The sequence below is a fragment of the Pithys albifrons genome, chromosome 3 (assembly GCF_047495875.1).
Source record: "Pithys albifrons albifrons isolate INPA30051 chromosome 3, PitAlb_v1, whole genome shotgun sequence".
Taxonomy (NCBI): domain Eukaryota; kingdom Metazoa; phylum Chordata; class Aves; order Passeriformes; family Thamnophilidae; genus Pithys; species Pithys albifrons.
The window spans coordinates 23,391,534-23,462,293 of NC_092460.1; the positions used below are offsets into that span (position 1 = coordinate 23,391,534).

Consider the following 70,760-nt stretch of genomic DNA (forward strand, 5'->3'; position numbering starts at 1 on the left):
GGGCACAGGGGGCAGAGCTGCTGTCACTCGGCCACCCCCATGGCCCACAAGGGCTGAGCACACACAGCAATTACCCCATGTGCCGCTGCCTGGCATCGCCTGCCTTCTGCCAGCAGAGCCTGGCACGGACCCTCTGCTTCCTTGGGGGACAACCTTCTTCTGCAGAGCCCCTTGGTCCATCTCTGGGGAAAGCAAGAAGAACAGCTGGATCAGACGGGACTGTTCCCATCAGGGAGGTGGCACCTTCAGGAGCCAACACTTGTCAAAGACATGGATAAGGTTCAGGAGAAAGGATGGACTTTTGGAGCTGGGACAGAGCACTCCCTCCTGCAAAGAGCCACCAGAGCTGAGCTGCCTGGAGAGCAGGGAATTGCAGGGCATCTCCTGGTTTGCATGGCCCAGGGTGCATTTTGGGCACAGTGTCAGGAGACGCTCACGGCCTTCCTGCAGAGGCTGGGCAGGAGCTGCAGCCAGGCCAGGTGGGGAAACAGCCCTGCCAGGCGTGAAAGCAGCAGCAGGACAGCAAGGCTGCCACAGATCCCTTCCCGCTGTGTAGCTACAGCGTGTCCACATTTGGATCTAAAGCCGCAGCTGCTGAGTCTCACGGCCCAGGCTGAGGGAAACACACACACCTCGTACACACTCAAAATCCCTCAGCATCTGGTCCAGGAGTTTCAATGCCTTCTGGGATTTTTTGTCTTCTGGATCTTGGTTCCTGCCTTTTGGAGGACCTGAAAGGAAAAAGTGCTTCCATTGGACATGAAGGGATTAGAGCAAACCAGAGCTCAGCCTGTGAGATCAGCCGGGACTGACTACTCACCCCTGTGCTCTGAGGTGGAATTACATGCAGCATCCAGCTCAGGAGCTGGAAAAGTCCTCCCTGTGGACACACCTGTAAATGAAGAGCCAGAGAAGCTTCTGTCATGTGACACTTGCATCACTGTCAATAATTATTCAATGAAGGCCCATTGAGAACTTACCTGCAGAAGGTCCTGAGGGCCCTAAAATTTCATTGTGCGAATTTAAGGGATAAGTAATTCCAGCACCATTATCTAGGAGCAAAGAAAGATGAGAACCATTGCCATGGCATGCTGGGATCCCTGTGTGCCTCAGAGCTCTGTGGCACTGCCAGGGGGTCGGGGAACACCGTGGGAGCCAGATGTGCATGGCCATGGGCCGAGCTGCAGAGGGGCCTGGGGAGCTCTGGGCTGGCTCCTGGGCACTCTGCACACTCTTTACAGCCCCTGTGCAGCCTCCCTGGAGGAGCAGCTGGAGCAGGCAAGGGCCCATGGGAGCTCTGTCCTGAACTCAAGGAACCCTCCCAAAAACCCATGTCATGACGGGCACGTTTGGGCACTGTGAGCATAGCTGCTGCAACATGGCCATCCCCATGGCCCACATGAGCTGAGCACACACAGCAATTACCCCGTGTGCCGCTGCCTGGCATCGCCTGCCTTTCGCCAGCGAAGCCTGGCATGGACCCTCTGCTTCCTTGGGGAAATGCTGCCTTCCACAGAGCCCTGTGGTCCATCTCTGGGGAAAACAAGAGGGACAGCTGGATCAGACGGGACTGTTCCCATCAGGGAGGTAGCACCTTCAGTAGCCAACACTTGTCAAAGACATGGATAAGGTTCAGGAGAAAGGATGGACTTTTGGGGCTGGGACAGAGCACTCCCTCCTGCAAAGAGCCACCAGAGCTGAGCTGCCTGGAGAGCAGGGAATTGCAGGGCATCTCCTGGTTGTCATGGCCCAGGGTGCATTTTGGGCACAGTGTCAGGAGATGCTCAGGGCCTTCCTGCAGAGGCTGGGCAGAATCTGCAGCCAGGCCAGGCAGGGAAACAGCCCTACCAGGCATGAAAGCAGCAGCAGGACAGCAAGGCTGCCATGGATCCCTTCCTGCTGTGCAGCCACAGCGTGTCCACACGTGGCTCTAAAGCCCCAGCTGCTGAGTCTCATGGCCCAGGCTGAGGGAAACACACACACCTCGCCCTTTCTTCAATTCCTTCACAATTTCATTCAGAAGTTCCAATGCCTTCTGGGATTCTTTGTCTTCTGGATCTTGGTTCCTGCCTCTTGGAAGACCTGAATTTAAAGTTGGTTCCATTGGACATGAAGGGATTAGAGCAAACCAGAGCTCAGCCTGTGAGGTCAGCAGGGACAGACTACTCACCCCTGGGCTGTGAGCTGGAATCAGGTGCAGCATCAGGAACTGTAAAAGTCCTCCTGGTGGGCACACCTGTAACTCAAGAGCCAGAGACACTTGTGCCTTCTCTGGTGATGTGCACCAGCAGCCCTGAGTGGGAGGAGCCGTGCAGGGATCCCGCAGGGACAGGACACACATGGCAGGTGTCTGTGCTGGCAGTGCAGAGGCACCAGGCTGGCCCAGCTCTGGGCTCTGAGCCACAACTATGCCAGGGGCAAAAGCCATGCCGTACCCATACGCCCTTGCAGAGGCTCCTTGCTGCTCCCTGCTCTGGAATGCTGCTCCCCTTCAGCCACAGGTTGGGCTGCAAAGAAGGGCAGGACAGGAGAGCTGCCATGACACAGTGCCAGCCTGTCCCTCAGGCGCAGTGGCCATGAGTACCACTCTGTACCAGGATCCCTGCAGGGCCCTCATCTCTGCCGTGCCCTCAGCAGCTGGGCCAGAGTTGCCACAGGCCAGCAGTGGCCCCAGGCTGGCACGAAAGGAGCCCCATGCAAAGCTGTCAAGGCACAAAGCACTCCCTGCAGCTACCCCAGCTACACACTCAGCCCCAGCCAGGGCCAGGGCTTGGCAGCTGCAGCAGGAGCCCCTCGGGCTCTGAGAGGCAGCAAAGGAGCCATGCCAGGCACGGCCCCCCAGGTACAGCCCTGCACCCAACCCGGTCCCTCTCGGCCCTTCCCCGGCTCTGCACAGCGGCCACGGAGGCAACAACTGGCACTGCCCATGGAAAGGAGATTAGAAGCTGAATGCTCCCTCCTCCCACTGACAGGGACCCTGTGGGATCTCTCCTGGGCCTGAGAATGGAGCAGGCTGAGATTTCCACAATCCATCAGCCTTGAGAGAATCTTACAGAAAATGGCACGTGAATGAGCTCTTGCCACAAGGCTTATTCTGTCAGGAAAAAGACATTGAGAACTTGCCTCCAGCTTTCTCCAGACAATTCAAAGCATTGTCACCAGAGTGTGAGTCACGATCCACATCTAGGAGCAGAGAGATGAGATCCATTTCCATGGCATGCTGGGATCCCCGTGTGCCTCAGAGCTCTGTGGCACTGCCAGGGGGTCAGGTAGCACCGTGGGAGCCAGATGTGCATGGTCATGGGCAGAGCTGCAGAGGGGCCTGGGGAGCTCTGGGCTGGCTCCTGGGCACTCTGCACACTCTTTGCAGCCCCTGTGCAGCCTCCCTGGAGGAGCAGCTGGAGCAGCCAAGGGCCCCTGGGGACTCTCTCCTGCCCTCAGGGCTCCCTGGCTAAAGTCCTGGCACACCCCATGCCCGAGGCTTCCCTGGGAGCAGAGCCCCTGGGCCGGACAAGGTGCCCCAGGCGGCAGCTCACCTGCTCCCCGCGCTGGCAGTGGAGCAGCCTGGCCAGCCCTGGCGTGCAGGGCCCCTGCAAGGAGGAGGAGGAGGGAGAGGTGCAGAGCAAGGGCCATGGCCCCTTGGCCTCACAGCGTCCTGCAGCTGCTGGCACTGCCACTGTCCTCACACCACTGTCTTATATTGCCTGTCCTGTAATGCTTCTTCTCTAATCACTGTCCAAACACCACTGACTCTGATGCTGCTGCCGCTGCTGCCACAACTGTGGTCAGGGACCGAGTGGTTGGTCCTTATAGTGCTGTGGGACCACAGGGCTCTGTGACCTCACAGCCCTGCTGTGACCTCAGAGTCCTGCTGTGACCTCAGAGTCCTGCTGTGACCTCAGAGCCAGGGTGGGATCATGTGGTTACAGGTCTCAGGAACTGCCCTCCCAGCAAGGGAAGCACGTCCTGCCAGGCAGTGCGGTGTCTGAGGAAAATTGAGAGCAGGCTGCTATGGTGCAAGAAGGCACACTGTTCACTGGACTTCTTCTAAATTTATACCATACAGATACAGATTTGATCCAAGAGGCCAAACAGAAGCCCTGGCAAAACATTCACATGGGACACAACTTTTCAGTCACAAGACATGCTGCTCTCTGTGCAATCACATCACAGGTGGTTTTCCAGCCCAACCGTTTACTACTTCCTTGCACACACAAGGCCTGTTTGACTGGCTCAAGACCATGATATGTGTTTTCTTGCTTTCTTCTGATCTTCTTCTTTGATTATCCAGGCATTCCAGGCATCTGGAGCACAGCATTCTGCAGCTCCCACATCTGTCCCTCTTTTGTTTTGAAGGGTCATGGTTGCGAGTACTTTGGCGTCTGTTCTTCAGAGACTGCAGATGAATTTCCAAGTAATTGAAAGAACTAAAAACAACAAAAAGATAACAAACATCTTACACCAACAAAATGCTACATACCTAATTTAAGGCCTGGAATCGGGTTTTATGGTTTAACCATTTAACACTGCTAGAAAGGTCACCTAAGACTGATTGAGAGGCTCACTCCTAAGCCTCATCAAGTTGTTCGCATAAAGTTTGAGACAAGCTTTGCACTTTGACTTCAATCACAAAAGCTCCTTGTACGTGATTTTTTGGTTTCATTCTTACTATGAACAGATGTATTCCATTCTAAAGGTATTTCACAAAGGCTGTTAGTTTTGTATTCCCAATTGCACTGCAATTGCAGATTGGTATTTAATGCATTTTGTTTGTCCCCAGACCAAATTAGGACAGCTTCTAAGGCACCTCAATGAGCTAAATTTTGGTGTTATGTCTGGGTGCCACCAGGAGACTGGATCAGTAGCTGTGCTGTGGGCCCAGGACACATGTCGGCTGGAGGCAAGTGGCACTACTGAGAGCACAGGCCACAGCATTGCCCGGGAGTTGGAAGTGGTGATGGCTAAATAAGCCAGGCAGGTATTTACAGGAGCAGGCTCAGTGCCTGCAGCGCACATCATGTCACCTGCAGTTTGCTGCAGCCTCTTCAGTTGTGCCCATGTGACAGCCATGCCATCTCAGTTCCTCCTTTTCCTCTTCCTCTCCCAGTCTGTCATCTTCAGTGTGAACTCTTGCATCTTGGGCATTGGAACTGTCAGCTTGTCTGTGCAGCTCATGAGATGGTTTCACAGATTTCCTGGGCAGCCACCGAGGTCCTGAGGGAAGCAAAACTCAGGTGTACCCCCTCCCCCAGGTTACCAAGTCCACAGGGCCCAGTGGGTCTCTGCAGAGAACCTCTGCACTTTGTGCTAGTCCTCGTGGTGACCCAAAATGTTTTTGTATTGCAGGGATACAAGTGTTAATAAGGCAAAGGGGGCACATCATTAGATTCTAATTGCCGTACAGAGTATTAGTGTATATTAGAATAGTTTTCATCAGCATATGCCAGTCCCATGGCACCACAGAGCCAGAACTTGCCATCATTTCTTCTAACCCTAAAGTATAGGGACTTTGAATGCCATTTGCCAGAACTGATTTTTCCAATTCTTTAAATACAGCATATAGAATGTCTTTATTCCTAGCTTGTTGTTGTTCCTGAGCATCAGTACAATAAAAAACTGGTAACACAAAAGTCGTGTATCGAAAAAAATCCTCTTCCCACATAGCTTTTCCCAAACATTGCTGCGTAGCTGTTTCTCCCAATTTTGGTTGAACAGAGGTCAAGGAATTAAACTCTTGTTCGCATTCCAGGACCAGGGGAACAGTTGGCTCTGGTTTGGGGTCACAGAAAAAAGGTGGGTTTTATGCAAAAGCCTTCAAAGAAGTTAAAGGGGAGTATAAATCCAGTTGTTTTTCTGGACTGATCAGACCCAGACCATAAGGATCATCTGTTTCTATATTCCCCAAACTATTAAATTCAGGGTTATCAGAAATAAGCTCCTTTTTTATATCTTCTTCTGTTTTATCTGTGCTAACGGATTTTCCGTCAGTAGAAGGGCTGAGGGCTGATTATGTTTTTGTATGATCTCTTCTGCAGGTTGCAGGTGTGAAAGTGCTGAGTAAATGAAGCACCAATGCAGGAATGGAGAAATACCACCTGTGCTGGTTTAAAGGCAAACCAGCAGGGGAAATGAACTCACCACGAGAGAGATTATAAGTCAGAGTTAAAATTTAATAATAATATTACAATAAATACACTGACACAAAGGGAAATTGCTTTCAACTCACAAAACCCAGCAGCATAACCCAGTGTTCTGAGGCACAAACCCAAAGGGGTTTGTTTGCCCTTGTGCTGAGCCCCCCTGTGGCTACCCCAAATCCAGAGCAAAAGGAAATGAAAAACCTGTTGGTGCAGACGAGGGCTGTAGTCTGGTCGAGAGTGGTAATCTCCTCCTGTCAAGGTCCTGCTGCTCCTCTGGATTCAACGAGAAGTTCCTAAGGTCTTCTTACCCACCCCTTATGTACCCTCAGGGAGCACCCAGTCCCTCCCCCTGGGCGGGGACTCACACAATGGGTGATTAACTCTGGGAGCCAGGGGGTATTGTTGAACTGTTGATGGCCCATTGGCAGCCACGCCCCCTCAGGCTGGGCGTGAAAGTGCTAATGACTCCCTGGGCAGCTGCTGCTAATGGTCCATTGTCCCTGGGGAATGAATAGAGGGGGTAGAATACACAGCTTTGATCACCCACACACAGTGTTAACTGGTCCCTCCTGCTGAACTAGGACACTATCCTTGGAAAGAGGTAACAAGCTGTACTGCCAGGAAAGGAACACCAGTAGTGAATATGTAACTTCTTGAGAGAGCACTTTGTCTTTTTAGTCTCTCTGCCCTAAGAACTGAAGAATGTCACTATCTCCTTTTGCTGACTCGAGACAGCTTTTGATCCAAGTACTTGAACTGTGTCATCTGTCCCAGTATCTCAGATGTGACAACAGTGAATAAGAAGTCCACTTTTCAGGACATTATCACATTTGCTCTCCAGAGGAATAAACTGAGGCCAGTCGCTATAAAATGCCTGCATATCCCCTGCTCATCCCAGGCAACAGGAGGATGAACCAGGGTGTTCCAGGCCAAGAGGAGAAAAGAGGCTGCGACCTCCACCAGGCTGGGTGGAGACTCAGTGACATTTGTTCAGTGAACTGTACCTTCCATTGGAATAAAATGCATTGTTTTGGGGGCTCCTGTGTCTCCTGGCTGGGAGAAATGCGATACTGTTCTGCTTCAGCCACCGGCCCTCGTGGCCACGAGGCAGAAGGGAGGGAAGTCTCGATGCGCTCATCGCTGAGTGCAGAGAGTTGTCAGAGTCAACAGGAGGGTGAGACTGAAAACCTGCCCAGAAAAGGATGCCAAGGCCAAGGGGGAAGCCCGGGGTGGTGGCAGCCCGGGAAGGACCGGGACAGGCTGTGAGTGCCCACTGGAGCCCCTGGCAAAGGGCCAGAAAGGGCTGAAAGGGTGTCCCTGTGGCAGCAGCGCCACTCGGGAGAGGGACAGCCGGAGCCGCCCGTGGGAACCGGGAATGGCTGTGCCTGCTGGCTCCGTGTCCTGTGGGTGCCACCCTCGGGCTGTGTCCCTCTGTCCCCAGCTCTCAGCACCGAGGTGTCCGCACGTCCCCAGCCCGGCCCCACAGTGAGAGCGGCCCCAGCCCTAGTGCTGCCCCTGTGGAGCCTCCGACCCTTGGGCCCTGCCGGCCCTGCCCGTGCTCGGCCCTGCCCTGCCCTGCCCTGCCCTGCCCTGCCCGGCCCTGGCCGAGGCCCCGAGATCGGGGGCTGCCCCGGGCCCTTTGCCTTCGCCCCGCGGCCCCGGTCAGCACCAAGAGCCTGGGACGAGCCCCCGGGGCTGGGAGGGCACATTCGCTGTCCTGGGCCTGGCACAGACCCCCAAAAGGGTCGCCCCTGTGAGCCTCCCGAGGGATCCCTGCCCAGGGACCCCAAAATATCCCTGTGAGGGACCCCAGCCCGCTGCACACCTTCCAGGGGTCCCCAAGCACCGGCATGCCGTAGAAGAGACCCCAGCCCCCCAAGAGCCTCCTGAGGGGCCACAGGCCCTGCAGGGCTTACAAAGGACCCCAAAGCCCTCTCTGCCTTGGAGGGAAGGCCAAACCCTCCCTTGCTCATGAAGGTCACAGTCACCCCCGGAAGTCTTACAGGGGATCTCAGCGCCCTGGACCACTCAGAGGGGACCCAGAGTGTCCCTGGGTGCCCCCCGAGGGATTCCAAATGCCCCCCGCATCCCTTATGGGGACCCCCAGCCCACCTATTCCATGTCTGGGCCTGGGAAAGGCAGGGTGCGATTGCAGCTGCACTGTGGGTGCTCTCCGGGGCTGTTGTGCAGGGGATGCTCCCAGCACCGTCACTGCCAGAGAACCGCAGGTATTTCCCCTTCCATAGACTGTGCGATTCCTGCGCCTGACGGGCTGTCTGAGAGGGCACCAGACCTGCAGGTAACACTGTCCGTGCCCCCCAGGCCAGGCCCGCAGCTGGATGCCAAGCCATGTATGTGTGTGTGTATGTATGGCCAGACTTCAGAATGCAGCTTTGGGCAGGGCTCTCCCCACATGGCTGAGCCCTTCCAGCCTGTGCAGGGGATTGTTCAGGTGAGGCACAGCATGAGCAGAACTGGCCCCACCATTTCAGTCCTGAGGTCCATCTGCCACGGCCGAGCGAGCTTGGACAGTGAGAGGGAAGTCCTTGGGACTGTCACAGCCCCCGGTACTGACCGGGCTGACCCTGCTGAGCATCCCAGATCTGACGGGATGGGATGGCAGGGAGGGATTGAACTGCCAGGGGACGGTCCCACTGAGACTGGAACTCAGGGCCTTGGGATTGAGAGTCCAGAGTACTCTGCTTTACGCCACGGGACCGCCCAGTTCTGCTCACGCTGTGCCTCCCCTAAACAATCCACTGTGCAGGCTGGAAGGGCTCACCCGCCTGGGGAGGGCCCTGCCCAAATCTTCATTTGCGAAGTCTGGCCATACATACACTGCCAAGGCACGCTGGTGTAAACCTGCCTATCTTGTTGCCTTGCCTCTTTACAAACCTGGCTCTGTGTATGTGATTCACATGTGATATTTTCCTTTCAAGTGTGCTTATTTTAGGATGATTCTGCCAAAGTACTCGTTATGGATCTGAATTTGATATAAAATCATCCAACAGTTGAAGCATTTATAATTTATATGTATTTCAAATTAGTCTTTTTTTAACTCTGAGTATTAGTCATTTACAGTAATGAATATTTCAGAAAAGAATAGATTCTTGTTTAACTACTTAAATATATCGAACTGGATAAACTGTTAATCCTGCAAATAGGCATTCCAGTCGAAATCCAAAGGCTGAAATCCAAAACTGCAGTTAGGATGATGTATGTCCCAGTTGTTTCTGTCTTATTAGATAAAAATGCCTCTTACAAAGTGTATTGCAGATAATAAGATTTTGATTAGGTATTTTTCAGTATTATTACATTAGACTTATTTATGCAAGTTTTTGCTGGATGTAAGTACAGACAGAATTCTATCCTTACTAAGATTTCATAATGAAGTGTTTTTTCACTTAAGATCAATAAAAGTTTAGCTAATAAGGCAAAATTTTACTCTTATTCCAAGAAGTTAAAATGCTTCAATCAATTTTCTGTTAAAAACAGTTTAAAGTTTTCTTAGCCAAAAAAGTCCAAATTAAGGGCTTGATAACAAATACTCAACACAGTGTGTTCCTCTACTGCAACAACTTTTAGAAACACATTGGTTACAATCATTTGAGATTTAAAGGAAAATACTGCCTGCTGTCAATAGCAGACCTCCACATCTGTCTGTTATTATTTTTGCCTTATTTTAAATTTTTTAAAACGAAAAGCAGTTTTATAGGTTCAGCCAATATTTATTTTCTGCAAAGTAAGATCAAGTAACATTAATGTAAACATATGTAATACATGAATATTAACTCAATCCATTAAACCTTTGTGTATCATGGCACTGAACTTATGGCAATGCTGTCACTGGAAAATAACATTTCTTGTCAATACTAGAGGTTTCTAAACGAATAATTTCATTGGAGAACAGGAGAACCCTTCACAATATTATAGCACAGTACCTGAAAATAAATGCTACAGAGTATGGTGACACAGGAGCTGTTCTTTAAAACTATGTAGATTGAACAATTTCCACTAAAACTCCCTCTAAAAAAATAAAATTATTTGTTAATAACTACTGTTACCTAAAGTTAGGTAGATCATGCCAGGCAGCACAAAATACAGTAGCTGGAGAATGCAAAATAATTTGGTAGGCCCATTTAATGCTTCAGCAGAGTTTGTAGAAATCAAGAAGGATTCTCTGTTCCTTCCTTAATTCTTTTCCTTTTTTCTTCCAGTGTTTGTTTAAACACATTTTTCAAGGTATTGTAAACATATGGTCCATTTTCAGAATCGAAGCTTGTCTAATGAAAGAGAAAAATTTCAATTCAGTTGGTAAGTAGAGGTCATACAGCAAAATCCAAAGTAGACGGCCAACACTTAAAAAATGTAACTTTGAGATTTATCAAAGTATGTGTTTCATGATGGAATGCTTAATGCTAAGTGTTTTCAGTTTTATGCTGACTAGGTATTGAAATAAACTGGTAGAAGTAGAAATGTCATGATTGTTTTAACAGGTGACAGAACAGATTAGGAAGCAGCTGGTGAACATTCTGTTCAAATTCAGATTTCATTGGCTGAATGTACAAAGACAGCAGCTCTGAGCTGAGCAACAGCTTCACCTGCCACAGTTACTGAGGGATCCCAAAAGGGTAGGTTACTACTCACGTCCCCTGTTACAGGTCTGAAATACAACTAGATTGCAGTGTAATTTCAGAAAACGATTTAATCTGATAGAAAGATTCAAGTAGTACAGAAACCCTTTGATAAGATACTCCCAGTGATGAGTTAGTCTCACCACTTAAAAATTATCTTTTCCCTAATGTGGGGTGATGAGCTGATGGGTTGAGGGAGACGCCTCAGCCCCCTGGAGGGGTGCTCCCCGCAGAAGACAAAAGCAAGGCAAACTGAGAAGATTAACAAAAGGATGGAGTGTTAAGAAATAGCACAGCCTTCCTTTGCAAGGTCTTCTATGACTGTTCAAGGACCCACCTCGCCTCAGACATCTGCATCACCATCACCCCCCAACAGATTGACTATTAGCCACACAACAACCAGAAGAAAAAAAATATATAAAAAGAAGTGCAGTTTAACTGCAACCTGGGGAGAAAAACTTTCCACCTCTGGGAGGGCAACCTGAGAGTTACCCTGTCTTCCCCATTCCATCAACATTGCAGGGGTAAGCAACTGAATTCTTACTTTATTTTCTTATACCTTATTAATTATAATTTGCTATAGCTCACTGGGTGTATGTGTGTTAATGGGAAGCGGCTCTATTTTTCCTTTTGCTTTTCTTTTGGGTTATTGAGTGTGTTTACTGGTGGTGTTGAACTGTTGTGTTTCTGTTTAGTAATCTTCTGTTAGTTAAATTTGCTATGGGAGTGGTTATACTGCTGGGGCAACCCTTGAAATGTGTGTTGTGCCAGTGTCTTTGGGGGTATTTTGTACAATCTTGCAGCTCAATGTTATCACCAACTAAGTAACCCATATTGTTATTGTCAGATATTTGTATTAATAAATGTTATTTCGGGAGCTATCGTGAGAAAGGTTCTTTTCTTTTGTTGCTATTAAGTGTTGCCTCAATAGCAGGGGTTAGAAGTCCTTCCAACCTGTGTGCTGGCCCTCTGGTTAGGCAGTGTTTGTTTCATAAGGCTCTAATGTCTCTGTCTGGAGGCGCTTATTGCTAATAATTTTCTCCCTGGCTGAAGTGTGGCTTCATATCAAAGGTCAGAACCCCTTCCAACCTGTGTGCTGTCTGTTAAGTCAACAGCCAGTGTTGGGGACATAAGGATTTGATTGTCTAGAAGCACATACAGCTAATAACTTTTAATTAATACAGTTAAAACTAGAAACCTTTGCATTTCTGTCTCCCTCCTCGCTTTCACATGACACCTAATATGAAAATGTCCATGAACTGGCAGTGGTCCAGAAATATTAAAAGGAAACTCCAGGATTAAGGCTGTAAGTGACAGATTTTTTTTTGTTGAGACTATTTCTTACCCTTTATGTAGGCTGATTAGTATAAAATCTGAACTCTGAACTAAATAGATGTGAAAGAATTACTGTAACTTTTCTCACAGAGACCTCCTCTGTCGATTTACACCTCATGATTTAAACCAAGTACATACAATGGCAGGGACATTTCTTTAAGGTTACTTGCCTTAGTGAAAGCTTTAATAGCACGAGCAAGTAAGGCCTCCTCCACATCAGCTGGCAGCATTTGCAAGTTCACCACGCAGTGTAAGATACAAAGGATAGTCTGACACTGCTCCTGGTGGGTAAAAGAACAGCAGCTCATTAGAAGAAGTATTTCCATGAAAAACATTTTAACACTCAGGTTTCATTAACTGCTGTTTAAGTATCAGGCTGTGCCTTCCTGTATCGAAACATTCAGGTGCAAGAGCTGGGGAGGGAATTGCCACAAGCCTAAAGAGCATAATTATTTTGGATGCAATGGGAAAAACTCATCTCTGGAGTACCACAAACTGCTCTGGGAATTTCTAGGTCAGACGTGCATCTGGATACTTATTTTTCAAGATCCCCTCCATGAACAGTAACATTCATGTGATTTGGCATAGAAGTGAGACTTGCTCTTTTTAGCCCAAAATGCCAAGCATATTTAGGGCTCTTCCCCCATCTAACTCAGGATGATCTTGCACCTCTCTCTGTCCTTCCAAGTCTCCATCACCATTAAAGGAAGCTGGCAGAATGACATCTGTGCATAAAAGATGCATAAAGGGAGGAACAGATCTTTGTGGCTGCTCCTTCTCATCCCTTTTCTAGCTTAACATCCTTAATTAAGGCACTGGAACATCTGTCATACAAGCAGCCTGGTGTAGGTAACTCTGTTTTGAGCAAGACACTTGGACTAGAAGACATCCAGAGGTCCCTGCCAATACAGCTCTGGTGGGATTCTAAAAGAATACAAGGTAAGATAAGGAAGAGTAAAAATGTTATTCCATTTAGAACAAGTGTCAAGCAGTTTTTATTTAATATAGTTAAAACTCTGATACAGAGTGGAAGAATTCTTGAGGAAGAAATGTGTTGTTTTCAGATGACCTTGGGAATTCTGAATATTGTGTCATGAGGATGGTCACTGCACATGAAGTCCTGACCAATTACTGACTAGAAGCTGTATTTTTGGATATCTGGAAGAGTAAAAGGGGTTCTATTTTCTTAAAAAATACTTCAGAAACAAAGAATTCCCAAATAATTAGGAAATTAATTTGTATAATTGAGTGATCAAGAATGGCAAATTTTATTTTTTCAATTTACCTTTGGACATTTACCTTGTATATTTACTTTGCCTTTGGGGAAAGCACAATTAATGAGTTTGGACCAAAAGTGCCTATTTTTCATAGGAATTTCACAACACAAGTGGCCACAGTTCTGTAGAAGGAATCAGGCCTGGCTTCTGCTTCCCTGAATTAGCAAATTCTTCCTATTCCTTGCCCCAGCTCTCCCAAAGCTGCCAGATTAACATGTTTGCACAGCAAATAGGACAACCATAAAGCACAGCTGCCAGACGTGATGTAACAAAAGCCATTCATGGAGTCACAGAGCAAAGGTTTCTCACCTTTCCCTCTCATCTGTCACTTTCGATCTCCAGGTGCAGAATTTGCAGGGAAATGGTCTAAAGCTGAACTGCTACTGAATGGTGTTCAGGGATTGTGTCTGGTATTTTTCTTGTAATATTCATCACCACAATATTGATTACAACTCATATGATTTGATACAGAATTATTTTTTATCCTGATCTTTAAAGACATTGAAGTGGCTTTTTAAAAGTGCAATTTCCTTGCCTAAAGGTAAAGAATCCAACATCTACCTTTCTCAGCAAGTAGAGTGCTTCCTGTGATTCTGTGCAATTTTTTGCCAGCATGTCAACATCATCTTTGGATATAACAGGCTCTTTCAGCTGCTCTATCCAGGACCACATCAAGCTGCAGAGGATAAAAGGATCTCTCTCGGTGCAGATTTTATCCCAAGCTCCATCTCGAGAATTCAGTTCTTTCTTAAAACAAAAGAAAACAAAAACAAAACTGAAAATGCATCATCTATTTACCTTTGCTAACGTTCTCTTTGATTGTAGCAGTATTTGGTTGCTTATGCTTCAACAAAAAAAAGACTGAAAAGTTACCCAAAAAATTATTTTTTTTTTCCAAAGTACCAACATTAATCAGCAGTAATACAAGTGATTCTTTAGAAGGATAGCACAGACAGTGCAGCTGAGAACCTCCCAATACTCCACTCGAACTCATAAAACCCAGCTTTGCATTTCAACTTCAAAGCAAATGTTGCTTGGAGGATTTGGATTTGAGGGTAAGCAATTAAGTTTCTACTAAATTCTTTCTCTTTTCCTCACAGAATGCTCTGATTAGTTCTGAGAAAGCAATGATGAAAACCAACACAGCTCTACCTTAAAATCTGTGCTACTTCTGTGCTACCAGCAGCCAAGTTACAGCCACAGATAATGGCATCAATTTTCCCTAGGTAGCGAAATGAAGGAACACAACCCAAAATGAGGTCTCTACCCTCCTGCTGGAGACCAGAATTTTAAGTGCATTTTGCCAGCCTGTGAAAGGACTGGCCCATAACTGACAAGTACAATCATTCACTGGACCACATTATAAACTGCTGTCCCAACGTGCCACTTCAATGCTCCCTGTGGTGTTTCTGCCATTCTAGGAGTTAACTCAGGTGAAATGTGCAAAGCCCATAATGTGGAATTGAGTTAAAAATTACCTGCCATATTTCTACCTTCTGCTTCACTTCATCCTCTCCCAGAAATTCATTTATATCTGCAAGTGCTTTCGCTGCCAAAACTCTTCGGGCTTCCAAACTTAATTCTGACTGCAGAACAATGTGTGGAATTGTCTCTGACACATCTCTGCTACCTTGGCTTTCATATCCAATGGAAAAGTTCACTTTGGAAGAGGAAGAAGAATCAGAGTCCTCAGAGGCATAGACTCTCCTACCGTACATATTAACCTTGTGGTCCTTCCCAGGACCGATGTCCTTGGCAAAGCTGTGCCGTGGCATTCCGGGTTCCCTGGCACTGTGGAGGGAAGCGAGGCCTGAAGAGAAGGTTCTGCTGCGTTGCACTTCTTTGGTAGAGTTCCTCCTGGGATAAAGTGAGGATCCCCCTTTCTGCCCGTCCAGATTGAACCTGCCTTGACTCCAGAACATGCACGTGTTGCGCACTAACACTTCTTTGTTCGGCTCCAGCTTTGGTTCTCCTGTGGCAGAACATTCCTCACCACTGTTCTGCCTGAGCTTGTTCCACTCTAATATCTGAGCAGGCACTGTCCAGGCACTGTCATCTTGTTCTGAAAGAAACTCAGTTCTCCTTAAATCTGACTCACTGTAGCTCAGACGCCTTCTCAGATGAGTAAGAGGCTGAAGGCATTCGACATTCCTTCTTTTACAAAAAGAATCACATTCATGTCCCAGGGAGCAATGAGAATCCTGGGTCTCGAAAGCAGAGGAGTGGGTATGGGATGAGTCTGACGTGTCACTGTCCTGCCTGGCGAGGTCTTGGTTGACCTGTGTGGACACCAACTGAGAAACAGTCTTCTCAATCTCAGCTGAGAGGTCTGGGATGTCCAACAGCTCTGCCTCTATCACTTGCCTGTTTTCAGCCAAGTCAAGCAGCAGTTTGCAGACCATATGAATGAGCTTTGGCACGTGTTTGAGGTGCCTGCTCTCGTAGCCATGGAGCAGATGTCTCTGCCGGGTCAGGTACTGGGACAGGGTCACTGTGTGAGCCTTGGGCTCACAGCAGGCAAAGACGTTTCGCAGGGGAACCAGGAACTGAGTGAATTCCCTGATGCACAGTAACTGTCCCCTCGTCTGGATGGAATTAGGCCTTTTTGCTCTGACAAAAAGAATTGCTTGATCAGCACTCATTCTTGTGGCAAAAACTAAGTAGCAAGCTATTAGAACACCTGGAAAACAGAGACAAGATTAGGTAAAGAACTGTCAGACTGAAACAAACACTCAGTGGAAATACAAGAGAGAAGTTACTATAGGTAAAGACATTTTATTACATGATGCTGTTACTGAATCATTGTTGCATTTGACGAAGCACAGGATAGTAAAGCCCTTCTCACTACACTTCCAGTGAGAGTCAGTTGCTCACAACGGCATCTCCAGGAGTTCCATCATTTGTAGACACAGGAGCAATGGGGGCTTCTATGGGAAGGACACAGGCAAAAAGGACTTGAAAGAAGTAAATGGAATTTTAGCTGCTCCACCAAATCTGCCTGATCTAACAATGAGTGGCAGATTTGTGAATGTGGAATAAATACTGGGCAATGAAAGTGCACCAGGTGAATTTGTCCCTCTCAAAAGCAGCTGTCACATTTGAATGTAATGGAATCATTGTACACATGAAAAAATTCTCTAACCTTGCAGGTTTCTGTTTTTATTACATTAAAACTGATCTCCTTTAGCCATTCAGATAATTTTAACAAAGCAGGTTAGCACTTCTAACCCTTTTATTGATGTACATCTTGCAATGATATAGGATCTAAACTAATTATTAATGATTTACAACCAGAGACTGTTTGGCATTTTTAGAATACCAGTTCTGTTGGCCCTGCAGTAGAGCACATACCTGTCCTCCCCAGTCCTGCGTGGCAGTGAACAGCCACCCTCCCCTCTTGCAGGGCGAAAGCCATGACTTTTACCATGTCAAGTATAGTTGTGAGAGATGCCACTCCATAATCCTTCCATCCAAAATTGTAAAAATAAACTAAAGGAAAAGAGAGACAGTGATTTTCTGCCACACTGAATGTGAACCATGTAGTACTATATACAGAGATGACTAGTAACAAAGTACTAAAATTGCATAATGCTGTGTAAAATCAGACTACATGTTGTTTGCAAGAGATTATTTTCCCATTTTGGTGTATCCTTGCTATTGAAACTTGATAAATACACAAAGGTAGCAAATAATAGTCAAACTGAAGTTCAGCCAGAATGTAAAAGGTGTAACAAAACCAAGTGATTCATGCAGAATTACGGAGCTATATATAGAGAGAGGGTAATTTTTTTTAGAAATAAAAGCACTTCAGTCAACAGCTGCTTCTTATAGAGAGGCACTTTCTTCTCATCATAGTAGAAAAATACTGTCAATACAAGTGTCCTCACATGAATTAACCTTTTATAGTCTAGATAAGAAAACATGAGTTGTACCAGAGTGAGAAACACCATTAATGGTTCATATACTGGTGAACATAGAAGGCAAAGGAAAATTTTACTAACTGCTGTCCTTTCTTTGTTGTAAACACCTGAACATAAACCCTCCATCTCTCTCTACATAATACATGATCTTCAATAATATGTTATTCACTCTTAATTATATTTGCCAAGTTTCATATTTACATCCCATTTTGTGTAGCGTTTCTTACAGAGCTGCTTTTAACACACAGGGATTCAAGTAAAAATATCTCTAAGTGCCAAACTCAATAATTAACGAGGAAGAGCAGCAGGAGGGAACTTACTTCCAGCCTCCATAAAGGCTTCAGGAAGGTAGGTGAATCCGCTCTCTTGTTCCAGAGGGTTCCCACAGCTCGCATGCTCCCCAGGACGCTGGAGGTTAATTATGGTTTTTATGCCATATCTTAAAAAAGGAATAGATGAGTCCAAGTATTACATGCAGCCAAAATCTCATTATCCCTTATTTTCTGAAACACACATTTATTCTTAGTTGTGAATAAATCTTTACCTGCAGAGTGTTAAAATGAAAGGATCTTTATCAACAATCCAAATCTATGTTGAAAGAGAAAATGGATCAGGAATTACACTAGTAATACTTACAATAAATAATGACTGAATTTGTTACCTTTCAAACTGCTCAATAATGCTGTACTTTTCAATTAGTTCTGTTGAGGGCCGAGCCATAGCCAGGATGTTATCTGTTATCCTGAGAAATGAGGAAAGGAGATAATAATGTGGTTATGAATCATTTCCTGGGTATGAGTCTACCAAAATAAGAATACTGTTATATTCAAGAAAGACAGAAATACCTTGCTGATTAATTAAAAGTGCATTTTTTAAAAATTCTACTATACCATAGTATTAGTGATAAATCTTATTAAGCTGATCCAGATACAACACTATCAAAAGACTATTACTGGAATTTTAAAATGCCAGGATATAAGTAAAAATTCCTTTTTATAGAAATTTGGACTCAGATCCCTGTTTGGCCCTTTAACATTTGAAAATGTCCTTTAAGCATTTGCTGTCTTAAAAAAAACCCAGTAAGAATGTAAAGATGCATTTCATGTGACTCTTGCTGCATATGAATGTCCTTCTGAACACATACCTACATTATTTTATCTGCCATAAGTGTTTTTACTTCTTTATTATAAACATCTTTAATTAACTTGCATCTTAATCTTAGCCTGCAGCCCAGAAGAGTTTTTTATCATTCATGACAGACAGGTATTTACTCCTTTAGATCTGACCCAAACCAACTGTAAGTCAACAGCAATCTTTCCTCATCTTTACTGGGCGATTACTAATTCTAATTCCAAATCAAGCTCTCATTATGTTTTACATTTAACTTGGCAGCAGCTGATTTTTTTAAAAAGCCCTTATTATTTTCCTTTGAATTCTTTTAATAAATACAATTGATAACCACACACACCCCCACCCCCCCACCCCCCTCATTATTTTCCTTTGAACCCTTTTTTCTAGGGAATCCCGCTGATGCAGTTGCATTCAGGGGCAGGGATGCCGGCCCTCACCAGGAGGAGTAGAGCCCTTTGATGGCTTGCTCCTGGTCGCTCCAGCGAGCCGGGTTTTCATACTTGCAGGCGCGTCCCCCGCAGGCCATGGAGCACTGCATGTGCCCGGGGATGACGTGGCGCAGCCGCTCCCCCACCTTCGTGTACTTGGCTGTCGGGCGCCTCGAACTCCCTAGGACAGAAGCAGTTCCGTCAGAGCTTAGAATTCATCTCCACCTGAATAGCATCACTCCAGCCTTAAAATGATGAAGTTACAAACAGCAGAAATATCTAGAAATAGATACATTCATAAATATATGCAAATATTAATTATATATTAGACTATATAGGATGGTTCCGTGGTGCAAAGGAGAGCACTCTGGACTCTGAATCCCAAGGACCTGAGTGCGAGTCTCAGAGGGGACCGTCCCCTGGCAGTTCAATCCCTCCCTGCCATCCCATCCTGTCAGATCTTGGATGCTCAGCAGGGTCAGCCTGGTCAGTACCGGGGGCTGTGACAGTCCTGAGGACTTCCCTCTCACTGTCCAAAATCGCTCAGCCATGGCAGATGGACCTCAGGACTGAAACGGTGGGGCCAGTTCTGCGCAGGCTGAGCCTCACCTGAACAATCCCCTGCGCAGGCTGGAAGGGCTCAGCCACGTGGGGAGAGCCCTGCCCAAAGCTGCGTTCGTGAAGTCTGGCCATACAGACATATACATTAGACTCTATACTTATAAATATATAAAAATATATATTTCAGGCTCATTTTTCCAGTAAGCATTGTGAGGGGAAAAAATTGCTTGCACTACAGCAGAAGTTGTCTTTTCTGATGAAGTTAGAGGTGACTGTGCCACAGCCCTTGCAACTGAAAAAAGGCACAGTGCTCTTCAACCTGAAATCCAGAACAGTTAACCACACACTTGGTGTATGCATGAATGTGTGCTTCTGTTTCATCTGTTTATAACTGAGCTGTTAGAGTAAAAAGCATGTATTTTATATATACATATATATATACACACACACACATTCTATATAATACTTAAATAAGGAATCAGCAAACAAAATATAAAACACAGGAAAAAACTGAATCCCCACTATTTCATCCACATACATAAAATACAGTTAACAGGACAAAAGTATAGTGATACCAAGAAAACACCCAGAGCTGCCAACAGCCTTATCGAAAAGTACTTTACTTTTTTTTTCAGGAAAAGTTGCATCCAGCTCCTCGGGGCTGAGCGACGACAAAGCCACCATCACGCGGTGGGTGGACGAGGAGAGCAGCTCCACCACGGAGCTCCGGCGCCTCTGGCTCATGCGAAGGAGGGGATCGGAGGAGGAATGCCTCCGACCCTGGAAGAAATGGCTAAAGATACTGACGGCCGAGCGCCTCTGGGGCGAGCCCTGCATGCCTGCCCGGCCCGCTGCCGCCGCTGGCACGGCAAGTTGCTCAGCGCTGGAGTTGCAGGAGCGCAGGAGCATCCCCGTGCCGAGAATCCCCGTGCGCGCTCCAGCCGCCGGTCCCCACGGGCTGAGCTGTCGCCATGGCAACCGAGGATGCAGCCCTGGGGCTGCTCCCTTCCTCAGGGATTGCGTCTGCTCGGGACAGACTGTTCCGCCGCTCGATGAAAATAGTTGCATTTCAAGTAGGTAATTTTCAAAACGCGCTGAGAACAACCGAAACGTTTTCCATAAACAATGGGAGTATTTAGTTGCTTCTAAATAACAGGCATTTAGAACTTGCTAAGACACAAAATATGCGATTCAAAAGAACAATCAGAATGTAGCTGGAGGCTCCTGCCTCCTGAGAGATCTTTACATTATACTCCCCCACCTCACATTCCACAACCACCTCTCCCCTCCTCCACTTTGCTGCTCCAAAATGCATCATTAGCTATGTAATGATTGGGATTAGTGTGTTCCTACTGAAATCGTTCAGTACGTGATGAATCGAGTAGACTGTTCGCCTGGACCATTCATGTCTGCTTACAAAACACAATTTGTTATCGAAAACAAAAGGCTGACTTTTTTTCTGGGCACAGCTTTTCTATTAAGCCAAGCTGTTAGTCCTGCAGCCTGAGAGAGCAGATTATGTGGAGGAGAAGGTGTGTCACTTGAGAGCTTCAGGACTTCGAAGGTAGCTGTGATGTGGCAAATTGCCTCCCACTTTGCTTCCAGCATGCCAAGAAGGAGAATGAGGTGGCCAAAAAGATTGCAACACTCTGAAAAACAAAACCTTCTCGTGCAACTGTGTGAAGAACACATTACAGTGATGCTAAAGAGCCTTTGTCATATCGAGGGCTGTGCATTAGGCTGCACTAATGGGCAAAGCTGTGGAAATCAAGAAAACCCACCTCAACTTTGTTCAGTAAGCAAATTAATCCCATTGCATTTCCTTAAACTATAAAGTATCTTCAGTCTGTGTTTCTCTTCTGTTAAAAAACCAGTGTCTGTGTTTCTTTTTGTGGGACAAAACCAGTAACTTGTACAGAGGAATTTATGCAAGAGAAAGTTTCCTTCTGAGACAAATTCAGCAGGCAAAAATCTATTTCTTCTTGCTACTGGCCAGGAATTGAGGGCCTGAATTTTAAATGCTACACTCCAGCTGTTATCAGGACATGACGAGGTTTGCTGTGGGTACCAGGCCTGAAACTCAGCAGTGATGTTGTATGAGAAAAGGAAAATGTTAAAGCTGACTTTGAGCTGTATCAAACTGACTCCTTTAGTTCACCAATAAAGCTGATATCAACAGGTGAGGAAACATTTATTTTGGGGGTTGAGTGGAAGAGAAAGGAGATGAAAAAGGCTATTTCAAGTGCTGCCTGTATCCAAGAAATGTGAAAAATGTTTTCTAATTAATTATATTCCTTTCTTGTATTTAATTATTTTCCTCTTTCTCTTCCCAGAAACTTATCTTCAGTATGTATAATATTATAGTGGAGCCAGAAGTGGCAGAAAAAAGTTCCTGCACATCATTATTTGCCTGCTGAATCTATCAGGATTTGCAAACACTCACCCAAAATGGGAAGAAAGAATTGGATCCTGTAAGAGTTTAAATACTTTATTAGATCAGGAGTTTTGTTGAAGGCACATTTATATTTTCAGACAGCTAGGCAGTTTCTCAACACAAAAATCACATAGTTTCTTCCATTGAGAAGCCTGACAAAATGAAAATTACAGAAAATATCAACATATTATTACAACAACGTGTTGATGAAATCATGTAGTTTGATTTAATTATCGACATTTTAAGTTTATAAACATAGATAATATTTCTGGGTTCTTTTTGAATTTTCTGTAGATTTTGTTTTCAGAATTGCTCTAAGCATCTTTTATGGATGGCACATCAGAGAAAAACTCTTACCTGAACTCATATTTGCAAGGTACAGACTGCTCTCTATCAACGAAGAGTATGGGAGTTCATTTTGCAGCAAAACTCCTGCAGCCATTGCAGTACCTGTTGGAACAGTAGACTACTCACTGAAAATTCTGGTGCTGGAATTAAAGATTTTGCCTTCATATCATTAATTTATTATAATAGTTTAATTAATAATTGATTTATAAATAATTAAAAATTAATTAATTATTAATAGTCTGTCTACATGCCTTTCCATTTGCTAAATTTGACTGACAGGTGTTTCAAATTGCTCAGTGTGATCAATGTTAGCAATTTCCTTATATTTACTTCTAAAAAACAAAAGGAAGATTGTGACAAATGACTTTACAGAGTTATATTGCATCCCCTCAAACAGCTGTAAGGTGGTGATTTGGGACAGCTCAGTGCTGATGTTCCACAGAGATGCATTACACAGATCACAGACTATTCTGAGTTGGAAGGGACCCACAAGGATCGTCGAGTCCAACTCTTCAGTCAGTGGTCCATACAGGGGATTGAACCCACAACCTTGGCGTTATTACAACCAAGTTTTAACCAACTGAGCTCATCTCAGTGGCATTCCTGCCCTGATAAAAAGGGTGTTAAAAGTAAAAGCAGTGCTTGCGTAAAAGCAACAGCTCTGTCCTGCTTTGTCTCTGTCCTGGATATTCTTAGTTTTTAAAAAACGTTGTTCAGCATTTTGCTCATCTCATGAACACTGGATTGTGCTCATCCCACGAACACTTGGCAGATGCTGGAGGCACAAGCCTGGAGTTACTCCAGGTCACGCTCCTCATGAGGTACCTCTGGAAACTGAGTCACGTACCTCGGGCAGTCGCGGTATCGCCTTAATCGGCTCTGCCCCTTATCCCTGACATGCATTTCCATTGCCATGACAGCACAGAGGCTGCTCTTTAATCCCTGCTCCCCACTGAAGAAACGTGGCATGGGCTCTGAAGTGCCATGTCTATATTTTAGCATGGGAAGTGGTGACACCAAGCGTTGAGACACACAGCAAGGACACCAGACCCAGCAGGAAAGGCTGTGCTGTGGATGGGCAGAAGGGAAGAGCAGGACCGCCCTGCCCAAGGAACAAAGGTCTCTTCTCGAACTCTCCAACTCTCCTGGAGCTCTGACAGCCTTGGGGCTGTGCCCACTGCCCTGGGGAGCCTGGTCAGTGCCCACCACCCTCTGGGGGAAGAACCTTTTCTAATGTCCAACCTGACCCTGCCCTGACACAACTCCAGGCCTTTCCCTGGGTCCTGTCCCTGGTACCCACAGAGAAGAGATTGGAATCATCTCTTGGAATCATGATGCCAAGCACTATGGGGGGATCTCAGGAGGTCCCCTCCAGGTGTGGATTCAATATAATTTTGAGGTTGGGGAGTTTTTCTCCACTTCTGAGAAGACCAATTTGTAACAGGATTTTTTGTTTCCTGTTGCATTTCATCACAGATCCCCATTCCTACTCCTTGCTTCAAACTTGCAGAAGTGCTTTTCTTGCAGAGGGAACAACAGAGGCCCATTGTGCTGTAGGTGAGATCACTCTGTGCTTCTACTTTCTTCACCTCAATTCCCAACTCTGAACAGGCATCTCCAACTTGTGATTGCTTTCCATAGGTAATGGATTTTTATAAATGTAGTCACTTAAATTTGCCAAATAACCCCACAATCCAAAATAAACAAAACTCCCACATGCCACACACAACTGAAAATGAACCTGCAGTGACCAGAGAACATTCTGTATCAAGATCAAAATACTGCCTCATAAGAACAGAAGCAAAAGGTTTTGAGCCAGTTTAGCTAAACTCAGTTTAAAGTTATACCCTAAGTGAAAATGAGACAATCCTCAGTTTAGACAACGCCCTATGTAGTATAATTACATTAAAACTTACAACCAAGATCTCCAACATTTTGCTATATACTGGAGCTAAGATTCCTTATATTTCTGAACATTAAAAACAGAAGATGATACATTCACCTTTCATGTTTGTCATGCACAGGGAAAGGCAGAAGAAAAAGTATTGGGGTGACCTGTGCAGGGTCAGGAGTTGGACTCCTGATCCTGATGGGTCCCTTCTAACTCAGCATATCCTGTGATTAAAGACTGAAACAGCCTCTTGTCCACATCCACTTCCTCTAGAATAAAAGCACTTCTCCTTGTAAGGTCACAGGTTGAGTAGTGAAGTGCCACAGAGGCAGCAGGACAATGGGAGATCAGGGATCCCCAGGGGAGCAGGTTCTTAGGAAGACAACATTCCCTCCTGGGTCGCAGGAAGGAGCAGGATGGACTCAGCAAACCACCAGTGGCGTTTGCCTTGTCACAAAAAAAATTCCTTTTTAGTATTTTGGGATCTGGAGATCAGTGGCTGGCAGTCACTGGTTTGAATTTTTGCCCCAGAATGAAATGAGAGAAAAAAAGCAATGTCTAATATTTTAGCAGCCAGAAAGTGAAGAGACAAGAAGATGCTGGGCTTGCTCTGCAATTAGGAGGTTATTTAATAGATGCAATTACTATTTTAAAACATGTTTTCAAAACAGAAAGAAGAGCTTGCATTGCCAACTGGAAGGATTCCAGTTAGGGCAGTGCAGTTGCCAGCATGGACAGTAATCCCATTGGAAAGCTCCCACTGAGGATTCCCTGTGGAACTATCCACTAATGCTGAGGTCCCAGATATCCAGATTCATGTGGATCTGGCAAACAGGAACACCACAGCAGACCACACATTTCAAAGGATTGCATTTATAAATTAACATGAAGAAATTGTGGATGAGCTTTCAGTTTCAAAATATCAGTATATGGGAAAAGCTATTTTAAACCTCAAATATATTCATACAATACAGGCAAATGCTGATGCTTAGGCCTGTCACATGAAATTTTGAGGTTATTTTTACTGTTTTCTTGGCTTCTAAAGTGAATTTGTTCTCTCCCTGTTGCAGTCAAGTGTAAGTAACTACCCAGCAGCCAAATTTTTAAAGGGATATAGTCAACTACAGACCATGTAGGGGCCATGTGAGTACCTAAGCACTCAGGTACTCACACTAAAATTTCTTCTGTGGCCTAATTCTTTTGTGAGCAGTCCCACAGAAGTCAACAGAATGTCTAAATATAAGATCACACGGGATAAAGCTTCATTGCCAAGATGCAAAATCCTGTAAACTGCACTAATGGAGATGTTTTAGACAACTAAAGATAACTGGGATGATTAAGACTAAGCAAAAATAGGATAGTGTAAGGAGGACTGGTTATATTGAATGAAGTGGGTAAGAGCTACTAAATTATAACTTTGCCTCTAAATTCAGGCTTTGATTCTGATGTTTTAAAATTGGCAGATCATGAGAGTTTTTAACAGCAAAATCTTCTATATTTGCATGAGACATAGTTAGTCACTCGTACAGGAAGAACTGGTATAGGAAACTGTTTTAAATTACAGCAGACTAATTTTAACATTGCCAGGAATAACAGAGCATTTATTTCTAAAGTTTTGTAAAAATGTAGATAACGGGTTTTTTAAAAAAACTGGATTATTATGATTAATTAAACAAGATGCAAAGGCTGTTCTAATGTCTGTATCAGTGAAAAAGCTCACTGATAACAGGTATGTCATGAGTAAAAAAGCCACAATTTAACAATAGTCCTAAAGGCAGTTTTAGCACTGAGCACACATATTTCAACAGGCACACACCTCAATTCTCTAGGTGTGTTAAAAAGTTCAATTATGTGAAATTTGAACTGTTTACTACCTGGAAGCGAACACCAAAAAATTGGAAAAAGCAAATGAGCACACAGATGAAAGACAGAGAGAAGACTAGGCAATACTTTAAACAAATGTTTATGTAGTTTAGTTACAGGCTATTTACACAGCAGAATGATACTACAGCTGTTGGAAAACTCCAGGGATTTCACTGAACCACAGCCACAACGGATTTGTTATTTCTAGATGTGTTCTTCCCTCTTTGGGAAAAAATACTCCCCACCTGTCTTAGCAAAAGGTGAATGTCATTTAATCATTAAGTTTGATATTTACAGAGGGCTGTAACTGCCTTCAGGTACAAAAGAGACAAAAGAATGTAATTCATTAAAAGATTATGTAGGTGTTGGGCTGGTGATTCAGTGTTTGCTGTTCACAGATTTTTTAACATAAATAGCAAGAAACTGCAAGGTAAACCGATGGACAGGTTCCTCAATTGATTTGATTCATGTTATTTAAATCACTGCTTTCTCTGGTCATGTTAACTCAAGAGTCAACAGGAGTTCTTTTAAAGTACCTTGAATAGGCTGGCAGGCAGTAATTACTAGGGGGAATTATAAAGGAGATGGCATAAATTGAATATATTAAGTGTTCTACAAACAAAAATGTTGACTCAGAGACTCCTGATCATGAATATCATGTTTACTAAGAGACTACCAGACTTCTAGGACTGACTACACACAGAACAATGACACGTTGTCAGCAATGCATTCTGTCAGCACTCAGAAGTGGGAAAGTTTAAAAACAACCTCTCCAAGTTAGAGAAGTTCTTTTTAAATCTAATATAGTCAAAACCACAGTAAATTTACATCAGTTTTAATAGAGATTTAATAATTTCAATGTAACACCTTACCTGTGACCCTGCAAAAAGAATGAGTGAGTGCTGATCCCTTCATTGTTGCAGCACCAGCCACGAGAAACACATTGTAGGGGATCCAGATTTTACAGAAGAGAAGCTGAATGAATTCCCAGGGTGTTTCCTGTAGCTAATTGGATTCAGGATGGTAATCTGGGGGGAGCCAGTAACCATCTTTTCTTAACTTAAGACTGTACAAGGAGTGCCTGAGGGACTATCAGATAATCATCCCATAAACTGCTTTCTGTGTCTGCCTGGGCTTTAAAGGGATTGAGGCAAACAGGCCACCCCAGCCTGATGTTGTAATAACTGAATCTTCCACCTCTTTTTTTCCTGTTCACCTCATTTTCCTATTACCAACCACATGCATCACACATTGCTACAGAGATAATTTTGAAACAACATGAAAAGAAAATCGGATATGAATATTTGTTATCTGGGCCTACACCCTGCACAAAGTATTTTTTCTCACCCAATAAAGGACAGAAGTATTTTCACTGACTATAAATTAACTGCATTAAAAGCAGTATCTCAAACCCATAACAAAAATAAGTTCCTATGAATGTCAAGGATATAATCAATTTAAACACAAAGCAAAGACTTTGTTGATTTAACTAAATACTAGACAAATAAAAAATGTGAATAAAACAGGATACAATATCCTATTCTATCTTACTAAATCATTTTCAAACACTAAATATTAGCTGACAAAAAAGGGCTTTATTTCCCTGCATGTCTTGTTAAAAAATCCCTAGGACTAATGAAGTTAAGGATTAATCAAAAATGCTTTCCAATTATTTAGAAACAAAGTTTTTGTGTGAGCTTCTGTGGACAGGAAATGTGTTGTTTAAACAAGCAAGGTGTGGGAGACAACTTGGGGCTGATACAAAGAACCTTATTAACTTCAAAACCATCATTCAGTCAAGCACCTGCCTTAATTTTGGTTAGCAGAGACATGGAGCATATAATGGAACTATTTTGATAATCTTTAGAAATAATTTTGCAGTTAGATTTTTGTTGATAAAATTTAGGAGGAAGAAGAATCACAATATTTTTCTATAGAAAACCTAATTTACTGAGAACAGGGACAAATTAACAAAGTAGTCCTTAAAATTTCTTAATAATCTTGCAGGGACAAAAAAAATCCAAACATGCCCTGGCACAGGTGCCCAGGGAAGCTGTGGCTGCCCCATCCCTGGGAGTGTCCAAGGCCAGGCTGGACAGGTCTTGCAGCACCCTGGGCTGGTGGGAGGTGTCCCTGCCCATGGCAGGGGTGGGGCTGGATGAGTTTTAAGGTCCCTTCCCACCCAAATGATTCTGTGATTTGAAGTTTGTGGAGAAAAAAAAGGAAATAATAATGGGATGTTAAAAGATTTGTACACAATTTTGGAAAAGTCACTAAGACACCTTGGGTACTTAAAAACCTGGACAGACTGTGGAGCCTGAAATCCTCCTTTCTTTAGTATCTTGAGGTGGGCAGGGAGAAGGACACACTCCATCAGGTCCTGGGAAGAGCAGACCCTGAGCAGTCCTACAGACTTCAGAGGCCCAGCAGAACACAGAGCTGACTTCCTGGGAATTCCAGCCCTTCAATGGAATCTGTTTGAGCAGCATGGCAAATGCAGGGCTGGGCTGACCCCCGAGCTGGCTCCCTGGCTGAGAGTCGCTGCACAGGAACAGCCCCCCCAGCAGCAGCACGTCCTGGATTCAGCACAGTTAGTTCAGTCACCACAGAAGTGGCTCTGGAAATCTGAATCTCTGAATTATGAGTAAAGGAACATGTGTCTTTTTCAAGTGTCAGCACACAAAAAAATGTGTTAACAAACAGAGCATCTGGCAGAACGTTTTGTAGGAGGAGGTGCAGGGAGCTGGCATTTTAGCTGACTGAAGAACAAAGAGCAGTTTCAAATAATTAATAAATATGAATTAAATTCTTAATATAAGCACACTCTTTGGGGCAAGTTCTAAATGCTCGCATTTGAGAAGCTGTCACTGACATACTTAAGTTTTATTTTCATGATAATATAACACTATTTACTTATTTGACTCCAGAGGAGCATTAATTCTCAGAGGGTTTGGAATCTCGGTGCAACAGCCCTCTGCTTTGCTGTACCCACTTGTAGGTGTCAAAGCTCTGGTTGCTCTACCTGTTCCTACATTTGTACTCTTCAGTATTATTGAGTTTATTCAGCTGAGGAACTCATTTTCCCTGTGCTCTGCAGAGTTTAGCCAGTCCCAGGCATCAGTGCCAAATATTTGTTCAAACTGGCCATGTCACTGCATTTCAGTCAAGACAAGGCCTTGTGCCAACTGGGAATGACTTTTTAGGGGAGTTAACCGATAGGCTGCAATAATTTCCAATGCCATTTCCAAGGAAAGGATACAGAGCAGGTGGGCTGCTGGTGACTAAAGGAATAATCTTCATCTCTCTAGGCCTGGCATTTCCCTTTTTCAACAAAATGAAGAATCCCCAGTCCTCTGGAAAACTCTGCTCAACTAGGATTGCCATGTACAAGTACTAACAGGCTTTTTAGGTGAGTAGAACAGGATCCCTGGGCTTCTGGCAGCTCATTCCTCCTGCACTGCATGGGCTGCCTCCCGGCTGCTTTGCAGCACTCTGACCAAATCCACCTGTCTCGTGACCTCAGGCACGAGTTTATCAGATTAGGCAGGCACGAAACAGTCCAAATAGTCTCATTAAAATGTCTGACCACTGCTTAGACTGCACTGTTTTCATTGGTACATAATCAAAACATTACATTATGCAGAACTTAGCCTTTACTAAAACCTATGGTTCATTTTAATTTAGTACAAACTGTGTGGTTGGATTCCTAGCTGGCTTTGGACATTCCCACCTTCTCCTTTTACTTTTTGCTCTTCTCATAGTTTGGACCATAAACATCAATTAATGTTGCTTTATATTCAGCTTGTATCAAAGCATTGCAGGGAATTCTTTAGCTTTGTGTTACTTTAAAACTGCCTAAATGTTATTAGAGACTTTTTGTAAGTTCTGCTTTTAGATATTATATATGTAATGTTTTTCTGTCTCAAGCATGCTGCAGTACCACTGCAAATCAATCATAAAAGCAGGGTCAAAACCTTTGGTAGACCTCAACTAAAGCAGCAGTGTCCCAGTTGTGAGAGAACTGTACACAGAACTGTACACATTTAGCTGCTTAATGAGATGCCAGAGCAGCAGCCCACTGTGATCCCTGTCCTCCTTCATCCTCTGTACCAGCTTCTCTTTTCCTGTTTGTTCCACTGTTACTTAAAATTGCTAGTGAAGGATAAAATGGAGATGTAGTGAAATGTTAGGTAAAGACAACAGAGTTATATGAAAATTCCAGTTCAAAAGGCAGTTCTAAAACTGAAGAATTGTATCAGGGGTTATTCACAGGGCATTCAAGGGACATGCAATGCAGAAGGTGATTACAAGCCTAGGAAAATAGTGTAGAACGTCTTTTTAGCCATAGGATTAAAAAAAAAAAGAAAATTCACCACTTAAACTAGATACAGCTATAAAAGGGAAAGCTCTGATTTGTGAGACAGCTCATTTTCTACATCCATGCTGCAAAGCTCTCACCCAGGAATGGTCTGCTTTGGGTTGGTAACTCTTTAAAGCAGCCTGGAAATGCCAGGTTGTTGGAAAACAGAAGTTAGGAAGAAGTCCTTCTTTCATACCTTTCAGAACTGTTGAAGAGCCACCATGGATCAGACCAGTTTGTGATGACCTTTGCAAAAACCCTGATTAACACACACAGTTTGTATGAAACTGGAGCTGCTGTGTATGAAGGACCATGGTCAAGTTTATGTACAGCAAAACTGTTCAGAAGGGACAGACCAGGTAAAGAAAATGAGGAAATGGGAATGAAGTAAGTAGGTCAAAACCCTTTTAGGCCTTTTACCATGTTCTTTTTCTAAGGAAGAAAATGATGAAGCTCTGGGAACTGTTTGGCTGAAGAGGAGTTTAAGTGGCCAGAGATCAAGACTTGCAAGTGACTGTATTTCCCTCATGTTCCCGGGATAGGATAAGCACAGAGAAAACTGAGGAAATGTGTTTGTTTTTATGTGGTTTTCATATTTTCAACAACAACAAGCTACCCAAGAACAGGAGTAAAAATGTTTACACAAATGTGTCTGTTTTCTTGGAAAAAAACAACCATCAAACACACGGTTAGAAGTAATTTGGCTTTTGTTGTATACATGATTAAGCAATTCTAGAGTCTGAACCTTGCTTCACAAGGAAACACAAAATCTGTGCCTCGGAAACATGTCTGGGAAACCTGGCCTAGTGGAAGGGTGTCCCTGCCATGGCAGGGGATGGGAGTGAGGTGAGCTTTAAGCTCCCAAACCATTCTATGATCTTGTTGCCAGAAACTTGGAATGTATCTGCCAGCTGATACTAAAAGATACAAGCAATCTTGTACCTTATCAGAGCTTGCAATCCATTTTTTGATATTTGTAGCACATTCCTTCCCAGCAACTACCTTCATCCATGCCAGATTTCAGAGTTTCTATACAACTTCCTCTCATTTGTATTTTACTACTACTGCATTAAAAAAGGGAAAGTGCTCATAATGGTATCATTTGATTTACAATGAAGTAAAATATTTACTGAAATGTGAATGAAAAACTATTCAGGTCAGTTTATGCATCCACCAAAGCAAGCACATCATGAGAGAGGATTACATTGCTAATTATATCTCTGAGGTGATACTCACAGCAGTTGGCTCTCCAGACTGTCTTCTTTCTTATTTCCTATATTATTATTTATTCTATCTTATTTCATTTTGTCTTACACATGCAGTTACACTGAGTATTTCACATAACCTACTGACGAAAACAAGCAATGGAAAAATCACGGAATCACAGGATGGTTTTGGTGGGAAGTGACTTTAAAGCTCATCTCATTCCACCCCCTGCAATGGGCAGGGACACCTTCCACTGTCCCAGGGTGCTCCAAACCCTGTCCAGCCTGGCCTTGGACACTTTCAGGGATGGAATAGTCACCACCTGAATCACAACCTGGAAATGCTTTCAAGCAACACAAAATTGCAAACACATTTTGTATACATTTTTCTGGGACTAACGACTCAAGACATGGAGCTCTGTTTTGGTAAGTGGGAACAGAACTCCAGCAAACATGGCTCTGAGAAAGCAAAATAAATGGATATGTGCAAACACTGAAATCTAGATTACTAATGTATCAGGTAATTTTTTTATAGTTTTGTTACTCTGATGAATAGTGACAGTCTGTTGCCAAAAGCAGTAAATAACTACATGTAAAAGTTACCAGGCTGTGTCTGAATTGCCCTGTGCGTGTCTGCCTTCCCCCTGCAGAGGAGCCGCGTTTTCCAGGGAGGTAAGTGATGATTAGCGGTGGGCACAGCCACTGCAGAGCAGAAAACACTGCTGAGAGAAATCAGCTCCCACCGCGCTCCCTGCCGTCAGTCACGGCCCAGCCGGAGGCCTTGGCGATGCTGAAATCACATTTATTATATTGAAAGCATTTCCAGGTTGTGAATCAGGTGGTGGCGGCTCCACCTCTGGGCGTGTCCCAGGCCAGGCTGGATAGGGCTTGGAGCAGCGCGGGCAGGTGGGAGGTGTCCCTGCCCAGGGCAGGGGTGGCACTGGGTGGGTTTAAGGCCCGTCCCAACCCAAACCAGTGGCACCCTGCGATTGTCCGGAGCTGTGGCTGGGCGGGAGCGGGAGGGCCGCGGGCGGCGGGCACGGCCCGGGGCAGCCCCGGGCGCTGTGAGGACACAGCGGGCCCACCTACCCTGCCCGGCGGGCCCGGCCCCGGAGGAGGGCGCGGCTCGGGCGGCGTTTGCCGGAGCTTGGGGCCGGGCGGTGGAGCGGGGCGGGGGGAGCGGGGCAGGGCGGGGGCGGCCCGTGGGGGGCGCAAGGTGGGGCAGGCCAGGGCAGGCCAGGGCAGGCCAGGGAGGGGGGCGCGGACCCACCTCGGCTGCAGCTCCGCCCGCGCCGCCGCACCCGCTCGGCAGCGACGCGCATGCGCGGGGAGGGGCGGGGGAGCAGGGGGAAGAGAGCGGGGGAGGGAGAGCAGGGACTGCAGGGACGAGGGATAGCAGGGGCCGGGGAGCGGCGGGGCGCGGGTATGACGGGACAGGGGGCGGCTCGCCTGGGGCTGCCCCCGCCGGCCCGGCCCAGCCTGCGATCTCCGGAGCGGCCGCGGCCGCAGGGGCCTGGGGCAGCTCTGTGTGTCTGTTTGTGTTTGTCTGTCTGTGTGAGTGTGTCTGTGCGTGTCTGTGTCTGTCTGTGTCTCCGTAGGTGTCTGTCTGTTTGTGTGGGATTGTGTGTGTGTGTGTGTCTGTCTGTCTGTGTATGTGTGTCTGTCTGTGTATGTGTGTCTGCACGTCTGTCTCTGTGTCTGTGTGTCTCTCTGGGTGTCTGTGTCTGTGTGTGTGTGTCTCAGTCTGTGTCTCTGTGTCTGTCTGTGTCTGTCTCTGGGTGTCTGCGTCTGTGTTTGTGTGTACAGCTTTGTGTGTGTGTGAATATATTTTCGCCATTTACTGACACAGCCTGATGTTTTAGGGTAGTCATTCTTCTCAGTGCTTAAAGGCTGGGAATTCAGTTGAAAATGCCCAGGTGTTTTCCAGGTGAGTGGTGCCTGCAGGTGCAGGATGCTGTCACACTGACGCCCCAAAGGCCTCCTGCATCCCACGCTGCTGTCGGTGTGTGACATCTTGCCAAGGGTCCTGCTGAGGAGATGCCAGATGGACATCAGGCAGGACTTTGAGAGGCTTGGCTTAAGTTTTTTGACAGGCATAAAAGGTATTTTGGTCTTGGATGCAGAGGAGAATGAGTTTGTAATGGTTTATTTTAACACTGAAGTTGAATACACAGTTGCTGATTAAAGGAGCAGTGAGAGCCATAACCCTGCGGTGCATTGGAGTGCTGGGCTGAAACATCTGTCTGAGGGTCACCAGGATGTTCTTGGAGTGAGTGTCCTGGTAACACACTTGTGAAGTTAAGTTGTGGTTTTCAAGGTACTTGGCAGATTTTTGGCAGTCCTCTTTCTCATTAGCCACATTATTACATTAGCACCCAGAATCAGTGCTTCTAGTACATCATAGTAATTACGTAAACACTAGTAGGGTTTGCATACTTGTAAGTTTATATACATTTTTTAAAAGTAAAGACAGATTTGGGAATTGGTTGGAAATCATGAAAAGAACTCTGATGCTCCTTTCTGCTGAGATGAAGGAGCTGTCAGCATAGAAGACACAACTTCCTTAAAACGTGTCAGTCCTGTGAGTACTGAAGTGTCTTAAACATGTCTTGTGTTTTGGCTGCAGTAGCAAACTACATTCCTACAATAATACTGGTTTCTAAACCAAAAAATATGGCTGTGTGATTCCTCCCTCTCTCCCTCTAAGACTTGAATGGGGTTTCCTTTTCTGTGTCTGCCTGTCAGAAACTAAGATTCACACCTTTCATTTTTTAAAGGAACCACAGCACACACATTAAGTGTTCAGTGCCTTTGAGTGTGCTTTGTGCCTTTGCCATGAATGAGCATTCTCACGTGTTCTGGGTTTGGCTGACTCAGGGCCGGAATGCTGAGCACAGGCTGTGATCGCACCATGTGATCTGTTCCCAAAATTTGTGTTTATCATTACATAATTACATGCATAAACAATCCTTTGCATGCTTCAGAAAGAATTTATAAAATTCATAGAAGAAAGCACTTTTGTTGTAAAGATACAACCACATGAAGATGAATGCTGGCTTTGCTCTTTTTTGTCTAAAATAAGGAAAAAAATACAAGGTTTTCACCATACTGTGGTCTTGGTCTGGCTCGTGGTGCAGCTGCACAAACTCTTGTGCCTGCACAGTGGTGCAGACAGGGCAAGGCTGCTTGTCACCAACCCTCAGCAGGCTGAGCATGGGCAGTCCCTCAGGACTGTGGCACAGAGAAATCCACATTCCTGGAATGCTCAAAAATGTTGTATTGTGAATTACATGATTTTTTTTAGTTCAGAGAATGAACCAGAAACAGCAGAAAACTCAGTGAGATTGACCATGGGGTTCAGGTTCAGCCAGGAAATGGACTTTTTCTGAGTGAGAGCTGCTCGATAAGGGATGGGAAGGAGACTTTTTTTTCCCCCCAGGAAAAAATTCGGGTTGGGTGATGACACTCTCTAGTGCTGTAGGGCCGAGCTGGAACCTGATACAAAGGAATAACTCCAGGGAAGCTGAACCTGGTCTGTTCAGACCTTGCAGACCTTTCCTGACTGGAGTTCATTTTCCATCAGCACATGCCACCGTGTGGCAAAGGAACACGATGCAGATGTTCCTCTCCCAACTCTGAAACTTGTTTCTTTTAAGCTTCTGCCCTCTTTTCTGTGTTCCTTGGATTGCTGGGGGTAGAGGGATGGGAGAGGTTTCACCTCCGATGTTCCTGCCTTCATCTCGGTAGTTCCCAGGTAGCTTGGAAATCTCACCTGTGCACCGTGGGGGTGGTTTTTAGAGTGATGTTGGGCCAGCACACCTTTGGAGACAGGTGTTCTGAGCATTTCCCCATTCCAAGTGAGCAGGTAACTGAAGAATATGTGTATGGGGATAATCTGTAAAGTAAGGTGTGAAGCCTTTAACCTCTTGCCTTCATTTTTGCATCCAAGTTCTTCATGGTCCTTATCTCCATTGCACAAGCACTGGATTTTGTGGTGCTTTAAGGGCCAGAGGGAATTTTTATAGGGGCAGACAGGGACAGGACAAGGGGCAATGGTTTTAAACTGAGAGGGCAGGTTTAGATTAGATATTAGGAAGACGTTGTTCCCTCTGAGGGTGGGCAGGCCATGCACAGGTTGCCCAGATAAGCTGTGGCTGCCCCATCCCTGGGAGTGTCCAAGGTTGAACAGGGCTTGGAGCCACCTGGGCTGGTGGAAGGTGTCCCTGCCCATGGCAGGAGGTGGGACTGGATGAGCTTTAAGGTCCCTTCCCACCCAAACCATTCTGTGATTCCATGATTTGAATACTTTATTCCTCTTTTTGTTTCCAGCCACACCACTTACTCCCTGGGGATAGCATTGTTCCCTTCCAGTGTAAACACAACCCTTACAATGATTCAGGTTTTCACTGGGAACCTTTCATTTGCACTGTTTATGCAGGCACATTTGTGCATTGTACAATCTCTCTCTTGTTTGCCATGAACATCAGCATGATGGGAAGGCAACAAAAGACTCCAAGGGATAATCAGCAGATGCGATGAAACAATGCCAGCAGCAAGAGAAAATAGCTGGAGAGGCTCTTCTGGAGCGCGATATGTCCTCAGAGGAATGTGGCAAAGCTGCTGAGAGTGTGGTGAGAGGATCCTAAGTGCAAGCAAGCGGATCTTCTCCATACTGAGTGTTCTGCTGGAACTCTTTCACCTTTTCCTGGGAAAAATGACTGGTGCTTACTGCAGGTTTCCAAGAGTTTAATCCTGAGCAGTGTGTTGGTCATAGAGCAGGGTGAGGATGGAAACCCTCACAGCTCCCTGGGTGTAGTTTCAGAGCAGGACAAGTTCAGCAGATGCAATTCTGCTTCCTGTAGTGACCATTTCATATCCTTTCATTGGGGTTTGTGTGGGTTTGGTTCCTATTTCTCCTAAAAATATGCTAATGTATCTCTGTCATGTGACCAGTCTGCTCCCTATTCTGTAGAATTTTCTTATTTTTACTACTTTTTTAAAAATTGGCTTTTTTTAATGGGCCTTTATGTTGAGTTTCCTTTCACTCACCTTTTTGGTTATTATATACTTCACATTTAACTTCAAGACCTTAAAACTGTGATTTGGCCTTTACAGCTCTGATACCCTGCTAAGTCAAGTAAGAAGTTGTTCAAAGTGGGTTTGTTATCACAAAAGGGTAGATGTTTCTCTACCTTCCCCACAGTTGTCATTAAATAATTTTTCATAATTAGGAGCTAATAATAACCTCCCCATTTTGCAAGAGCACAGGTGGTAAACTAATGAGGAAAAATCTGAGTGTCTTTGGCCTGGAGTGGCTATACTTTAAAATAATGATTAAAAATTTGGTAGCCAAAGTCTGCAGCTTTGGCTATGGTGAATTCTTTCCCAGGACGGAGTTCAGGAATTTTGAGACCCTCCTCTTCCCTCTGTGAGAGATGTGTGTTCTTCCAGAAAATGCTGAACTTGTCATTGCAGGAGGTGAAGGTGTAACCTACTGCATTTATTTCAGGAATCTGCTCTCATCTCTCACCTCTGTTTAACTGTTTGGCTTTCTTAAAAAAATACTCTCCACTTTATAAAGCTTGTGATGGTTGAAATTACAGCTACAAATTAATATGAGTCACAATGGAGGAAAATAGATTTTACTGGGATAACATGGCAACTATAAGTTTGCAGGAAGCTAATTTAAACCATACACTCTTACCAGTCAGCCTAGAGCATTAGTAGAAATGTCTCAAGTCAGACATAGTTCATTCTGTTTGTGATTTTAATGGTAATTTTTCTTGTGATTGAAGCGTATCAGTCTACAGCTTTTTATTTTTCATCAATTGAAAGGGTTTTTCAGTGACTCCTGCATTAGACTGGACTAGTTTTTCTGACCTAGAGGTAATAAATGCCAGGTTCGCTGTAATGCTCAGTGAAAATTCAGAATCATTGTACAAAATTAGTTCAGTTCCCTAAACTGAAGAGCTGCTAAGGCCCTGGGTGTGCATTAAACAGCTGATTTGCTGCCAGAATGGGTATTATCTCTATCTCAGATTAGAAGCAATTATTAACTAAATATCAGGGGTTTTTCCATCAGTTCAGCAGAGTGGAATCCTCAAGAAGATGTTGAAAGAGGAGAATTTGAAACAGTGAAATTTGTTTTTCAGGGGTTTTTTATTTGTTGGGAAAAAAGAACAAGGACAAGGAAATGTGAATTAAGTTTTAACAACACATCTGGAATGACCAAGGAGCAGAGCGAGGCAGTGTGAATCTTCTGGTTGCCAGAACACCACCACCTGCCACAAGATTCCTGCAGGGAGAACATCAGGAAGGCTGAGCTCCAGAAGTGAAGTCTTGGGGCTTCTGATGAGTAAGACACTGAGCAAAACCCACAGAGACCTCAGGGTGAGTTACACTTTGACAAATAGAAGTGCAGATATTTGTAGGAATTTATTGGTACACCTGCTGCTGGGTGTCCAGAGGGAAGGAGCATCTCTTGGTAGTGTGGGAATATTGCTAGAGGTGCATCATCACAGGCTGGCTAAGCAGCAGGGATGTTCCAGCTGGTGGTTGTGTGATGTGTTTGGTTGAGATTTTTGTGAAGTCCCATCCAAGTCCCTGAATAAATTCATCCCTAGAGGAGGAAACAGTTTGTGGAGCCTTCATCCCTCTTATACTGATGGTTGTGAAGGAACAGGAGTCAAACATGGCATGTTGTAGCTCAGTGCCCTCAGGGCTGTCGTGGTGCTGTAACACTTGCTGTGTGTTCTGCTATGAGGTTTCCAGAAGGTTCTACAAGCAGCAATCAAATGCACATACCACAGTTCTGCCTTCCTTGACATGATAGAGGGGCAACAGAGAGGGATTTTATGAGCTTGGTGCTACTAAAAGAACCCCATTGAAAACATTTAGCTGAGGAGTCAGTTTGCTTCAAGCTCACAGTGTCTGCAGAGCACTGCAAGTGTTTTTATGATGCAGAGAACAAAGCCTTGGAGCAGTCCCACAGCATGTGTGGAGGCAGGAGCCTCAGAAAGTTGTGTTTGGAATTCATCTTCACCATGGGAAAGGAAAGGATGTTAATTCAGTGCACCTGGTCTAGTGCAAGGTGTCCCTGCCCAGGGCGGGGGCTTGGAACAAGGTGAGCTTTAATGTCCCTTACAACCCAAACCATTCTGGGATTTGAGGATTTATCAGAAATCAGAATATATATTACAAAAGTGGAGTGTTCAGATTTTAAAACAAATTTGGCTTGCCTGTGGCCTTGTCTACCATCCATAAACATCTGTGCCAGTAAAAACAGATGTGGGAGCTGTCTGTCCAGAGGCTGAACTGACAGGCATGTGCAGTCATCTGGAACAGTGTGGACACTTGGTTCTTTGGGAACATAAGCAACACAGTGTGGTGGACCCACTTAGTCACAACTAACTATTTTGGAAATGACTTCTCTGATTCCACAGAGTAATTTTGGTTTTAGTGAAAAAATAGTGGGCTTTAAAATTGTAATTGAACTTGAGGAAACTGCATATGATTCAGGGATGTTATGGAAGCAATAAGGAAGTTTAAAAAAATCAGCAGTTTTCTAGTGACTATTTGCTCAGCCCTCCTATTAATATTGTTTTGTTTGCCAGAGTATGATCAAAAACATTTGGCAGGCAAGACTTGGTCAGGAAAGTGAGCCAGTAAAATTGAGCTGTCATCTAAGTACATACAGAAAAACTGTTCGCTTAGCATGAAAAACAGACTGTTTACAGAAATAATAAACATGCCCTCGAAAATTATGTTCCTTCTCTCTGAAATCACGGAAGGTCACAAGACTTTGACCTTACAGAAGGAGCATAACACTTTATGAGGCTCCTGTCAAAGCACATGATAAAAAATAAATACACTGTAATAAAGAAGTGTCAGGCTGATGGCTCGAATGTGCCTTCCTGGCGTCTCCTGTGTCCTTCCCATAGGATGTGGTGATCCTACTGCCATGCAGTGACAGCCCAGCTGCAGGGAGAGCAAACCCATCCATTTTCCTGACCTGTTGGTTGGTGTAATTAACTTTGGTTTCATCTCCCAAGTAAATCTTGCACACAATAAAACATGCCAGAGTAAAGTAGAATTTACTGAAAAGCGTAATTTGAAAATGCCCTTCTGGTGATTCAGCTGCTGGATAGAGCCCCAGATGCTGAATGTCCATGAGGGATATGATGATCTGGCCAAGCCTTGGTGGTTTTTCTGAGCCCTGATGATGGGTGAGAGCTCTAAGGGAGGGTAGGGCTGACTACCTCAGGAGCTACATGCAGCTGGGGGTTGTTCACCCCCTTGCTGGCACACACAGCTAACTGCCAACCCCCCCCCCGCCCAAGTACAGAGAGAAAAGCCTCTTTCTGCCCACCAAAGGAAGGAGAGGGAAAAAAACCCCTTCAAACTACATTTATGCTACCACCACATGTATTTTTACAGAAAGAAAGAGAAAATTAAAAGAAGAGTACAATCATGTGCACACAAGTTAGAAAAAAAGAAACAATTCCCCACTTCCTAACGAACACACAAATTCCACTATCTTAACTACAAATTACTTTAGAAGACTTAGTCCCCAGGGAGACAAACCCAAGCAGAAAGGAGAGAACCAGAACAACACATTTTACTTTCCTGAGATAACTGGTGAGCCAGTGGTGGGCCCGGTCCTCCCCATCCCCCTGGGAAAGCATCGTACGTCCTCCCGAGAGGAAGGCTGAGAAGCGACTGACTTAACCACTCCCACTCTGGTTCCTACTTCCCTGGAGATGATGTCGTAATGTGGTATGAAATACAAACTTACTGGCTAGAAGAGGTCAGCTGTTAGCTCAGCCCAGCTCAAGTCAGCTGACAGCTTCAGGCCTAGTCTGAACTTTAAAACCTAAATTTAGGCCCACCTAGGTGAACCCATAACAGCAATACTCTCACCTGTCAACTCTTCGGGACTTCCAGGTGTGTTCTTTATTTAGATTTCTCCTTCCTCCCTGATTAAACTCTTTGCTTAAATGCTCCTGTGTAAACTCTGAGCATGTGAGTGAGACATATCACTCATTCTTGAGAGGCCATGTGGTTTTCCAGTGTCCACCTTCAGTGGGGACCTTCTGCCAGCTGTTCCTGGCACTGTGCAAAGTGGTGACTGACAGAATGGTTTGTACTGGCCATAAACTAAAGCATTTGAAAGTGTTTCCCTGCAAAGCTTTGGGGCAGTGTAGCATCAGGTAGTATTTACATATGACAACTGAGATGAAGGGGAAAAGTCTATTTCTAAACCCAACTGTACCCCACCATCTCTGACTAGAACCTGCTTATCACAAAAGGCTGTTGCCACTAAGGAAGAGAGAGAGCCCAGTACTCACAAAAACAGTATTTTTAAGTTACAGGAGGACACTTTACCTGAGATACAGGTTGCATATGAGAATCTCTATTGAGTCCATAAGGAGCCAAGGAAAACCAGTGTTGTAGTTTGGAATTATTATGTAAATTCTCTCCCCTGCCTCTAACTGCCCATGCCATTAGTTAACAAAGGAAGTAGTTAACTGCTACCGTTTTCCTCTTGATGGCTTGGGTGGGGGCAGGTTGTGTCTTTTGGTTTTGGGGACTTTTTTTTTCCATTCTTAGCTCAGCTGAACGCAGGAGCGGGGTGTGTGTGGCTGCTGAGGAGGGAAGCTTTCTTTTTTTCTCCTGCTCCTGCTGCTGGCTGCTGCTGTTGCTTCTTGCTGAGCCGCTTCTTTTCTCCTCGCCACGGCTGTTTCTCCTGGTTCCTGTATCTGGGGTCCGGCCTCTGCTCCAGTCTCACCGCCACCTGCAGCATCACGGCCTGCCCGCCCCGGCTGGGGCAGTGACCTGGGAGAGAGAACCTGCAGCTGCTTTCCAGGACACACAGCGGTTCGTCGCTTCCAGTTTTCCTTATTCATTTGGGACAAGAGACACAGAGAGAGAGAGAGAGAGTTCATCTGGTAGCTCACCCTGCCGCCAGCTGGGCTGTGACACTGATACTGCTCATAAGTATAACTCTTCTCCAGGAGCAAACTTGCCGGTGTGGGGGTTGTTGTTGTGGTTGTTGTTGTGGTTGTATTAGTAATCTTTCCTAAGATATCTCTGGAGCATAAGTCTGATGTGGAGCAGCTGAGGGAACTGGGGTTGTTCAGTCTGGAGAACAGGAGGCTGAGAGGGGACCTTATCACTTCCTACAACTGCCTGAGAGGAGGTTGTGCTGAGTTGGGTGTTGTAACATTCAGATCTGCGTAATTTTGATGCAGATTGAACTATAGGTTCAAATATTCTCTTGAGCAAAATGAAAACTCAAACAAGTTATCTGTAAATACCAAAAACTGATTTTTATTAATTGATTGCTAGAGAGATGCAAAAGAAAAAGAGGAAAAATAAGAAAAGTTAGAAAAAAATGCTTAAGAGTACTTTTAGAAGCAGAGAAAAGTTACCACCATGAGAAAACTACTTTTTGCCATATCAGTGTAAGCGGGGGAGGGGGGGTAGGGGGGGGAAGGCGGGGGGAGGAAAAGAGTAGTTTCTGTGTGTGTACCACGATTTGATGCTATCTGTTAGCTGCAGGAGGGTGGTAAGTCTTTTGAAATGCAGGATTCATGTTATTACCCCTCATGCCAACCGGCTGGCTTCTGGTTCAGCTGCAAAGAAGCTGTCGTTATTTATCTTTTAGGATAAAAATACAGTGAAAGGATATACCTCACGCATGCAGTCTCAGTCTTTCTCCAGGCTGGCAGGCTCTCTCTCTCTCTCTCTGCCGATGAGAAGCTGGTGGTGTTGGAAGAAAAGTGAGGTGAGTTGAGAGTAGAGGTCAGAAGAAACCAGGCAAGGTTCCCTAGTTTTCTCCTTTTCTCTTGTTCCTCTGTTTTCTGAATTCATCTTCAGGTTTTTTATAATGTTCTTCGATAGCTGTGCGAGATTTTTGGCACATAGTCAATTGTAGTCGAGTCCAGATGTTCGGAAACCAGTGACAAAGGCAGGATCTTTGGCAGGAAACATTTCCTTGAGAAAGCTTATCCATGAAAGCTGACAGAGATTTTAGCAGGATGTATTCATATGCAGAAAACAATGGAGAAACATATTTTTTGCTTCTTTTTGTATGCTACAGGTGTCAGTCTCTTCTCCCAGGTAACAAGCGAGAGGACAAGGCAAAATGCCCTCAAGTAGCACCACTGAAGGTTCAGGTCGGGTATCCAGAAAAATTTCTTCACTGAAGGGGTGGTCAGGCATTGGAATAGGTGGTCTGGGGCAGTGGTGGTGGAAGTGATAAAAAAAATGTGTATTTGTGGCACCTGGGGACATGGTTTAGTGGTGGCCTTGGCAGTGCTGGGGGAACAGTTGGACTCAATGATCTTAGAGGGCTTTATCCAACCTTAATGATTCTATGATTCTTCCCTCCCCCAATTACTTGCACAGCTTTTACCTTTATATTCTTCCCACATGGCTGTGCCAGTGTTGGCTCACACATGGACACAGCAAAGGGGCTTTGCACTCACAGCTCAGGTACAGCAGCAGTGGCAGATCCCAGAGAGGAGCAGGGTGAGCTTTATACTGGGCCTGCCTTGAGTTCCATACTGTCCACAAATTCATTGGATGAGAAAAGAAACAGTCAAGAAGCTTCAACTTCGTTTTTGAGGGCAGTTCAGACTAGTAGTCACCACTGCTGTGCTACCTGTGGATTTTATGGACTGACACTGCCTGGTGTCATACAACCATCAGTCCTTCCTTCAGCATCCCTGGAGTTCAGAGGCAGCAGAAGTGTTGCTCCTCTGCCTGCCTTAGATCCTGGGGTCCTCCTCTCACATATACAGCTTGAAACCAGCCAGATGACCTGTGCTTTGGAGCTCCACCAGTAAAGCTTATACATGTGGAGAACATAAAAGGTATTTAAATTTACAAAGCCTGAGCTCTCAGCGTGTTGAGAGTGTGTGCAAGAATTTGGCTTTGGGTCCATCTGCCCCCAGCCCCACAAAACTGTTTAATCTAGAAAACAAAAATCTAAAATAAACCTTCCTTTGCTGGTGGCTTAGATTCTGTTTAGTTATAACTCACAACCTCAAAACATAAGAATTAAGTTTGATAGTTCATAAATTGTACAACACACAGCACATACTGTTGTAATCTGTGCTGCACATAATCTATATGAAGTATTAACACCAATGTTTAAACAAAATACAAAGTCACTACAGGCAGTCAAACCTCAGCTGTACAGTTTTGCTGAAGTATTTTGGCTATAGATGTGCTGTTTCACCCCTCTACTCCCACATGGTATTAATTCAATTGTTTTATATGTTATACATGCATAAGAACTAGAAGGGATTTCCTCAAACAACAAACACTGGGGATAAAAAGGTCGATGTTTATAAAAATGTCAAACTCAAAGGCTCTTCGCTGAGTTGGTAGAGGATTGCTATCAGTGAAGACTCAAAGCCTTTCAAGAGTCCTCCAGAGAGAAAAGCTGAGCCTGACTTTTCACTCGTTGAGTTACTGGTGGGAACCCTCAACAGAGCACCAGCAGCAGGAGTGCTGAGGGGAGACCAGGGAAAGTTGGATGTAGTTTACAAGAGCCAAAAAGGGTCGTTGGGTGGTTCAGTTCTTGCTCACTCTCGAGTCTGGTTTGTGCTGAGGAGCTCCCTGGGAAGCAGCTCGCAGTACAGCATCACTGACATTCATGCCACAGTCTGTGGCTGCAAGATGTCAAAAAAGGGACTGTTGCAGTTGCTCTTCCATAGGCAGGGTGGCAAATGAGAGATCAGTAAAAGATACTGTCTTAACCTCTTTAAAAGAGGGGTTTGTATGTGTCTGCTCTTTATCTGCAGCTCTGAGTATGTTCTGGAAGGCAATGCTCAGCCACAGGATGAGGTGGGAGAGCGCTGGGCACAATCCCAGCAGTGACCAACCTGCTTCCTCCTTTGTGATCAAATAAAACATCAGCAATATGTAAATATATTTAGAAGGGAGGTTAGCACAGGAGCTCCAGAATAACAAAACTTTCAAAACTACTATGAGTTGAAAATGTGATCTCCCTGGGAATGCCTGTTGGACAAAGAGTGTGCTGAGGCAGAAGGTTTCAGCAGGAATCAGGAGGACCAAAGTTACTCCCACTTGATAGAATTGGAAATGGGATGTTGTGGAAATGTCTGGAGCTTCACAGTGATGGAGTGATGTGTGGATCTTAGGTAAGCGAGAGGAGCAGGAGCAGGCTCTGGTGTGGGTTTGAGATGCTCCCATGTCCTCCTCTGTGTCCTGTTGTGTCCTGCAGTATCAGCCCAGAGTCCTGGTGGTGAGCAGGGTGTGCAGGTACCTACATACTGCTCTGCAAAGGCTCTCCATGAGCCACACCACAGACTCACAAAACAGCCTGGGTTGGAAGGGAACTACAAGGGTCCTTAAGTCCAACTCCTGGCCCTGCACAAACAAACCCACCCTGTCCCTGTGAGTGTTGTTGAAATGCTCCTGGAGCTCTGGCAGCCTTGGTGCTGTGCCCACCACCCTCTGGGGCAAGAACCTTCTCCTGAGATCCAACCTTAACCCTGCCCTGGCGCTGCTTTGTGCTGCTCACTCAGGACCTGTCCCTGGTCACCAGACAGAGGAACTGTTGGGTGTGCAGAAGTGTTGGTGCTGCCAGTTACACACAAGCCACCCGCCCCCTCCCAAGCCCCTCGTCATCGCCATAGCCCTGCACTGAACTCGCTCCAGGGTGTCCCCATTTTAGGGGGTTGCAGCAGGTGCCACGTGCGGTCTGTCCCGCTGCCGCCAGAGGGCGCTCGAGCCGCGGGAGCCGCTTCCAATGCAGAAAGCCGGGATGGGGATCGGAGTGCGGGATATGGGGGTGTGGGATTGGGGAGTGTGGGACATGGGAGTGTGGGATATCGGGGAGTGCGATAGGGGGATGTGGGATATGCGGATGCGGGATATGGGGGTGTGGGATATGGGGGAGTGGGATATGGGGGTGCAGGTTAGGGGAGTGTGGGATATGGGGAAGTGGGATGTGGGAGTGTGGGATATGGGGGTGTCAGATATGGGGGTTTGGGATGGCAGTGTGGGATAGTGGTGTGGGATAGGGGGTGCGGGAATGGAACGTGGGATGAGGGCACGGGATAGGGGTGCGGGGTGGGGTTGCGGGATGGAGATGCAGGATGAGAATGCAGGATAGGAGTGCAGGATGGAGGATGCAGGATAGGGGTGCAGGATGCGGATGTGGGATGGGGGTGTGGCAGGGGGGAGAGGGATGGGCGTGTGGGATGGGGATGTGGGAGGGTATGGGATACGGGATGCCAGGATGTGAGCGAGGGATGGGTATGCGGGATGGGGTTGTGAGATGAGAGCTTGGGATGGGGATGTGGGACAGGGAGGCAGAATGGGGGCACAGGATACAGGGTGTGGGATGGGAGTGCTGAGATTAGGGTGCAGAATATGGTGTGCAGGATCACCCCAAGCCAGGAGGAAGGCTGAGGACAATAGGATGGGAAGAGCCCTTGAGTCTGGCAGGACGAGCACAGAACCGTGTTAAATCAACCCAACTGAAGCTTGGCAGATCCCTATCAGTGGCTTCTCAGAATGTCCTATGAGTCCAAAAATTTGCAAGTGTCATAATACATGTACAACAAGCAAAATTGTTTAAACTTCTTAAACAGCCGTGGCCAAATATGGGTTTGAAATGTTGTTCTGGGCACAATAAATAGAAATTTTCCATATCAGATATAGGAATTACAGTGTAGGCAGTATGAGATTCAGGTCTCATCTCGCCTGAAGCAGATGGCAGGTCTTCTCCTGGTGGCTTCAGTGTGAGCAAGGGTTTCCCACACAGGATTAAAAATACCTGCTGCAGCATCAAGGCCCATGGATTCTTCTGAGAATCCCAGTCTGCCTGGCAAGGAAAGTAAAAGACTTAAAGCACAATTTGAGTTCTGCCTGAGAAAGGCCTGCAGACTGGATATCATAGAATCACAGAATGGTTTGGGTTGGGAGGGACCCTAAAGCTCATCCAGTTCCAATCCCCTGCCATAGGCAGGGACACCTCCCACCAGCCCAAGTTGCTCCAAGCCCCATCCAACCTGGCCTTGGATTCCAGGGATGGGGCAGCCACAGCTTCTCTGGGCAACCTGTGCCAGGGCCTCACCACCTTCATAAGGAAGAATTTCTTCCTAATATCTAACCTAAACCTATTCTTTCTCAGTTTCAAACCATTGCCCCTTGTGCTGTCTCTCCAGGCTGTTGTAAATAGCCTCTCTCCATCTCTCCTGTGGGCTCTGTTCCCACACTGGAAGGCCACAATTAGGTCATCCTGAAGCTTCTCTTTTTCCAGCTGAAAAATACCAATTCTCCCAGTCTTTCCTCACTGGAGAGGTGCTCCAGCCCTCTAATCATCTTGGTGACCGTATCAGAAACCATCACACTTTCTTTTAGTGTTATAAGAATACTGGTTTTCAAAAAGCAAATTGTAGAAAGCCCTATAACTCTCATTAGTCATCACTTAGAATCTGTTCCCTCGAGGCTGTAGGTTCATTAGAACTTTCAGGTTGATAGCAAAGCCTGTATATGGCCTTGAGAGTAATCAATTTCTTCATACAGATAGTTCCCTTTATATGAATAGTGAAGGAATTACTCTCTCAAGATCTCACACCTTCAAGGGCAATTTTCTGTGTACAGATTTGGAATTTAAAATGTTGGAATGAACATTTCTGCTTTTAAAGATTTTTATTAAAATATGACCTTCCTAGTTTCCTATTTCATTCTAAATTAGATGGTTCATGAAGGAGAGTAAGAAAACTCATGCTTATTCCTACTGAAGTGGAATACAGAAGGAAGAAGTTGATGACTGTGGAAAATGTTGGCCTTTCTCTCTTACATCCCAATCTGAGTGCGTCTCTGGGACAGATTTTCCACAGTAATGTGGTGTGTTTCCTGGTGCCCAAAACCAGTCAGCAGTGTGAGCAGGGAGGGTCCCTGCAGGCTGCAGGGCCTGAGCTGGAGTGGGCAGAGCTGGGAAGGGGGGTGAGCACATAATGCCCACCTGCCCAGTCTCTCCCTGAGGTTAACAGCAAGAAAATAAATACTTACCTGCCTCGCAGTCCTCTGTGACTGGGGCTGGTTTCACAGTTGGATACACCAAGCAAAGCCCTTGCCTGAGGAGTTGTACAGAGGATGTGCAGGATCTGCACTCAGGTTGTCTTCCAGCACCAGGGGGGATTTTGGCTGGGACACTGGAACTTCTGAAAGTTAGGAAACTCCATGAAATACACACCATGAGCCAGCATGTGTGCACCTGTGAACCAGCACCACTGGCCTACTGCAATCTCTCATGCAAATCAGGTTCCCTTAGACCCAGATCCGGCTCCCACAGAACAAGTGCCACCAATGTCAGCTGGTTCAGGACCAAACCTGATTTGCAGTTTGATTAAATGTAGCACATCACCCCAAGGTACCTGTTTGTTCATGGGCAAGAGCTCTGCATTCAGATGAGGGTGAGGAGGGCCAGCTCTGCCCTGTCACCCATGTCCCTCACGCTGAGCACAGGTACCTTCACTAAATATTTTTACCTCATCTACTGATCTATGTCCAAGACTCCTATGACAGATTTTTAATAATCTGTTGAAAACCAACCAAACCCTAGAAATTAAAACAGGTAAAGACTTCCAGGAGCATAAGCAGCATGTAGGAATTCCAACCTGGATGGCACAATTTTATTAAAAAGCAGTTATTCTCTGCTGCCATGCTTTCAGCTGCAGCACATCGGTTGGCCTGTCAGGTGGGATATCTGCAGCAGGTTGCAGTGCAAAGGGAAACTTCTGAAAATAGAAGCCATTTAGGAGATTTCAAACACTGAGTTTTCTGTTCTAGGCCTTTTGTTTGTTTGTTTGTTTGGTGGGATTTTCTTCTGGTGGGGCCTAGCTGCAACCATTTCTCGTGTTCCAGGGCCAATAATTTCTGCAGGAATGAGAAAAGATATTGTTCCTAATCCCTGTTGTGGGGGCACTTTAATGTGTTTGTACCCATATTTTAAAATGACATGCACATACCAATCAAAAGGTTGTTTAAGAACAATCTAACAGAAAGGAAACCTTCATCACTTAATTGTCTTATATTGTTTGGCCTTTCGTGAGAGCTATTTTATGTAATTGGCTCTCTAACTTAGTGGGTTTAACTAGCTGTAGTGGTGCTTGTGAGAGGCTGGGAAGCCAGCTTTAATATGATTTTAGTATGTATAAAACATCTTGTTATTTTTTAAATAAAATGTTTCAATTAGCCATTATTGTGTTTAATGATTTAAACATCTCCCTGCTGATCTATAAACCCAAATCGTCCAGATCTGACGTAGCACTCTAAGAACAGGAACCAAAACTGGCTGAAGGCAAACCATAAAACTAAAGAGTGTAAGGATCTCATTCTGTTCCTTCACTTTTAAACACCCAAGGCCCCAACTCTGCACAGATGTAATCATTAATTTAATTTATGAACCATAAACAGTCCCATTCCAGTGAGCTGATGTGGACACAGTGAGTAACCTCAGCACACACCCAAGTGTTTACAGCACAGGGCTAATGGGGCATCATTAAGGCATCCTTAATTTCATGACAGATGCAGGAGTTGGTTGGATTTCAGTCAGAGTGATAAGGACAGTTCGTTTTTTTCTAATTGGAACTCGTTTGGCATCCAGGAATGAAAGGTGCAGCAAGAGGTGCTGTTTCAGGTTGAATGTAATTATTTGCTGAACTAAGGCACCAAGTTTAACTTGCCCTTTTATATATATCCTGACTGGCACTTGCAAAACATATGTCACCTGCAGTTTCACCTCTGCAATTCTACATGCATCAGGTTGTAGCCAGAGCAGTTATGATGTGAACTGGGGGACTGGAGTCCAAGCACTTTGCACACCAGCATAGCACTGTTCCCTAGCAACTCTGGGGGAAAGATGGTTGTACGTGCTGCCAACAAGGGAAAGTGTAATTACACTCATCTGTTAGCTGGGATCTTGGTCCTAGGGGCAGCCACAATGATTTTGGCAGTGCTGGTGAAGGAGCTCTGAACTTTTCATGACTAGGAATCAGTTCACAGAGGAGAGGCTGTCACAAGAAATACTGTCTGGCCTGAAATTGAATCATGTCTGGCTGATTACTGGTTTGTATTTTTAAGCATTGCATCCCTTGTCTGTGAACTAGCTAAAAAAAAAAAAAAATTTTAAATCCTATGTGTGAAAAAGAGCGAGAGGAGGGCTTTCATAGTGTGTGTCTTACTCACTGTTTATGCTGTTTGGGTGCTCTGCAAAAGAAAAAGATGCCAGGGAAAAGGTGTCACAGCCAAATGGTTGGATGCATGATTTCACAGGACAGTGACACTGGGGTGTGCTGTGCCCAATGGTTATGGTGGGAACAGAGATGGCAAATATGAGGAACTTCTAAATTTGGGGGCAATTCTAGTGGATGTAAGTTAAATGTATTCAGACAGTAGTTTGAGGGATGATTTCCTTATGCTTGTAAAGAAATGGGGGACACTAAGTTTGTGAGCGCTGTCGGGGTGTGTGTAGCAGGGAGAAGGACGGGCAGCAGACCTCCTGTGGCAGGGAAATGAACAGGCTGCAGCCCTTTCTTAAACCCAGCCGCATCCTCTAAACAAGACTTTCCAATTACACGGTCAGATTGCCCGACGAGGCCAGGTGTGCGCAGAAAATCATTTTTAGGGGGATACATGTTTAAATGCTGCCGCTGAAGCTTTGCCCGGCCATTAAACACAACGTATTACTCAGGGCTGAGCTATTCCCTCAGCCCTAACGCTCCTTCCCAATTAGCCCGTGATGTCACGTTTTCCACTCTCTCCGTACCACTTTGTGGATTTCCTGAATATTAAGTGCCGCGAGGAAGGAGGGAGGGGGAGGTCGCTGTGACTGACTCCCCTCCTCGGACACCCGTGGGGAGAGCAGGGGCTGCGGGGCGTGGGGATGTTCCCGCACAACACCCCCGCTTAACTGTCCTGCGGCCGGGGAAGGGCAGAGCCCCCAGCCCGGATCCCCCCTGCCCAGGAAGGAGGAGAGCGGAAAGTGATGGGAGAGGGACGGGGACATTTTATTAGGGTTTTTTAATAGGTGATGTTGAGACAACAGCGAATTGGTTGTGTTTTAAACGAATTGAGAGCTTTGATTAAAAAATAAAATAAAAATCCCCAATTACTAATGAATTTAAGCAGCGCTGCTGGGCAATTGCGTGGCCCCCGGTCCTCCTGGACAGATCGGGATGGAAGCGGGCACCGGGGACCCCTCTGCTCCTGGGAGAGCCGAGACTTCGATGCGAGAGCCCTTATTAAGCCGTGCCCGACGCTCGCAGGAAGCCCCCAGAGGTTCCCGTGCTGGGTGGGATTTGCAGCGGGGATCCCGTGCTGCCCTTGTTATTGGCAATATCTTCCCCGTTGGAATATTTCCCGAAAGATCCAGGAGGCGAAGAGTTTGAATTTCTCCGTTTTCTGCGTTATGGTTGTTGGAGTCGGGAGAACTGCGAGAACTTAACGGAGGGGCCGGTGATGCGCGAAAATTCAACAAAACTCTTCTTCCCATCACATCGGGGATTAATCAACGGAACAAAGGTGTTCCCACCCCAGGAGAGAGTTTTAAATCACTGGGTAAATTGTTTTCTTCTTCATAGCAAAATTTTCGCTGGTGGAACTGTCTTTCTTGTCTGAGTTGCCCAGCTAAAACAGAGATATCTGAAGCGTGAAAGGGAACGAAAGGAGCATCTAAAAATGCGTTCTGCTTTTATTTAAAACGAAGATTAGAATGGGGTAGATGCATCGATAGTTTCTGAAATTAGTTACGTACATTTGTATAATATTATTTTTTAAAGATGCTAGCTCTAGAAATAGTCTGCCCCTAACAGTTACATACAGTCTGTCCTTGGTGCAAGAAAAAAAACAGAAGAACAACCCAAAGCAAATAATAAAACAACACACCACCACCCCACCCCTCCCACCCTCACCCCCCCTAACAACAGCAACAAAACAAACAAAAAGTAACCCCTCGGTAAATGGGGAGCAATTTTGCAGAGAAGGGTGATTCCGTTCTAGTAGCTGGGGGGGCAAACGGATAAAATTCGGGACCTGCAGTTTGTTCATGCGGTTGCTCCCTAAAGCCCCACGGATTTTGTCGAACTTCCACTCCAGGACGCTACTGTTTATAAAAGCAGTTGCGTGAATCCGTCGCCCAGATCGATGTGAAATAAAAATGCGGGTTTGGGTGCTCTGTACGAGCACGGGAAATTAGACAGTTTTTAGGAGCTGTAAAAGTCGCAATAAAAATAATAATAAAAAATAAAATTGGCTGATGTCCTTTTCTCTACTGAATTTTCTGTGAAACGATTTTAAATTTCTGACTGTACGACCGGATGTTGAAGCTCATCCTTCCTTTCTTCAGCGCAGCATCAAAATCTTCCAATAGGATTGTTTCCAGAAATGTTAATTTTTATTTTATTTTGGGTTTTTTGTTAACTAGGGACTGTAGGCCTGCTCCCGGGGTGGGTGAGGGATCCTCCGACCGTCTGTCGGAGCCTGAGCAGTCTCGGGGCAGATGAATCACAAGGCATATAAAAATTTAAACTAAATTTAAACAATCAAAGGTGATGCCGTATGATGGAAATGAAACCGTGTTTGTAACACACTGATCCTAACCTGCTTCGAGATGGGGATGAGAGTGTTAATATTTATAATTATTCATGAGTTTTGATTTATTTTAAAGCAACAAAAAACTCAATGGAGCGTAGTATCTTTTACACGCACTGTTTGTTTATGAGTGCGCTGGTCTCGGAGGTGAGGTTGTTTAAACAATTCGATGTGGATTTGTCTGCTCACTTGAATGTGGACAAAATTCTTTTCACTTTACTCAAAATTATTCTCCTCGTTTTATGATAAAAGCTCCAACGGCTTCTTTCGGCACCTTGGCATGGAAACACCTTGTGATCTAAACAGAGCAGTGGACAAAAGATGGACGAACGAAAAGCCACGTCAGGAAACTGGGAGGCTTTTGATTTGGGTTTTTTCATTATTTTGGGGGGCCGTTGGCCTCGGTCGGGGCTCCCCGGAGCACAGGGGTGCACAGGGACACTGCTGCCCATTGATTTCAGGGAGGGCTTAGGGGAAGCCGGGGATGGATGGAGGGATCGAGGGATGGAGGCGCCCGGTCCCGGGGCCGCGCAGCATTTCGGGGGGCTCGGCGCTGCCAGTCCCTGTTCCTGTCCCACCGGGAGGGGACCGCTGTGTGCCACGAATTCGCTGGCCCTTCAAACACCGAGGGGACGGTCCAATAAATAACAAACCCCAAACAGAAGGGAGCATCGGGGGACCTAATGAGGGTTCAGCCCATTAGTGTGTCATGGGTCGAGTGGCATAATTTTAAACTGAAGGAACGTGGAGAAAACAGAAAAATTCGCGCGAAACTTCTCCGTACAAGTGGCAGTAACCATATGGAACCGGTTATGTGGGAAGTCAGTGGAAGTCCAGAGAATAAATTAGTTCGTTGTGGTCGCATGTAGGGGTGAGTAGTACAGTGAAACGGCAGCAGGATCAAACAGCGCTGACAGGAGCAGCAGAGCGGCCTCGTGTCCTCCATAGTTCCCTGAACGCCGCCGCCTACCCCTTCCTCCCCATTAAATTCAAATTACCGGCCCGGGGGTCCCCGCAGCCTGGCCCTGCGCATCTGCCGCCGGCTACGAAGCCCCCTCGGGGCTGTCTCCCGGCTTTGCGGGGCTCTGGCTGCGGGTCTCCCCACGCGTGTTGCCGGGCGGAGACTCATGGGAAGCTCTGAAGCCCGGTGTCGGGGAGTGCTGCCGGACCATCGGGCTCCGACCGCTGCCGAGTGCTGGGACACGACCCCCGTGGACTGCCCTCGCCGAACGGACCCGCGGGTGACTCCCGTGGTCCAGTCTTTTTGCGGATTACGGTGTGGAGCCCAGCAGGATCCCGCGGAAGCTCCGCACGTCCCTGCGCAGCCCCCGCACACCCCATGGCGTCGGGAGCGTCCCAGCGGTCGGGAAAATGGTCTGAAATCTGTTATTTTAAGTAAAAAAATCATTAAAAAGGAGGATGAGCTCCCCTTTCCCCGTGTATGAGCCCTCTGAGAGGGCCCGCTGGGCCGAGCCTGTGGGATGCCTCCGGTGAAAACCACCCACGCGCAGTCCCGCGTGTGCAGCGCCGCTCCCGCCGTGGGCAGGGGCCGAGCCCAGCCCAAATCCACCCCACGCTGGGGAATCTCGCCGAAATTATTCCCTTATAATCCGTTAGTGCCAACGTTTTCTGTGGGGATCATGAGCGTTCGGGCTCCCTCACATGAATCTGGCTCGAAGCACAACGAGCAGGGGCGGCTCGTGGGTATCTGGTGTCGTGCGTGACACGAACTAAAGGGAATTAAACGAATCCCGCTGTACCGAGTAAAATGTCCGTGTAAAGTCTCTAAAACTCCAGGGAAAGGCTCCAGTTCGCGCTAGGTTTTGTTCCCTGACCAGCTGCTTTCAGATGTTTATAGAGGTTTGGCCGAGATCGGGAGGGAGCTCGGAGCTGAAGACGTTGGGCCTGGGCCCCTCGACGGGCAGCCTCGACTGCCAGCGCGGCCTCCGCCTGCCCTGGGGCTGCCCCGGCTCCTGCAGGCCCCGGGACTCCCCGGTCACGGCATCGGGCCTGCCCCGAGGGCTCCGGGCCAGGGTGATGCTACGGGGCAGGGACATGCGGGACGGGGCCGAGAGGCTGCGGCTCCTCGAGGGTCCCTCGGGCTCCGCGTCTCTCCCCATCGGTCGAGGCTCCCCGGAGCAGCTGTTACCCCGTCCGGGGAAGGGGATGGGGAAGGAGATGCGGTGGAGACGGGAACTGGGATGGGAATGGGAAAGGGGACTGGAACTGAAGATTGGGGTGGGGGTGTCGGCGGGGATGGCGATGGGTAAGGCGACGGGGATGGCGATGGAGCCGGGAACGGGGACCAGGACAGTCATAATGATGGGACCGGGGCTGCGCTCCGAAGGGACCCGCGATTGTTTGGGTGTCTGCTCTCCCGCAGCGAGCAGAACGGCAAATTTGCTTTATATGGCGGGGGATCAAATGCTGGGCTGTAACCCCTCGCTTCAGGTACTCGCCCTCCCCGGCCCCTTCCTTCCTGCGCGGCCCCTCCCGAACCCTCCCCCGCCGCGCTGACGGCCCCGCCGGGCCCCGCGGTATAATAGGCCAGTGCCGCCGTCCCGGGGCGGGGAGACGCTGCCCGGTGCCGCGCCCCGAGTGCAGGCGGCGGGCACGGCTCCGGCCGCCGCGCAGGGGCAGGGGCAGGGGCAGGGGCAGGGGCAGGAGCAGGAGCAGGAGCAGGAGCAGGAGCAGGAGCAGGGGCAGGGAAGGGCGCGGGGGGCGATGGGCAGAGCCCCCGCGGGACGCCCCGCTGCCCGGCTGCCGCCCCGGGAGCTGCGCTAGGGCGACCCCGGCGGGCGGGGGTCCCCCTGAGCCCCGGGGGCGGCGAGGATGCAGCACCCGCTGGATTTGGGGGCCGCGCGCTACTTCCCGGCCGAAGCCTTCCCCGACCACCGTTCCCATCGCTACCGCAGCTTCATGATCGAGGAGATCCTCACCGACCCCCCGGACGCCAAGGGGGCCGCGCCGGCCGGGGAGCTGCTCAAGTTCGGGGTTCAGGCGCTGCTGTCCGCCCGGCCCTACCACAACCACCTCGGTACGTCCCGGGGGGCTCCCGCGGCCGGGGGGGCGGGCTGGGGGCGGCGGGCGGGGAGACATCGCCCACTGATGGTCTCCTGCGCCTTTCGGAGCCGCGCTCCTGGAAGAAAAACTCGTGAATTCTGCCTGAATAAATCGCTGCCGGGCTCTGCCAGCCGAGAGCATCCCGCTGGCTCCCGCCTGGAGCAGCCGAGTATTTGGGGCCTAAAACCGAAGAAAGTGGCTTTAGGGCTCCGGCAGCGCTTTCACAGAATGGCCTTGGAATTTCTGGGGAGAAAGATGTTGTTGATCTTTGGGGGGGTTGTATTTTGGGGGTTTTGTGGTTTTGTTTTTGTTTTTTTTTTTTCCCGCGTGTTTTCGGATGAGTTGAGGATTGCTAGAGCCACGCAGTGGAGTTTCTATGAGTGTGGCTGCAAGGGGCGGCACGGGGCCCTGCGGTCACAGATTCAGCTGGAAACCCGGCATACATATGTGTGTGTGTGTATAAATATACATATGTATTACACATAAATATAAAATACATAATATAAATATATAATATAAATATATTATGTTTATTTAACAATATAAAATATGTAAGATATAAAATTATAGTCTCTGTTATAATACTTAGATGTATATTTATTTAAAACGGGTTCCAGCGTGCTTTATCCAGTCGGATACAGTATGTAGGACAAATGCAGTTTATTGACGACATGGGCTTTTTTAAACGCCAGAATTTGATATATATTTTAAAGGCCAGTACTTAATACATTTTAAAGGCCAGTATTTAAATGTGTGATGGCGAAACCTTTCGCTTCCCAAGCCATCTTCATCTGCGTAGCAGACGCTCCTTACCCATAGAACTGAACGGGAAAAGAGGATCCAAATTTCTTTTTCTGCGTTTATTAAGAGAGAAAGAGCAAAGCTTCAAGACTCAGAGCAAGGGAGCAACACGCGTTAGACTATCTAGAAATCAGTATTATTTCCATGATGAACTATTCAGAACTATTTGGAATAGCGGATCAGATAAAACGTTCTTTACATCACTCACGGCTCAGTTCCGCGTGGATCAGAGAGAGCGGGGTCGGGCCCTGCAGGGAGGGAGGCGATTTCAGCAGAGGAGCAGAGCTCGCAGACAGTTCCCTAAAAGTCCTTCCCTCGCCGTCGAGGTCGCTCCCGTGTCGGTGGGGGAGGATGGGCCGAGCAGGATGGAGCCCCCGGCCCGCCCGGCGTGTGCCGGGCCAGGACCAGCGCTGGGGCCGCGGGTCCAGCGCGGAAGCGGAGCGGGGGCGCCGGGAAGGACCGAACCGGGTCGAGCCGAGTCGGGTGAGGGAACTGATCCGAGCAGGGCTGGGCCGGACCTGGGAGAACTGAGTCTAGCCAGCCGAGCGGCGGCCCCAGCCCACGGGGAGCGGCATCCTCGGGAATGGGCTCGCTGTCTTCTCCTCGGGCGCTTCTCCATAGGAAAATTGCGGGGCTGCGGTTCACGGAGAGGGGTAGAAATTGCTACCACGCTGAAAGTATCCTGAAAAATCCCAGGAAGGGAATTCCGGGATCGTGGCCGGTCCCTGCCGCCTGTCGGGTTCAGCCGGGCCCAGCGTCTATTGCATGATACCAGGGGAATGCTTTTGGGTTGATTTAAATTATTTTCATTTGCACTCCCCCACTCGCCCCAAAGTCATGCCATAATTAGGGTTACCCTTAAAACTGTCGCTTGAAGGGCAAAACGTGATCCTGTATCGGGGAAGTGGCGGAACCGGGGGGGCCCAGGCCCCGACCCGCGTCCCGGGGGTCCTGCACCCCTCCGATCGCGGGGGCTCCGCTCCGCTTCCCCGGGGCGATGGCAAGGAAGCAGGAGAAGGGCCCGGGGCTCCTTGCATGGCCTGGTCCCCGGGAAACCGAGGCACCCTGCAGCCCCGGGGGTCCCCGAGTGCTGCTCGTCGCTGACGGCCCCTCTCTCTCGCAGCGGTGCTGAAGGCGGAACCGACCGCCGTATTCAAGTTCCCGCTGGCTCCCCTGGGCTGCTCGGGGCTGGGCTCGGCGCTGCTGGCTGCCGGCTCGGGGCTGCAAGGCGGCTCTGCCTCGCCCCATCTCCCACTGGAGCTGCACCTCCGCGGCAAGTTGGAACCGGGGCCCCCGGAGCCGGGCAAGGCCAAGAAGGGGCGCCGAAGCCGCACCGTGTTCACCGAGCTGCAGCTCATGGGGCTGGAGAAGCGCTTCGAGAAGCAGAAATATCTCTCCACGCCCGACAGGTAGGAGATTGCGACCCTCGGACCGCGGGCGCGAAGCGACGGGACGGGGCTCCTTTTTCCTGAAAAAGTCGGGAAGCTGCGATCCGGGAGGAAAGCTGCCCGTCTGAACGCCTCTCTCTCTCGCCCGCAGAATAGACCTGGCCGAATCGCTGGGGCTCAGTCAGCTCCAGGTGAAAACCTGGTACCAGAACAGGCGCATGAAATGGAAGAAAATAGTAAGTGTCCCTTGATCGTCCATCCCTTCGACGCTCTCTGTCCGCGTTCGATGGCGTATCGAACGCTACCCCGCGGGCTTCGTCCTCCTGTCTGTCGGCCCTGGGCTAATAATGATAGTAGTAGTAGTATTAATAATAATGATAATGATAATAATAATAATGATGACAATAATAATAATGATAACAACAACAACAACGACATGCCCCTGGTCTTTAAGGTCAGCACCGCCTCGGCCCTGGCCGGACCCCCTTCCCAGGCCTGCCCGAGCCCTCCCGCTGTATTAGTCGGCCCCTGGGGGCGGGGGGCACAGCCCGACAGGACCCGCAGCCGCGGAGCGGGCCCGGTGCGGTGCTGCGCTCCGCGGCACGGGGGAGAGCGGTGTTCCTGCACTGTTCAGCAGTGTTTTACCGGGTTGTCCTCTCCTCTGCCCCCTCCCCGCCTCTCAGGTGTTACAGGGGGGCGGCCTGGAGTCCCCCACCAAGCCGAAGGGCCGCCCCAAGAAGAACTCGATCCCCAGCAGCGAGCAGCTCTCGGAGCAGGAGCGAGCCCGGGACGCCGAGAAGCCGCCCGAGGGCCTGGGCTCGCCGGCCGAGGTCAGCCAGGAGGAGTGAGGGCGAGCCCCCGCCCCGCCGCCCCCGCCCGCCCGCCGGGGCCCCGCACCGCCCCGGGAGAAGAGGATGGAGGGCAGCTCGGACCGCGGCCGCGGCCGCCTTCAGACTCGGGAGATCCGGACGCTTTGAGCGGCCGCATCCCGCCTTCCCCCGCCGCCCTCCGTGCCCGCGGAGCGCAGCGCCACGGCCCCGGGATTGTTGTGCGACGGCCCCAGGGGCCAGGAGGACACTGGATCCCACTTTCCACATCTACTCGCTGTTTAAAACCCTGTGGTGCCACTAGTTATTCGAAAACTGCATTTTATGATCAGTTTTATTAATGCGAAGATATTTACTTTATTTCAATAAAGTATTTTATGAACTATTGCTCTGAGTAACATAAAGCGTTGGGGTTAATAGTTTTCTGTTTGTTATTTCCCAACTCCCGCGGAGGCAGGTTAGAAATTCAAACTCAAGTTCCAGGCAGAGACAGTAAAACGCAGTGGTACCGGGAAGTTTCTCCCATCGTTTTTCCCGGCAGCTCGGCAGCCCGTGGCCGAGAGAGGCCAAACTCAGTCTTTTCTTGGTCAAAGTCGGATACTTTCGCATTTTGAAGTACATTAATTTATGACAGATAGATTAATTATCTCCCGCACCTCGCATCCTAAATGATACTTTTAACAAATGCTCTTGGTGAGCGGCTGCGACGCAGCACGAAATCTTGGCTGTTAGTTTTTTGGTGGGGTCTTTTTGTTTGTTGTTGTTTTGTGGGGTTTTGTTTTGGGTCTTGTTGTTGTTGTTGTTGTTGCTTGCTTTCCCCGAGTCCCTGCTCCGTGTTTTCTATGGGAATGTCGAATTATAGAGCACCTACCGAGACATGCAATTACGGCCATTCTACTAAATACCAGCAGCACCGCAGGGAACGGCGAGGACAGGGGAGCGGCGGGACAGCCCCGGACTGAGCCTCGGCTGTGGGGGTGCCTGGCGGTAATTATCGCCCGCGGCTCCGGGCCCATCGGTGCCTCCGTGCCCGCCCCCGGTGTGCCCCCAGGGCCGGTTGGGCGGCGGGTCCGGCACAGCCCCGCACCGTAGTCGGCTCCCGGGAGCGCTCTAGCCCGTGCTAAGGGCACGAAGACGGAGGCCCAGTGGGAGAGGAGCACAGTGGACAACATCGTCGGGTTTTAACTCAAAAATAGCCCTCGGCGGGCGGCGAGGTGAATCTGCGCTGAATTAATCCCTCTCGTCCCCCGTTTTCCTCGCTTGCCGCTCTCCAGGGCCCTTCTCCGATCCGGCTCGGGAGACGTCCGGGGCTTCCTCCATCCCAGGTTAAATCAGCTCCCGGGATGAATGGTGGAGTATACGGTCAGTGCTGTGTAAACAGGAAACAGCTTCATATCCATACTGAAATGATTTAGATATTTAACCAAACAATTCTTTGAAAACGTTTTGTTTAACCTGGGTATAAGGATGAACACTGGGAACAGGGAAGGCGGCGGCGGGGCTGACAAAGACGGCGAGATCTGCGGGATCCCTCGGCGCAGGCAGGGCGCAGTGGGCGTGTGGCTTTGTCACTTTATTGCCACTGCTGGCTATTGTTTCTGGTGGCTTCAGTGCACGTGAGAACAGCAGCCGGTTTTAATAAAAAGGGAGATTCACTGGCGCATTAACCCAAATTAGCAGAACGACGAGCTGTGCCCATTCCCGATGTCACAGCGGGTTGGAATAGCCGGCTTTCAGTCGGTGCTCTCGCGCTCGCGATAGATTGTTAATTTTTTTTTTCGCACTTGAGTAAGTGACGAATGATTATTTTCTCTCAGACCATAAGGTGATTATTTTTCTCAGATCACGACGGCATTAAACAGGGTAAGTTGTTTAATTGTATTTTCTTTTTCGTAGACAGCGAGAGAGAAGAACAGGAGGAGTTTGTGATGCTCTGGTAAGCTGGTTTTCTGGCAAGCCGGAGCCGAGCAGCGGGACGGTCCTGCCGGGGTTCCCCGGGTTCCCCTCCCCTCTCCCCGCGCACCGAGTGGCCGCGGGTCCCGGGGCAGCGCAGGCAGCGCGCCCGCGCTAGGGCCTCTCTCCCCGGCTTAGGCAACGGCAACTTCTCCACGGGGTCCACAGGTAATATTTTTTCTTGTCCTACGTCAGGTAAAGCTCCGACGGGACTCGTAGGAACCTCCTCTCCCCTGCTGGCAGATGCCCGAGAGCCCCGTCCCGCATGGGGCTGACTCCGTACCCGGAGCCTCCCGGGCTCTCCAGCGCTGTTGTGCCATCATCTCCCACTCGGCGATTCCGTCCAGCAGGACAGACCAGGTGTCACGCTGACACCGCGTTCCCGGGACAGGACGAGCGGCTCCCTCTGCCCGTGGGCGGCCGGCGCGGGGCATGTGCGCTGTGAACGGACTCACCGCACCTCCGGCACCGGCACCTCCGCACAAGCCGACTCCCCGCTGCTGCCGCCTGCCCAGGAGCGTTTTAGTAATGACTTTAATGACCAGCTTTCGCTTCGGGAGGAGCCAGTTAGCGCCCGGAGAGGGACTAAGCCGCGCTGAGGAGCCCTCCCGCTTCCGAACCGATGCTGATGAAACCTACCCAGAGTCCTCTCGGGCACAGGAGAAGCCTGTTAGAGTTATCTGACATTATACCTGACTAATAGGATTTTTTAATAGGTTGGTTTGGTTTTGTTGCGTATTTGTTGGGATTTTTTTCTTATGATTAATTATATCTTTAGATATATTTTATTTTTTAACGATTTCTTGTATTGTTTTCTGCTAAAGTTTAATTTCCCATAATTTCCCGCAGCTTCTCCAGGCAGGCTGCCTGCTGGGCTGACCGGTGTGGCACCACACCTCAGTGACAGCAGCTCGGAGCCAGGAGGAGCCAGGGCCTGGTGAACTCGAATAAATGGGTAGTCCTCAGACGGGGGGTAGAATGAGATGATCTTAATGTCCCTTCCAGCCCAAACCATCCCGAGACTCTGTGATTCTGTTTGAAAAGCAAAGGCAAGTGCCACCAGCTGTCAGTGATAGCCCTTCCCGAAGTGTTTTATAGTATCCCCATGCATTTAAAAACAGGGCTTTGGGGCTCACATCAATGAGCATTTTTGTCTGGTGAGCAACCACAAGAAAATTACACCAGGCCTCACCTGCACACAGGTGGATAACTTTGTTTAATGCAGCGTAATTATTTCACTTTTTAATTGCCTTTTACAGCTGCAATGAACCAGTGTGGGTGTTGTTAGGCTGTGGTGGGTGAGACACAGCAGAGCTGTTTCAGCCCAGACCCTCAGAGGTGTCCACCAGGAGCCTTGGGGAAGATCTGGATGACTTTGTTCAGTGCTGTAATTTCTCCTCAGGGCTCTCTTCTGCCAGTGGGAAGGATCTCTCACTGCAGCACGCCAAAGCTGCCAGAGAAGCTGCTCCTCCAACCTGGGTGTTGTTTGCCAGTGCTGTATATTTCTGAGGCCAGTAAAGTACATTTCTGATGTTTATTCTCTTTTCTGTGTATAAATAAACTGTATTGGTTTAACATTCATTCTGGCAGAAAGGCACCCATGCTAGGGAACTCCATTTTAATTATCTGTATAGGTAAAACAGTGCTTGTTTTTCCTGTAAATGAAATAGAGGGACATAGACTGCAGGCTGGAAAAGTGGGTCCTTCCTATGTTTGAATGCTAGTCAGGTCACAGGTGATTAGCAAATGTTGCTTAACTCCATTTAGGTGAGTTTCCAACTCAAACATCCTAAATTCCCTTTTCATGAAGCATCTCAAAGAAACCTGAGAAAGCTTCTGCTTTTTCACGAGTGTCAATTTAAATATAGCTCCGTGGAACCAGGGGATTTGAAGATTAATGACATGGGTGTTTATACAGAGATAGTGCTCCATCAGGAGAGGACCCCATGGTGGCGGTGTGAGGAGGTGTTCTGCTGCTGGGAGCAATGGCATAGGCCTGATTCTCTACTCCATGCCTGCAAGACAAGGGGAGATCTACTCTGCCCTTCTTGAAGAAAAAAACTGATCCTACAGCAATGCCATGAGGGCACTTTCTACCAAAAGGACCCCAAAACATACTCTTGATGCTCACTTACCTCTCCAGAGAGTAGGAAACTGCACAGGGGGATGGAGGGGGGATGTGAAGTGGATGGGGGAGTATGGAGGGGTGTGGAGGGTCTGATGGGGGAATGGAGGGGACATGAGAGGATTCAGGGGGCTATATGGGGAGTATGAAGGGATGTGGGGAGGATGGAGGAATGGAGATGTGGGGGAATGTGAGGGTGCAAGGATATGTGGGGAGTAATGTTGAGGGGTGTGAGGAGGGGTGTAGGATGCAGGATTGTGTGAGAGGGGATGTGAGGCTGATGGGTGAGGAGGCTGGAGGGGGATGCAGGGAGGACAGAGGAGTAGAAGGTGAGATTATGGGGGTTTTGAGGGCATGGGGGAAGTGGAGAAGGCTGCAAGAGGGTGTGTGTGGGGCTGTGGGGTGGATGGAGAGGAGTATCAAGAGATGTGGGGTTGTGAGGGAGGGGGTGCAGGAATTTTGGTGGGGCATGGAGAGGAGGGAGGGGGAACAATGCAGCCTGCACCCCCCAGGTACTGGTCACCCCCCCACCCCCCCTGCTTGCACTATGTATATATCCTGAGCTGAAGCTCGGCTGGGTCAGGCCTTCCTGGACTTGGGAAGAAACCATTAACATCTACCTGGGACTTTTTCTCACCATTTTGGTCCAAAATATAATGAAGGGATTGATATGACCTACTGAGTCCAGTCAAATTCTCAAAAATTCATTAAGTGGCTCATGAAAGACCTGTTATTAGATGTGTGTCTTAACCTAAAATGTTGGATTGAGGTCATTACACAGACATTAAATTTGGTTGTTTCAGCTGATTTGTGTGGTAGATAAAATCTAAACACTGAATTACTTATCCCCTGAAATTTGGACCAGTAATGTGTAAATGAAGTAAATTCAGGGCCAGTTTGCATTACCACACTCACAGGGCTCTCCAGGCTCTTATCTCTGCTTGGCTCAGCTTTACCACGAAATCTGTAGGAAAGGTGCCAGAAGCCAGACTTGGGGACAGGGATAGTTACCTTTAATGAGGTAAGGGATGACTGTTACATCAGTTTTCATAGCAGACATTAAAAATACCTCCTCCTGTCCAGGCAGCTCTGTGTTGATGGAAAAATGTCACAGCCATGCATGGACTCATCTGTTTACAAACAGGGTCCATTAAAATATGATTATGTATAACATGGGCTCTTCCTCTGCAAGATCCTCAAATCCATGGTTTACATTGCACCGATATTAACAAACCACAAAATAAGCTTGAAGCATTTTTAAAACTTAATTTTTTTAGGTTGGGAATGTGGAAAGTTTCCAAAATTGAAATGGTGTATATATAGATAAAGAGTGATTTGTGTCTTCTGGAGTAAGAAGATTCCACTTTTTCAAAGTGATTTTTCACTCTGAGAATTAATTTAAACAGCATTAAGCAGTGCACACTCAGTCTCTGAGAAGATATTGAAGTTACTGCATTATATTTGAGGAGGAAACCCTTGAGTCAGTGATGAAGAGCTCCCCTGCTAAGTTCAAGTACAGATATGCCTTAAGTGAGATGTTCATTCATACTCAGGAGTTACTCAGGCATGACTTGCAGTGAAAATTTATGCAACCCCCCTTTAATTTATGGCATTGTTTCCAGCCCAGTGTTTCACAACAAGGCTGAAAAGTTGCTTACACAAGATCCCCAGAACTCAGCAATGTTCCACCAGGAGAAAGCAAAGAAAGGGTAAACAGAGCTCAGAAGAGAACAGGCAGATGTGCAGCAGGAATTCCCACAGAACACTGCGTGTCCCGGGAACTCTGACATCTGTCTGACGACACAGCATTACAGCAGCGAGGAGAGAGCCTCAAACACCACACTGGGCCATTTTACAGAAATGACAGCCATTTTGCATAAATTGGATGGATTTCTTATGAATTATTTTCTCCAAATCTCGAGCTTTTAATTTGTGTGGTATGAATATTGTGCCAGGGGAATGATCGGACCACAAAATCTGTGTATGGCAGGAAATCTCAGCAAAACGCAGGTCCGACTTTGTCTGGCAAGGAAAGTGCTCCCAAAATGCAATTTTTTCACCACAGTGAGGTCTCCCAGGGAGAAGGTGGCTGTTCAGTTTGAGCTAACAGCCTTTTTCCCTCTCTGCTGCTTGACAAGGTCTTAGAGAGATCCCACACTGCTAATGCTGTTACAAACATGTTTCAAGGTATTTACTGAAGATTAAGCACTAGAAGTTAAGAACATAACATAAATCCCCAATATTTTCAAATTATATTCTCTCTTAATTATATAACTTTCTGAAATATGGAAATGAATAACACCCTGTCTAAATCAACAAAGCTTTTAATAGATGTTTAAATAAAAGAAGAATTTGTGCGTGTTCCTCTTCTCCTTTTTGTAGAAGTGAGAGCTGGATTGCTGAATATTCCCATTTATTACACAGAAATTCTCATCAGGCCTCTTCAGTCTGTGCAAAATGCTGTGCCAGTCCTTGCAGATGCTCAGAGCCTCCTCTCATTGCCTCTTGGATGTTTATTGTTGCCACATCTGAGGTTTAAAGAGCCCTGTAGGGCTCTTTTTTGTTTTTAATTCTGTGGTGTGCTGTGAGATTTCCACATTAATGAGTGTGGAAATATTTCTTATTCAGATTTCATAGTGTTAATTTTAGAAGTCACAGAGTGCTGCTTGTTTCCTGGTGTGTCTCAGTAGGCAAGTGCTTGTGTACAGGCCATGTGTGTAAAACTGAACAAATATGCTAAGCTCTGTGGTTGTTGGAAATTAAAATTCCTTATTCACAAGTACTTGTACTTGGTAAAGTACACAAGTTCAAATAGCAGCTGTAAATATGCTTGTGAATTTGCTTCTGAATTTAAATGAATATTTGCAAATTTTTGGCTGAGCTGTAATGCATGTGTGTATGGGACAGAGGGTTTGTAGCTGCCAGTGCTTTACACTTCCCAGTGTGCAAATTGCAGCTAAACTCGCTGGATTCAACCTTTATTCATTTAAAAGGAAAAGTTCAGCCTGGTTTGAAAAAAAATCCTAAATCAACCCCCTTCAAAAAACCACAGATAACATCAGAAGCTTTAGATAAACACACACATTAGTGGGCTGGGGGAAAAGCAAGTCTTGTGCAGTTTAACTCTGGAATTTCCAGGTGGCACAAGTTCAGGATTCACTGCTCAAGGATGAGCCCTGCAAGTCGAGATCTTTCCCTGCAGTTCCCAACAGCTCATTTTCTGTGGGGAAGATAAGGAACTTGTAGTGGTTTTAAGAGAACATAATTTTAGCCAAATTGTGTATTTTCAGTGTGAAAACTGGCTCAGTGTGATGAGGACTCAGGATACTTGGTTGCAAAGGGATGCAGTTTTCTAAGGTTTGGAAAGCTTGTTAAGGCAAGCACTGCTGGGCAATATGTTCCGGAGACAGTCATGGCTCTGTCAGCTGCCTGGACACACATAATTCCAGTTAGTTTTCCTGCCCTCATTGCACCAGGAAATATCTGGATGGCAAAGAATTCATAGCTTTCTATGAGGATCTCTTGCTTGTCTTTCTAATGCTTAAAACTCAATAAAGGACTTGCTGCTGTAATTCCTTCTCTGCATTTTCAGAATTGCTTTGTGCTCCCTCCATGTCCACAATGAAACGGAGCCCAGGTAACAGCCTCAGGAATGTGCCTTGCAGAGTAGTTTGGAGTGCTTCCACCAAGGCTTGGAGTGCCCAGAGGTGCTGGATGCATGGCCAGAGGAGCTGTAGCTCAAGTGTAAGAGTGATGTCCAACAGCAAAGGATGTAGTGCTGGTGAGTGTGTCTGTGGCATCTGTGTGGGCAGAAACTCATACCTGCGGTCTGCTCTGCAGATTCCCAAATTCCTCTTCCCCAAAAGGCTGATGTTTTCTGTTTTCCAGGCCTCTAAATACATAAAAGGCATTTCTTGCTTCCTTGCTTTATATATACCTATACATATATATATAAATATATATAATTTTCAGATGACTGTCCTTTCCTCCTGGTCATTCATTTCGTTCTTCCAGCAGAGCCTTTTTCACTGTGGTGCATGATGTATTTTTTTAGGTTTTGAAGTGGTGCTTCATTATTATTCAGAAGAGGATGCTTTCCAGAATGACAAGCAGAATGTCATGAAGGTAAGGAAAGGGATCCTTGCTGTGAGCCTTTTGTAGCCTGCAGTCTGTAAAGCCACATAATCTGTTTGGTTGTGCTTAACAGGGATGCACATGGAAATGCTGCTCAGAGACATCTACAGGGAGGCAGAAAAAATCCTCTGTGTTGTGAGGTCTCATTATTAAAGCAGTCCTAGTGTATTTTTAGGGTGAATTTGTACTCTGTTAGTATTTAGGAGATCCAGTCACAGGCTGGCTGTGTTGCAATGTCAGATGGGTATGGTCATGCTGTTGTGTTCTCTTTCTTGTGTTGCAACCCTTGTGTTTATTATGAAAGGATTTATAAACGCAACTGACATCCTGACAGACCTTTCTGTAACTGTATCGTGACATGATCTGTTGGCTGGATATGGAAAAAAATAATAAGAAAAGGTATTTCTTTGTAGCTAAATATTTTTATTTGGTGTGGTCCCTCAGTGTCTTCTCTCAGATGAGACAAACTCCAGAGATGTTATCCCCATATGAATGTGGAAGAGTTATGTTTGGGTTGGATAAGAAAATACTACCTGTATAACCAGAGAGCCCAGAACAGGCAGCACCCAAAACTGGGTCAATAACTGTGGCACATATTTCAGTTTTCTGTCCTATTAACATTAAAAACCCCACTGTGTTTTCTTAGGCTTGGGTATGCGCACTCCACAAGAATTCTCTTCTTTGACCTTACGTTTACACACCTCACATTTTCCAGGTGCCTTTTTCCCGATGATATTTTTATTAGAAGTGTCCTTGAACGTTCACAAATCCTGCCCAATACACATTCTGTTCCTGCATTCAATGCAGATGAAAAACTTCAAGGCAAAACATAATTTCCAGGGTTGAAGATTTTATAAATAGAGCTACTGTACCTGGGAGATGCAAATTCTCCTCCCAGGAATGAACTGTAGGTTTAATCCTGAATCCTTATGTGAACTGATTGTGTAAAGAGGTAAGAGGGTTGGAGACAGTGATTGCTCTAAAATGGCATGAATACAGGTTTCATCCTGTTCATTTTTAACCAGGATTTTTCTCTTCGCTGCCCAAGTTCTTGAGCTGGGTCTGGCACAATCTTATTTGGTATATTCAGATCCCTCAAGTTTCTGTTTTACTACAACCCTTAAGAACTACTTGTGCTGAGAACCACTGTCCATATTGACTGTTTAGTGCAGCACAGTTTTGAGTGAAAATAGATTTCAGGGGCCTTCACAAATATATATCTATATACATTCAGGTGGATTTTTCTCAGAAGGTGTAACTGAAGATCAGAGTTTAAGGAAAAGACTAGTGGAGCCAAAGATAGTTTTTCCAGTTGAGGAGTAAACTGCAGCTGATTCAGCTGAGTGTTTAAAAACAACTAAACCCTCCCTCCCCTCACCTCCCCCCCAAAAAATCCATCTATGTAAAAGAAAATAAAGAAGATATTTCCAAAATAGTAGTAAAACATTACCCAAATTTTTGAGCTTACAAAGCAAAGGTGGTGTCACACCTATTTATGAAAAACAAATACTTTTTCTTAATGAAAACCACCCTTGAAGACTTATGGCATGATTTTATTTTTTGTCAGGTGGTTCAGTAGCATCCTTGAAGTGAATTGCAGGTTTGTCATGGAATTTAATGAGGATAAGATTTTACCTCTTGGTTTTGAACAGGAAAATCTTAGCACTTATCCAAAATAATTGGAGTTTCTTTTCAAAGTAGGAAGACAAAAATTATTTGGAAAAAGATGTGAAGAAATAATACATAAGGACAGCTTTACACTTCCATGTATATTATACATCCTTTTCCTACAAGTTCCCCTACACTCTCCAAGTACAGTTATGACTCCTCTGTAAAATGCAGCAGAAGTGACAATGTACCAACATCAACTGAGTATACTGAAAACTATTTCAATTCCTAAATTTTTTATAGAGTATTTATTAGAAGCTAAAAATCGAGGTAGAAACAGTGAGTTTGCCCCAGAAATCTGAGAGACAAACTCATTTAGTGACATGGATATTTATTTGCACTTGATAAGAATGTGTTTCTGCCTGTGAGGCTTTTTCAGAATCAAACCTACAGATCTCTGTGTATTTATCCATCATGTGAGGTGGCTGATTCTGCTGGTAGAGCTTTCCTTGCCAGGTATGAAGCTGCTTGGAGGCTGTTTCTGCAGCAGATGAGGCTCTGAGTCTGTTCAACCTTGGTAAGCCACACCACCACTGCAGATGCTTGAAAGACGCAGAGCCAACTCCCTCCATAGAAGAAAGAGGAAAGACATCTGGTTTTCTATTTCTCTTCACATCTTGTTTTGTTAATGTCTAATACAGGAGTGGCCAAAAGTCAAAGTTTGCTTGATTAACTCAGCTGCTAAACCCAGAATGACCCCAGCATTGCACCTGAAGGTTTCCATCTGGGGGCACCTCTGGGTGGAAGTTCTTTCAGTCACGTGCAGTAGAATTGCACAGTGGTTTATGGGGTGGGGTGGAGTGGGCACCACATACACCATGATTGCAGGGAGAAATTTTGATAGGACAAACCAACCTGGAGGCTGAAATGTATGACAGGACTGAGGCCACCAGAGGAGGTGGCAGAAGTGTGGGCTCATTCTGCAGCCAACTTACACCCTCACTTGCAGAGGGTTGGCACGCATGGGTCTGGGGGCATAGGCTGGCATCCAAACCTGCAGAGGGTTCCCATGGAAAAGGCTGGTTTTGGAATCCTGGCCAACAAGGCTGGTGAAGGGACTGGAGTGTAACTCCTATGGGGAGAGTCTGAGGGAGCTGGGGGTGTTTAGCCTGGAGAAGAGGAGGCTCAGAGGTGACCTCAGCACTGTCTAGAACTACCTGAAGGGAAGTTCTGGCCAGGTGGGGGTTGGTCTCTTCTCCCAGGCACTCAGCAATAGGACAAGGGGGCACAGGCTCAAGCTCTGCCAGGGGAAATTTAAGTTGGAGGTCAGAAAAAACTTCTTTGCAGAGAGAGTGCTCAGGCATTGGAATGGGCTGCCCAGAGAGGGGGTGGATTCCCCATCCCTGGAGGTTTTTAAACTGAGATTGGCCGTGGCACTGAGTGCCATGATCTGGTAAAGGGACTGCAGTTGGACCAAGGGTTGGACTTGATGATCTCGGAGGTCTTTTCCAATCCAATCAATTTTATGATTCTATGAGACTGCTAAACAGCAAAGCAGTGGCAGAAGGGGTATTTAGGAGCTGTGCTACTGCACTGAGGGGGTGTTTGCACCCTGTAGTGAAATTCTTCACAGCACTATGGTTTTACTTGGGGTACCCCACGTACCTGGGAGTGGGCTCAAAGGCACAGTGTTCCACAGACAGGTCAGTGCCCTGCAGCACTGGCAGACTTCAAGTGTCTGGCCTTGTCTAGAGAAACAACAATGTTGTGTCTAAGCTGGTAAGATCAACTCCAATCATGGATGTGAGTGTTGTTTGGAGGTTAAAGGAAACAAAAGGAATAGGTACAGATGGCAGTGCTGTGCTTATTTGTATTTAATGGCCTGCAGAAGTTTCAAATCTACTGCAAAACTCACATTCAGACTGAAATTTCGCAGTGCAGAGACACCCCAAAGTGGTGCTGGATATCAGTGTATTAGAAAAGAAGTGGTGGGAGGGAGGGGAAGGGGGAGCCTATGTTTATTTTACTTAGTGCTTAAGATGCTTATGCTTATTCTACTTATGCTCATTTTGTTTATGCCTATTTTGTTTATGCTTATTTACCTAGGACTAATGATAATGCTTATTTTCTTATTTTACTTAAGCTTTTATACTTATCATGGAATTTGCTTAGTAATATGAAGTTCACTGTGTAACACGTAGCAAAACTCACTAACTGTCCTTGAAGGTGTGACACCCAGGGGCCCAGACCAATTAAAATAGCTAGGATGCTCCATGATAAGTCAAATTAGACAAGCTAAAGTTGCCAACAAGACTGGTTTGAACCAGTTTTGAGCAAAAAGTAAAAAGTTCACAGGAGGAAGATGTCTTACTTCATCCCTAAAGACCCTCAAAGATCACCACTCTGAATTACCAGGAGGAACAGCGCAAGTGCAAGAAGGAGTGACATGAGGAGGAGAAAATGGAAATCAGTTCTTGAGACTCATTATAATAACCCTGCCTTCTCTAAGAAAATAATGTTTATGCATGAAAGAAAAATAAATATGTATAACTTACTTACATATAAACCCTTCCTTAGCTCAACCAGGTGCACATGTTTTTGGAGGAGTTATTCCCATGTGTCCTGGGCCAGAATAAATGTACCTCTCTATAACCTTACTGAATTACAGGGTTTTTATTCCACAAAACAGAAGGAAAG

General features: G+C 46.7%; 2 protein-coding genes across 8 annotated transcripts; one reads left to right on the top strand and one right to left on the bottom strand.

Annotated features, from left to right (window-relative positions):
• Nucleotides 1-8,876: 8,876 nt before the first annotated feature.
• Nucleotides 8,877-32,835, bottom strand: PTPDC1 (protein tyrosine phosphatase domain containing 1). 7 transcript variants are annotated; one of them, XM_071550998.1, is made up of 12 exons: nucleotides 32,798-32,822; nucleotides 31,559-31,667; nucleotides 26,835-26,990; nucleotides 22,218-22,310; nucleotides 18,875-19,046; nucleotides 17,968-18,048; nucleotides 17,627-17,745; nucleotides 16,738-16,875; nucleotides 14,865-16,066; nucleotides 13,948-14,133; nucleotides 12,280-12,390; nucleotides 8,879-10,423 (listed from the first exon to the last, which is right to left on the bottom strand). In XM_071550998.1, exons 3-12 carry the CDS (start codon nucleotides 26,875-26,877, stop codon nucleotides 10,307-10,309), a joined length of 2,262 nt encoding a protein of 753 aa, XP_071407099.1. In that variant the 5' UTR covers nucleotides 26,878-26,990; nucleotides 31,559-31,667; nucleotides 32,798-32,822; the 3' UTR covers nucleotides 8,879-10,306. The 7 variants fall into 7 exon arrangements, with proteins under 7 accessions (XP_071407098.1, XP_071407099.1, XP_071407103.1 ...); XM_071551002.1 differs by lacking the exon at nucleotides 26,835-26,990; XM_071551000.1 differs by lacking the exon at nucleotides 31,559-31,667 and having other exon boundaries at nucleotides 26,835-26,967; nucleotides 32,798-32,812.
• Nucleotides 32,836-54,996: 22,161 nt separating this feature from the next.
• Nucleotides 54,997-58,264, top strand: BARX1 (BARX homeobox 1). The gene is made up of 4 exons (XM_071549749.1): nucleotides 54,997-55,201; nucleotides 57,152-57,437; nucleotides 57,568-57,652; nucleotides 58,100-58,264. Exons 1-4 carry the CDS (start codon nucleotides 54,997-54,999, stop codon nucleotides 58,262-58,264), a joined length of 741 nt encoding a protein of 246 aa, XP_071405850.1.
• Nucleotides 58,265-70,760: the final 12,496 nt, after the last annotated feature.

Excerpts from the sequence above, each read along its gene's own strand:
- PTPDC1 (XM_071550997.1), bottom strand. The coding sequence starts at position 20,494 with ATGCAACTATTTTCATCGAGCGGCGGAACAGTCTGTCCCGAGCAGACG. Across the intron at positions 19,047-20,049 it reads AACTTTTCCTGAAAAAAAAA|GGAGTTCGAGGCGCCCGACA; the intron begins GTAAAGTACTTT and ends CTTCTGTCCTAG. Across the intron at positions 10,424-12,279 it reads CTATTAAAGCTTTCACTAAG|ACAAGCTTCGATTCTGAAAA; the intron begins GCAAGTAACCTT and ends CTCTTTCATTAG.
- BARX1 (XM_071549749.1), top strand. The coding sequence starts at position 54,997 with ATGCAGCACCCGCTGGATTTGGGGGCCGCGCGCTACTTCCCGGCCGAA. Across the intron at positions 55,202-57,151 it reads GCCCTACCACAACCACCTCG|CGGTGCTGAAGGCGGAACCG; the intron begins GTACGTCCCGGG and ends TCTCTCTCGCAG. Across the intron at positions 57,653-58,099 it reads GCATGAAATGGAAGAAAATA|GTGTTACAGGGGGGCGGCCT; the intron begins GTAAGTGTCCCT and ends CCCGCCTCTCAG.